Source organism: Harmonia axyridis, chromosome 7 (assembly GCF_914767665.1).
Source record: "Harmonia axyridis chromosome 7, icHarAxyr1.1, whole genome shotgun sequence".
Taxonomy (NCBI): domain Eukaryota; kingdom Metazoa; phylum Arthropoda; class Insecta; order Coleoptera; family Coccinellidae; genus Harmonia; species Harmonia axyridis.
The window spans coordinates 25426452-25482131 of record NC_059507.1 but is presented as its reverse complement, the minus strand read 5'-3'; the positions used below and the strand labels follow the sequence as shown (position 1 = coordinate 25482131).

General features: G+C 33.3%; 4 protein-coding genes across 13 annotated transcripts; all 4 read right to left on the bottom strand.

Annotated features, from left to right (window-relative positions):
• Positions 1–249: 249 nt before the first annotated feature.
• LOC123685507 (YLP motif-containing protein 1-like) lies at positions 250–21181 on the bottom strand. 3 transcript variants are annotated; one of them, XM_045625229.1, is made up of 11 exons: positions 21030–21181; positions 20922–20976; positions 11530–11592; positions 11264–11476; positions 8245–10531; positions 6251–7128; positions 5911–6192; positions 4919–5146; positions 4490–4544; positions 911–1023; positions 250–587 (listed from the first exon to the last, which is right to left on the bottom strand). In XM_045625229.1, exons 4-11 carry the CDS (start codon positions 11471–11473, stop codon positions 423–425), a joined length of 4218 nt encoding a protein of 1405 aa, XP_045481185.1. In that variant the 5' UTR covers positions 11474–11476; positions 11530–11592; positions 20922–20976; positions 21030–21181; the 3' UTR covers positions 250–422. The 3 variants fall into 3 exon arrangements, with proteins under 3 accessions (XP_045481185.1, XP_045481187.1, XP_045481186.1); XM_045625231.1 differs by lacking the exon at positions 4490–4544; XM_045625230.1 differs by lacking the exon at positions 11530–11592.
• A 1284-nt stretch (positions 21182–22465) lies between these two features.
• LOC123684763 lies at positions 22466–23260 on the bottom strand. 2 transcript variants are annotated; one of them, XM_045624201.1, is made up of 5 exons: positions 23198–23260; positions 23051–23126; positions 22817–22987; positions 22699–22758; positions 22466–22646 (listed from the first exon to the last, which is right to left on the bottom strand). In XM_045624201.1, the coding sequence occupies exons 2-5, from the start codon at positions 23102–23104 to the stop codon at positions 22572–22574; spliced, it is 360 nt and encodes a 119-aa protein (XP_045480157.1). In that variant the 5' UTR covers positions 23105–23126; positions 23198–23260; the 3' UTR covers positions 22466–22571. The 2 variants fall into 2 exon arrangements, with proteins under 2 accessions (XP_045480157.1, XP_045480156.1); XM_045624200.1 differs by lacking the exon at positions 23198–23260 and having other exon boundaries at positions 23051–23187.
• A 1217-nt stretch (positions 23261–24477) lies between these two features.
• LOC123685337 lies at positions 24478–30683 on the bottom strand. Its single transcript, XM_045624995.1, has 4 exons — positions 30111–30683; positions 29737–29776; positions 27001–29032; positions 24478–24850 (listed from the first exon to the last, which is right to left on the bottom strand). Exons 1-4 carry the CDS (start codon positions 30681–30683, stop codon positions 24478–24480), a joined length of 3018 nt encoding a protein of 1005 aa, XP_045480951.1.
• Positions 30684–40417: 9734 nt separating this feature from the next.
• LOC123684332 (protein giant-like) lies at positions 40418–50768 on the bottom strand. Of its 7 annotated transcripts, none has more exons than XM_045623554.1 (4): positions 50633–50768; positions 48566–49160; positions 46273–46466; positions 40418–40992 (listed from the first exon to the last, which is right to left on the bottom strand). In XM_045623554.1, exons 1-4 carry the CDS (start codon positions 50645–50647, stop codon positions 40786–40788), a joined length of 1011 nt encoding a protein of 336 aa, XP_045479510.1. In that variant the 5' UTR covers positions 50648–50768; the 3' UTR covers positions 40418–40785. The 7 variants fall into 7 exon arrangements, with proteins under 7 accessions (XP_045479510.1, XP_045479509.1, XP_045479506.1 ...); XM_045623553.1 differs by lacking the exon at positions 50633–50768 and adding an exon at positions 50267–50302; XM_045623550.1 differs by lacking the exon at positions 50633–50768 and adding an exon at positions 50072–50287.
• Positions 50769–55680: the final 4912 nt, after the last annotated feature.

The window sequence follows — 55680 nt, the reverse complement described above, 5'->3', positions numbered from 1 at the left end:
AGTAGCGAATAAACAATATTGACTGAAATTTACAAGAGTAAATAAACTTGAGGGAAAGAGCAACACACAAACGGAACTCTACTATGTTTAGTGAAAAAAACAGTTGTAATGATATTGATGGGTATTGTGAATTTAGAAAACATGGGTCAAATTGCATCCTTCTTGAAAAATAGCTCTCTTCTTACACTGGAAATTCATCAAAAATGATACATTTTGATAAGATTGATCGAAGTATTGAAAAAATATATATTCATTTCAATATTTAATTACCATCATACAATCAAAAAAGGTATGGAAACAATTTCATGGAACACTCAACTATTATTTTCCAAACATGAATCTTAATATATGTACAAAAAAGAATATTAAATTCCGATATTTTAACAGTTCTAGTTCGAAGGAAACTAGTAAAACTAGAATAATTAAAATCTCTTCCGTTGTACTTTCTCTATATACTTTGTCTGAGTAAGAGCGCCTTGTCCCATCATAGGATCCATCATTCTGTCCCAGTCTGTATGTCCTACAACAAATCCAATGGCTCTCATCTTCTCCTGTTGTTTTCGTTCTTCCAAATCCGCCCATCTGACCTAAAATTTATTTCTATGAGTAAATGAAAGTTAATCTTAATGCATATCAATTCTTATATGAGAAAAAAAGAAAAGAAGTAACGAAATGGATAATATTAACACATTAATATTCTGAAATGTGAGTGTCCCATTCCACCTGATGATGTTTAATAACATTTCTTCAATTTTTTATTATCTTGTCAAATAAGCTAGATGTTACCTGTATATGATAACTTGGGACACCCGGTATGAATCAACGATCGCTCAAATCCCTATTTTTCGATATTGTTATTGAATTAAAAAACTACCAAAATATATAAAGTAAATAAAAAAAATCAACGAACCCTTTTCTGTCCTTGCTTTGTTGGTCGGTTGATTTCCCACTCATCGTTGAGCTGTAGAAATTCTTCCATAGTTCTTGAGGTGCGGGGGGGTTTGCTGACGCCATCAAGTCGCGCTGCAAAAACAAGAAAGTTCATTATAGATGACAAATTGTCATTGGTAAATATTAATAATAAATATTATAGCATTAAAAGATACATTATTCGTTCATTAAGTACAAATTCATTTGAATCGTTGTGAACATTGAAAATTACGTATCGAATATAATAAGATTCAATGCGAACTGTAAACATAATTGCTAATGAAAATCAATTCAATTTTTGTCCGGTATCAAGTTTGCTTGGATTGCACTAAAAGACCAGGCAGAAATATATACATATAAATATAAACGAGATACCCAAAAGAGTCTCGTTAACGTAGAACAAATAAATACAATATTCGGATTTCAAAACGTAATCAATCCAATGATAAAATTAATACATATAAAAATTATTCCCGTAGTAGCGATAGAATTAGAATGAGGGAATAAGTAAAGCGAAGCCAGACAATTCTGTATAATTTATGTTTGTAATTGTAAAGGCAAGGTTAGTACGAATTACACATAAAAGTGTGAAATTTTAAAAATACGACACAGAAAAGAATAGATGTTTCACGGAAATTCTGACAATATCAGAAACCCAAGAACATGCACAAGTTATATGGTTGTAACACTTTTTTAAGTTGGTAGGTCTTTGAAAATCGATGTCAAGTTGCAAAATATAGGTCGACATCAGTTTTGAAAAAAATCAAAACTAAAGTCAACAGGTCGGTTGGGTCTGCTGGTTTTTTAATATAACCCATAAAAAATATAACTTTTCAAAAATCCGATTCAACATTGAAAAATTATTTTTGGATTTCCTCATTCATAAAAAAGTTAATAAAACAGTAAGGACCCATCATTTCCTTACGACAGCGACCTGTAAAAAATAATTGCTTAACTAATTTAACATACAGTTTTATTCAATTAAATTTATCACAATTCCAAGTCGTTCTTAAATTTTCAGGATAAAAATTTTCAAACTATGCAATAACAGTATTTTCGAAGAAATTATAACAATGATGAATTCAACATTGAAATATTTCATTTCTTCAAAAAACAATTATTAAGCCTAATATTTCATCATGCAACTGGGCTAAATAGTATTGCAGATACTTCATTTACCCCTCTTTCAATCCAAAAAAAAATTATCTACAATATATTATAGACAATCTTCTTCAAACAGTATTGATTATAGAAACACGTAAAAAGTATTAATTGCATGCAACCGGTACATTCGGAAAAACTGAATACAATAATTAGAAACCATATTTCATAACTCGAGAGAACGTTGTTCTATTCTCTGGAGCTTTGGAAGTAGAAGGTTGAAAATGGAGGTCTACAATTGATTTTGAAATCTTTCAACTGAATTATTTATTTTATAATTTATAGGAATTTGAATTATTTATAGAAGACAATAATGTTGTCTTCTATAAATTTCTGGAGTCAATAAATAGTAAAGATGCAAATATTCCAATGTAAGCATATTCAACAACGAAGACAGTTGCTGAAATTTTAAATAGTAATCTTTTTTAGGAACATAAATCTGCAAAGTCCACATAAATAATATCTAACTACTACATATGTATCACTTCTTCTCACTAACAAATACAACTTCCAAAAAATTACATAAAAATCGAATGTAAATTAGGAAAGTAACGTGCGTTACAAGAAGTCCATCTTAGTGTATGCGCACATTGATTTCAGCCGCTGGAAAATACGTTGCATAAAGTATATGTACATACAATATGTGTAAAGCGGATGTTACGAAAATCTGGAAAATTCATACAAAAAACAGTATAATCCACAAGACTTTCATCAAAAAGATGAAAATTTAACAGGTAAAACCTCATTAATTAATATACTATGACTTAAGCAGTAAGTCACTGCAAATTTTACAATAAAATTTATTATTTCTTCCTGTGTCACAGAATATCCGAATAATTATTCAGAATTAACGAGAAGATCACTGACTTGTGTAAATCATAAACTTTTGCATAACCGTTAATTTAATAGCAGAGTTGTTATAATTTGAGATGTGATAAGTTTTCCATCTACGCCTTTCTTCAATTTTCCTGAAATACATAGTCTGCAGTGAGTGTTATCGGATCAAGAAAACTTGATTATTCCTTCCGTTGAAAGCTCATTTTGTCGGTAAGCGTTCACTAAAATTCCGCAAAGAATATACTGATGCTTTCTTTTACTATTATATATAATTAAATATTAAATAAATAAATATATATATATATATATATTTAATTGAAAAAAGAAAAAAAAAAAAATATATATATATATATACATGCAATTATTCTCAAAATTTTTAACATATGTGAATAAGTGAAATAATAGACAATATTCCTATCTTCAAGAGATTTAGTTTTATCATAGAAAAATTAAATGTTGCACTTGGTTAACACGATTTTATCTGGATGTTATTGTAGAAACTCTTATGAAGAAGTAGTAGAGTAGTACGATACTGTTCCAATATTATTATTTGTCCAGTTTTTCGATAGTACTGATGCTGGTTAGTTTTCCAGGCAAATGAAAATGTTGTTTTTATTAATTTCCACATGTTACCATAGTAACCGGGTAGTTTCTTAGCAAAAAACAGCTTCAATTGCTTATCATCAAACAAACCCCTCGCCTCTCCTGTCCTTCCTTGTCCACAAATAAAAACAACAAAGGGCACAATTATAGAAGACAGGACATCTCTATATATTTATCACACTGAGATTATAAAAAAAATTGTTATACAATGAGTGACGGTATTCTAAGATCATAGTCAAAACCAACAGAAGATGCTTCTATTCGTAGTTCATAAAATGCCACCGTCCATTTCAATGTAGGAAATTTATTGTCTTTTCTTTTGAAAAGACCTGGTTGTGTTCGGATCGTTTGACAGGATAGTTCAATCCATTGTCACAACTCTTATATATTATTCACTGACATTGTATATACTAAACTTTTCTAATAACCTCAAAAACAAAATTCCAAAGGATTCAAATCGAAAAGTTGCATCCAATAGGATACCATCAGTTTGAACCCTCTTGTGAATATGAAATAATTTCAATATTCGTGGTGAGACTGAATTCATATTAGTTTTTATTTCATAGAATGAAAAAATCACCCTGTATACTAACTAGCAGATTAAATTAATTTAAAATATACAGACTTGGAAGTATTCCAAAATTATTCCATATGAGCCGCAACATTTCCATACAACACATAAAAATATGAAAGAAAAAATGTATCATATGTTCTACCCTAAGATTAATTTCTACATATTCTCTATTTGTACTGAACCAAGAGAATAAACCATCAAGATAAAATATCAAAAGATCTTCATTTCTCAATCCGGTTTTGGCCCAAGTGATGACGTCATCTCATAAAAAATAACACTAAAAATCATAACAAGGAACAATAACATAAGACCAATATGAAAATAGACAAAAAGAGATCTAATTCATGTAAAATCATTTCTCAACCCAGTAAAAGTGAAACTTACCAAGATTATTTATAGAACAGTCGAAATTGTCCCATTTGCTTCGATCTTGTCGGTCCTGGGAAGACTTAATCTTTAGTAGGTATGGGAAGTAAAAAATTAAACAATAACAACAATAGTCTTGTTGAGAAGAAAATTGAAACACATATTCAACATTCTGTGGAGGAAAGTTCTTATTTGAAATGTAAAAATCATTATGAGACTCACATAAGGGTCACTCTGGAATACATCAAAATAATTCGCTCAAAATGGAGGCTAGTATACAAAAACAGTTAAGCAACAGGTAGGTAAAGAAAGAATTGGTTCGATTACGTGGATGACTCTTGTTTTCTGATAAAGAAAAAATTAGACTACAAATCAATGTTTAACCTTTGGTTCTAGAAAATTAGAATAATTCTTCCTTTCCTTCCAAAATTCACTTTAACCTCTTACCTCTGACCCATCATTTTCGTCAGCACCGCTTATAGGAGAACTTATTTCTTCCATTTCTACCTCAGGGATAGACTCTCCCTGTAATAGTAGAGTTGCATCTAGGATATGATGATGAGAGGGCGTGTTCTCCCATCCTTCAATGCACAGACGAATTTCTTCCTCTTTACGATTATGTATGTTCCTTCGGTTACAGTTTTGGATATCCAGATCCAGCTGACAGATGTAAACCTGCAACATTTCTCTAGTGTTATCCTTGAAACTTCCAAAATCATACGATCATATAGTTGATAAGTCATATAGCCCTTTTTCCTATAACTTCAAATTACTGAGGTACAGATCAAATGGATTTGATTTTTATAAAATGGTAAATGTTGAAATGATGGAATAATGATAATACAATGATGGAAGTTAATATTAGGTAATAAAAGTTTCAATGATTGTAAAACACAAGTGTCGATTTATCAGCACCAAATAACAATGATGTAAATAGCTCATTAATCTCTTCCATTTCACCGAAGTTTCAGAAGTTCTTTATCATGAAATTATATTTTCCTGTTAATTGCTCTTTGGTCTGCAAGAATATTGAAATTTTGGCTATATGTTACTTGGTATTTATTATTTAATGCTGCATAAATTCACTAATGCCCCGCCTCGGGGAGTAATGTTATCAACTAAACCATTAATGCAATAATGTGATTAAATACTATCTGTATTGTAATTCACATTAGATATGAATTTATTTGAATAAAAAATTCAATTGTTACAATGCTGTTGGAAAAAATCATCTTCACTTGAAGAAACAACATCTTCAATCCCAAAATCTGTGTATCGGGGCTTTTAAAGACTTATCACTATTGTTGTGCAAAAAACCCAATATTCATATATCACCAAGTCCTAGTTACTAGTGCCAAAAATTATAAAGTATAAAATCAGTAATAGTGTATATAGGTTAACATAGCATCGAATATATGTGGAGATGTCTTATATTTTACCTGGAAACCATTCTGCTTTGCGAAACTCCACATTTCTCCAAAATATTTAATCTTATCATTAACATCATCAACAATTATAAATGGGAAATAACCATCAGTTATGGTCTTCTTGAAAGATTTCATCAGAGAATTTCTGTAAGATTCTTCCATTTCAGCTTCGAACTCATAAACCATTTCTTTCAATTTGATCCTTTTACCATCTTCTATAACCTCTTTTTCCTGTTCTACCATAAAATAATCATCTAATGATAATATCCTGGGGGTTGATCCACCATTTTCAACCTGAAACAACAATCAAATATTGAGAAATTCGACAATTAAAAATAATGTTCATAGTTACCTCTTTATCTTTTATCATTTTTGCTAAATAAGTTTTTCCACTACCAGGAGGTCCTCTTAAAATTATGACTATCCTTTGTGGTCTATTGAATCTTCCAGGAGCATTTAAGAGTTCATCGATTTGTGTTACGTTGATAGACTTATTTTCATCAATAGGTTTAGAGAATGGAAATACAGAGTCTACCTCTCTTCTGTTGAAAATGAACGGGTCCTCATTTCTATTATCCATCTTAAAACGGGAATTTCTGTTATCATCTTCTAATTTGTCCAAGTCCATTTCACGGTTCCTTAACTTTCGTTTATCGTTCCAATCCATATCCCGCTTCATCCAATTGTCATCTCCACGATCCTTTTCATCCCTACGATCTTTTCTGTCATCTCTTCTTTCTCTATCAAAACTTCTATCTCTTCTGAATGTATCATCGTCCTCCCATCTTCGTTTTTCTTCCTTCCTAATCTTCTCTCTAGATCTACCGCTTGTATCCCAGGAGTACCTCTCCCTGTCCAAGCCGAAAGACGACTCTTCGAAACGTGGAGGAGATCTGGATCTACATCTTCGACTAGACCAATCGTTTTCTTCATATTTGGCTGGTGGTGGAGAAAATCTTGTGTCATGGCCTTTCCTCTCATACTCGTACTTGTACCTGTCATCGGTCCTGAATTTGTTTCTGTCTTCTCGACGAACAATGTTGGACTCGTAACGTTCATCATACATCCTTCGTTCTATGATCGGTTGGCGTATTATAGGAGGATCGAACTCGGGTATCATCTTTACTGAGTCTGATAGCCAATTTGGTCTGTCCGAGAAAGGTATACGTCTTAAGGGTTTGTGGCGGTAGTCGAACATACGGAACGGTTGCACAAGGATGTCAATTTCAGCTATAACAAATAATGTTCTGTTGAAACTAGGCCGCAGACTGATCAAATAGAAATAGATAAATAAATAGATAGAAAAATTTGAAGAATAAGTTATAAAGAAGACATATACCAGTCTATCACAATTTCAAGAATAGAAAGCTAAACTCATTTCGAAACATTTTCCTATATTTTCACGTAACCAAATTGAGAAATTTCCTTAGACTATCACGTACAGGGTGTTTCACGTAACCGGGTCACTGGAATTCGTGGCTTATCCTTCAAGCAAAATTGAAAAGTGACCAATCAATATCATAGTTTTTTTCACGGACTATCCGAATATGTTATTGGAAAAACTATCGAACTTTGAAAGTTATTGAGGAAGAACTGTTTTTCCAAAAACATTTTTTTTTTGCAAATTTGACTAGTTTTCAAAATAAAAAGGTCTGTGGACAATTTTTCACCAATTTTTTCTTCATTAGAACTTCCGGTTTTCAAGAAATACGGATTTTTTTTGCAAAATGTACTTCATAAAAGTTTTTCATATTTTCTTATTGCTCGATCGATTCTGAATCCGAATATGTAAATATAGTGGTAATTTTATATTTATTTCAAGCTATTCCATTAATAATCAACCTAAAGAAATTTACTCCATATTCGGAAAATATATCCATGTAAATATTTGATTGTCATTGTTTGTTTTCATTCTCGATTATAATACTGTCATTTTAATCTTTCTAATATATCTCGTTTTATGACTGTTTTATTGATTCCTATCTTCATAAATGGCCTAAAAGTGAATGGAATCGTAATATTAGAAAAAAATCAAGTGACTGATGGTCGCCTAAAGTACCTTTGAATCCCCCATAATTTCATCATGCCCCCCTTAATCTACAAGAAATTAATAAATCAGACACAATGATTTGGGTCAAATGCATATTATTCTGCTTTGTTCAAAGCACTTCTGTACTTCTGTAGTCTTAATGAGTTTTCGTAATATATTTACTTATATTTATAACTTGAAATCTGCGAATTAGAAAAAAAATTTTTTTTTCAATGTAATCAATGATAGCGTTCTATAAATCTACATTCGACTAATTTTTCATTGTGATTCAATATATCTAATCAACGTATACTTACGAGGTTTCAAAGATTTGTGGTCATAATCCAAAGAAATTGATGGTTTCCAGATATCCAGATCAGCTTCTTCTACGTAATTATTACTACCTATATCATCGAAACGTTCTTCCAGAAGGTCCCTGTTGAAATGTGGCTTCTCTGGTGCATTGTGCATAAGATTCGGGTTTTCGTGAGAACCGAAGCATCCACGAATCTTGGGAGGCGGAGGATAATCACCTTCGTCCATGAAGGTGCTCTGTCCATAGGTGGGATCTCTATTCATTCCGAAACGAACGCCCTCTGATCGATTGATCCCGCTTCCAAACATCGCAGGCTCGGAACTTTGGTTGCGAGCTAATTTTTTGTTCGCGTACTCTTCGAACTTGTCGTTGGGATCTGTCATGAAATTTTCCCCTTTTCGGAATGATCTGTCAACGTGGCTGAAATTGTTGCTCCTACCGTTAAAATTGTGTAAGCCAGCCTCATTATAATCACCTCTTCCACCCATAATATTGGGCGAGTTATATTTGTTCATTTCCTCCATATTACTTACAGAACCTACTCCGTATTTCTGGTTCTGGGAAGGTCTTCCGTCTCTATCATATCCAGAATAATTTAGGTTATCGAACGATTCTCTCCTTTCTTTGTTGATATGTTGGCTATTTCTACCTTGGAAGTCCCTATCTAATGGAAGTCTACTTCTAAAACCCCTTCCGTCAATATTCTCTTGTTCAAACTCAGGTCTTCCTCTCATTCCAAAACTTTCTCGCGCTACATCGTCTCTTTCAAGGAATCCTTCTCTTTCGTTTCTCAGACCGAAACTATCTCTTCCTTTATTGACGGTTCCATATCCTAAAGGTTCTCTTACTGTTCCTGCTGTAAAATTACTCTTTGTCTCGGGATTAGGGAAGAATGTAGTACTTCTTTGGCCAAAGCTATCCTTAATCGCAGGGGGCATCCTGTCATAAACTCCAGGTTTGTTTAAAGCAAATGAATCATTATCCAATTTTACTGGAGGAGGTCGCTTCAGGTCATCGTCACTAGGCATTGAGAAATTAGGAGGTGGTCTATTATAAGGTGATTCGTTATCATAATAGTTGGGAGGTTTTCCTTGCCTACCAAATTGAGAGTTGTTTCTGTAATACTCCGTATCATTGGGTTGAAGCGTGAAACTACTTCTAGTTTGATCATCGAAGTTCTGGATCGGTTCCGGAACATCGTTTCGACTGTCTTCGATGCTCATATTCGACTGATCGTGGCCAGAAGATGCATCACCTCCTGTATTGGAAAAACTGTTGACGGTGGTACCTTGATTCTGAGAAACCATTGACAACATGTTCATCAGCTTCTGATCTCCGAGTATGTTATTGATGCCTTTGGAAATGGCCTCTAGGTCAGGTCCGCGATTAACTGGATTATGTTCTTCGGGAGCGACATTATCGACGTCTTCCTTTTCAACGAGGTCCAAACCGGGTATACCATCGGTTTTTTCTGTGTTCAGAAATCCTAGGCCGCCTCCGGAAATTTCCGGTTCTTTGTTATTGTTCTTGAACTGCAACGGTTCATTATTCATATCAGGTGGCGGTTTGTTGAACACGTTTGCAGTCACTAAGGAAACATCCTTCGACTCGGTACCGCTTTGAGGTTGAGAAGGTGGCTGAGCGCTTGGAGCCTGTGACGGCGGTGGAACACTGAAATTCTGAGTTTGTGCGGGCTTGGCTGGAGGTAGTCCGAGACGTTTTCTACGCATAGCTTCACGTCTATCTAAGAGCTGCTGTCTCCATTGCTCCCATTTTTTCTCATACTCCTTGTATTGCTGTTTGTCGGGATGGCCACTATTTTGTTCTTTCCACTTGTTGAATTGTGTCTCCCATTCGGCGAACTGTTTGTCAAACTTTTTTTCTGCTTCGGATAACTCCTCATTCTGATTAGGTGGGGGTGGCACCGCACTTCTATTTTGCCATCCTTGTTGTCGGTTAGTCATTTGTCTTTTAGGCGCATTTCCTTCTGCTCCAACTAAAGGACGCTTTTGGTCCATGTTAGTGTTGCTCTTCCAGGATTGCTGAGCTCCAATGGGGGTAAAAGAGGGTGGCGGCGCCGTAAACTGATTGGGTACGAGTGGCGGTGTTGAATATTGAAGTACCATAGGTTGTTGAGGCGGAGGGACGGGCACTGGTAAAGGCGGCGCAGGTTTCGGACTCTCCTCTTTTGGCAGTGGAGGTTGTGGCTCGACTGGAAGTGGAGGTGGTAGACCCATGTTGGGAGCGACTGTCTGTTGAGCTGCCATTGCGTTGATAGACTTCTGATACTGCAAGTTCAATCAATTATTATGATTTTAATAATAACATAATAGGATAAGGTCAAATTTCGATTTCCTATAAGAGTAGGTAACCAGGCGAGAAATAGAATTGTGCATGAATATCAAACATGTTTTTCAGATATATTTCTTCTTACATGAATATTGAAAACTAGTAAACAGGAAGCGTCTCAAAGTATCTGTACGGTGCGCTTCGATTTGGAATCCGAATACGGCCGCAATAGTTTACAAATCGGATTTTTTTATAAATATTGGTTTTATACTTATAAAACCAATATTTATAAAAAAATCCGAAATGAAATATTGAAGAATCCATATTATTATTATTATATCCATAAACACTTGTTTATGGATATAATAATAATAATATGGATTCTTCAATATTTCATTTCGAATAATATGATATTTTCCTTCGACATTTTAACTTCAATTCAAAAAATCCTAATTAATAGTTTTTTTCGTTCAAGTATATATAGAGAAGAAATAAATATTTCATTGTTCTCTATAATGCAAAAACGCCAAAAAAAATGAAAGAAAAATTATCTGAACTAGAAGAACTTATCTTTTAAGAGATTGACAGGTGAGCGGAGCCGCAGGAAAAACCTAATAATCAATATATCAAAAAATTATGTGATGAAAATTACATAACCAATTCGAAGAATACAATAAAGGTCTACCCCACAAAAAGGCTGTAATAAGACATCAAACTTAACAGAAAATTACCTCGGCTCCATACTGTTGATGCCACTGTTGGTACTGTTGTTGCCATTGGGCCCACTGTTGCCAGTTTTGCTGTTGCATCTGCGACCACTGATCAGAATTGTATGGCATACCTGGTGGAATCACGCTGGGGGCAGGATTTATCAGAGATGCAGGTGGTGCAGTCACCTGAGGTTGCTGGGCAGGAGGCCCAGGCCACTGACCCCAAGACATTATCTAATGAAAATAGATAATCACATAAAGCTTAATTAAAAGTGTTGTCAACTTACCTTGGATCAGAATTCTTTTCTTGAGAAATTATAACCTTCTAATGAAATCTTTAGTTTGTCGTACTGTAGGAAAAAAGATTAAATCTCAAAAAAAAATTATCACGCAATACAATTTGCAAATATGTAGTGACAAAATTTCAGTCAAGAAATTCGATCTGGTTATTACTAGTGAAAAAAAAGATAAAATAATCAAAAAAATAATAATTATTAAATTATTAACAGTGTCAGTAACTGAACTGAAATAAAATAATACCGTAATCTCTTCTTATTAGAACAATGTTTATTATTCAGATGGAATTACCCACATTGTATAATCAAGATAAAGAAAAGAATTAATTAACTGAATTACCTGAATATTTTCCAAACATGAAAAGTTTAAATTATTCGATACTATCTTCTGTTTTTCAAAATATATAGAAAATATAGGAGTATTTTGGAAAACAGAAGATTGTTCAAACTCTTTATGTTTGGAAAATTGTCTGGAAAGTTAATTATATTCAATATATAATTTATATTGAATATGGAATATGTGGTATTCTTGCACAAACAAGAATCCCATTTTCCCTTTTTTTTCTCATAAAACCGGTACTGTATACAACCAATAATCGAATTTTCAGATGTATTTCTTGTTTAAATACTCAATGCAAGTAATACACAAAATAAGGTCCATTCTTTTCAAATTCGGTTCAAACTATCACTGACAGCTAACCGTTGATAACAACTATGTTCATGTCTGTACACCGAAGGATGGATTGGAATCTATTAATATACAAATAATATATATGTTTATGTTAATAATATATATGTATATGGAAATAGGAGCAAAAAGAAACAATTCTGTTCAATAATTTTAACTTTTTCTATATCATTGAGAAAACCGATGTTAATTCTATAATTAGAATTTTAGTAACCTACTCACCTGACGAAGCCAAAATATTGTTGAAGAAAATTAATAAATAGGACATAAGAAAAATAATCTATAAAAAAAAAAGAAAACATGCTGCGTTCGTCCTACTTTCATCTTTATAGAAGTGCCTTAAGAGGGATTACCACCACGTGGTTTTTCGCGTTTTCCCTCTAGCGCTCCTGCGATGACCGGTGTACGAAAGTTGTACATTCATTTCATCTTTTATTTTTTCGGAGCAAATAAGTAGAGAACAGCACTGTACGACGGCTTTCACGAAATAACAATTTTGCCTATTTCGTAATGATTTTTGATACATTTTTTTTTCACGAATATTTTAAAAACATATCAGTTCATATTATCAATTTTTTTTTGCGAAAAACTTAATGTTACCAAATTTTTGTTTTTGTTTTTTCATTCGCAAATTAAAAATATTTACTTTCCTCCATGTGGATTTTTGTTTGAGGAAATTATGTGAAAACCACATGGTGGTGGTGTTTCAGTTATTTATTATAATTATAGAAGGAAAATAAAATCATATATCAAAGAGACAAATGTATTCACAAAGAAGCAAAAGAAATTATCTTCAGATCAAATTCTTTGTTACTGAATACAGCTCCTGATGAGAGAAATTATGGAACTCAATCCACCCTGCACTTATTCCAATAAATGTCGAGAATTGGTTGCGAAAAAAAAATTGTCGCGGTTCTACTTTTTTCCATAGATAGTGACTCGCGAGTACTCGACGCTCTGCTTATTGGAACAGTCAAAATGAGGAGTGGGGCGACTATAATACTAGTACATGAAATTAACATATGAAAGGTACCTCTGCATATTATCACTAGCCATAGATGCTTAACCTAACTTAATTTTGAATTAGCAGTGTCACACTCAAATCGAAGTCCACCTGACTAAAAAGAAGAGAAAAACCCCCTTGTCAACCCTTTATTGAAAAAACTAGCAACGCGATAAGTTTTTTGACGATGAATAGTCGGTAATTAAAGGAAAAGGTTCAATTTTGTGTAAGTGGTTCGTCCAACTTCATGTGTGGTTGAATTCTGTCAATGTTAATTTAACAGTAACAAACCGTAAGGGAAAATTTTGCAGGTAAATAACTTTGTACAAAATTATGTTGAGTTAGTGAATAAATCATCAAAATACAACCTGAAAATATAATTCTAATGGACTAGTTTAGTGATGTTGATAATACTATATTTGACACGATAGAATTAAGATATAGAGCAAAACTGATAAATCAGTGAAAAAAATTTGAAAATCCATCAATAAATGACTGAGAAATAGATTATTTAAATTTACGTATTTTAGCGCGGAACGTCTTTGGTCTGTGACGTCACGGCACTTGCCTGTGATCGCTACACCATAAATTACGTTTAAATACTTAGCCGCGCCAAGGCTCTCGCGCCGTTTGTAGTTGTACAGTAAAGTTTTAACTCGAGTTTTGTTTTTGTCACCATAATGGAAGAAGGCTTCGTGAAAGGACAAAGTGACAATTTGCCTAAAATTAGATATATTCGCAGTGATGGAGTTTTTTTCTTCAAATCCATCTTATGTCAGTGCTGAAATAGAAGGAGTTAAACTTTTCAAGTAAGTATCTACTTTTGAGTTTGCTTCATCATGGTTCAACTTATAACGATGATTTATTTAAAAAACGTTTTATAAACAGTTTGCAGTTGAGTACTGGTTGTTGAAGTCTATCAATGGCAAAACATATTTATGTGAGGAGTAAAAAGTAAAAAGAGAAAAAAGTAATTTATATGTATGTATATAGTAAGTTATTTCAGCCATCGTGTAACGAACAAAACACGACACGAACGGCACAAGTGATTGTACACCAATGAATTCGTAAGCACTCTGCGAATACCAGTCGTCTAGTGTGAGACGTCACGCCACTTACACGTACTATGAAATTATTCTTCCAAGCGCAACTTCAAAGTCCCATAACTTTTTCATTTCTAGAGATATTTCAATGATTCTTCCACATTTTTGTTTCATTTCACTTAAATTTTTAGAATTAATCCTTAACAAAAAAATGAAAACTAGTCCATTGTACCAATGATAATAATCTTTGATGAAATATTTAATTAATATTTACTTACTATACAATTTAATCTCTTTAATTGTTGTGTTTTGACAGAAATCACTCCGCCCGTAAGAGGAAGAAGAACGATAATTGAATTTTATTGATCGAAGACAATCGTCCACGATCAGTAGTTTGTGATATTTATAGGGTTTGCTGCACTCCCATCACTGAGCGCTCGTTCCCTGAACAGATCATTTCGTCACAATGTGTATTAATTTTAAACCGGGAATTATCTCAAACGACGAAACCGTTTACGAATTCGTCTCTCCGTCCTACCGTCCGTGAACAGAATACTCTCGAACGGAAAGGGTAGGATTTTGAACGCACCAGGATTTTGAATGCAGCGGTAACTGACAAAATTCGACTAGGCTTTCGAATATTTTTTTAACCTGATAATTTCAAAACTATCACTAAAATCATAATGAAATATAAAATTTAAATGTTGAATACAATTTCAGGCCTCATGCAAAATTTTATGTGTTCAAGAAGAATAGCCAAAAAAAATTTCCCAATATTTCCGTGACTAAGACAAACTTCGTGCAAGATTTCAAACTGTTCACCATAGAATATTAAAGAAGAATATTGAAAGATTAAATACCCAATAGTTTTTATAAAATGCGTAGACATAAAATAACAATTTCAAGCCCAATGCAAAATTTCATCTTGGTCAACATAACAGAACTAGACAAAATATCGAAAAAAATACCAAATATCTCCAAACAGATCCGATTCGATTGTAGATTCACAACATACCGACAACTTTGATATCACCTCATAGTATATACACAGTTCTATGAAATCAGTTTTTCTTTATTGTAACGGAAATATTGAATATTTCTTATCCAATCTTTCTCTTTAATTTCCCATGAATCTAATGACTTACGTGATCAGCTGGAATTCGTTTTTTATATCAATATCCGGAATCTCAACTCCGTCGGTCTTGTAGTCATGGAAATATTGGGTATTTTTTTATATTATTCGTGGATTGTCTATTGTTCAGGTTATTCACCAAGATTAAATTTCGAACGAAGTTTGAAACAGTTATTTTAAATCAACATCCAGAATCTCTACTGTGTTGGTTTTGTGGTCACGGAAATATTGGGCGATTTTTTTTCAATATTTTTCGTCAATTTTTTATGGTTCTGGTTATATGATCAACATAAATTTTGTACGAATCTCTGAATTCAATCAATCGACGCATTCGAGATCCCTACCTACCACGAAAATTCAAATTTGTAGATTTTACATTCGGGAGTATAGAGTTTAGGGCCGGCTGGATATTTAATAATTAATTACACCATTCTACAGCCTAGGCCAATTACAGAATGGGATAATAAATATACAAGAAATGAAACTTAAAAGTTATACACTGAAAACAAAGAACAGAATAATATCCAAAACAAATCAAATGGAGCCAGGCTTGAGCGAAAAAAAAACTCATTGAGAAAAAAGCTCATGCCTAACTACCCACAGTGAAGCGTGATCCCAGAACAGCCCTTCTTATATCAGATTGATTACAATGAAAAATATCAACAATATCCTGGATGGTCATGTAGTCATGACATATACGATACAGAGGCGAAAAAGAAGGACGTTAGAGCTTAGAAAAGGTAGATAAAATGTAGTTGGACTGCGTACAGGCAGTCTAGGAACATGAAGATCAACTAGTGATAGCAAATAGGCACAGTCAACTAATGAGTGAAAATAGTATACCTAAGTAGGTACGACGCCGCTCCAGAGAATTAACTTGGAATCTACTCAACAACTGATCATGTGGTATACCATGGTTTGGATAAACACCATCGAGTTTATAACTAACGTACTTCAAGAATCGCCTCTGTATATTTTCTAAGCCTCTGATATGTACATTATGCCCAGGGCTCCAGACTACGCATCCATACTCAAACTTTGACCTCACAAGCGCATTGAATAAAACAAAATATGTCCCTGTATCCCGGAACCATCCAGAATTTCTCATGATGAAGCCCAGAGTCTTGAAGCCACTCGAAATAATAGAACGCACATGGTCCGTGAAGCAAAGTTTCTGGTCGAACAGAAGGCCAAGGTCTCTATACCGAATGACTCTGCTGAGAATGTGACCCTCTACGTTATAATGGAACTCAACTATTGATTTCTTACGGCTAAATGAAACCACATTGCACTTATTAATGTTAAGAGGAAGCAAGTTCCTGCAACACCAATCATTGAGCGCATCTATGTCACCCTGGAGATTCCAACAATCCTCAACACACCGAATTTGACGGAACAACTTGCAATCATCAACATAAAGCAAAGTTTGGGAAAACAAATGTGAACAAAAATCATTTATGAAGACTATAAACAGTAGTGGACCCAATATAGATCCTTGGGGAACACCAGAAAACTCAACGAATTCAGCCGATCTGTAACCCAAACTACGAACCCAAAGTCGCCTATTCGTAAGGTAAGATTCAAAAAAACGCGTGAAACTCTTAGTCAATCCAAAGGAGGATAGTTTTCTAAGAAGTATACCATGGTCTAGTCGGTCAAACGCTTCAGAGAAGTTTGTATAAATTACATCAACTTGAGAAGAATCATCTAAAGCAGAAGTGATGTACTGAGTTATACATGTCAAGTTCGTGATGGTCGACCGACCTTTAATGAATCCATGGATATTCTTGGATTTGATCACGAATTTGTCATCAGTGAGTCAAAACTTATGGTTTGAGAGCATTTCTGGCTAAAAATTCGAAAATTACATACATTAAGTGCTTTCCAGTTAGGTGCGTGTCACTCCGGGGCTTGGCGCACCAGAACTTCATGCCCTCGCAATGACTGGAACATGCCAAAACCAGACTGTCAAATTAAACATAAACAAACGAACTAACATATTTCGAAAACCGGCCAATATGACAAGTAACGGTCATCTTGCTCTCTCGCAGCTGTAGGTGCGTGAAGCCAAGCAAATTTTGGGAGTTACTTCAGGGAAAAGGGGAAGGTAGAGCGAGTGCTCGAAGCTGTGCTTACTAGAATATTAAAAATGAGGACTGAAACACCAATAATACTCGTACATAAAATTAAAATATTATAGGTAAACAAACGATTAAAAAATTAATAGGTAAACAAACGATCATATCATTTCATGTTCTTTTGAAAAATTTAATTAAATACATGGCCTATGGGTAAGACCTGAGATAACATAGAATTAAGTGTAACTAGTGCATTTTGTCTACGATAGTTAAGTACTTTTATTTTCTGTAGAACACGTAGTAGTTGAGTTATAATTATAATGAAAAAACTAATATAAGGCCTAACATATGGTTTTGGCTATCAAAAGTTATCGCAGGGGTTTTCAAAATAGCAAAGTTAGTTTCAGGCTCGCGTTAAAATACCTAACACTCAAAAATTATCTTTCAATCAATACATCCCAAGATGTACTTGAATATAATGAGCTTGTCTTCTGTTTAAGCAACTTTTAGGTTGATCCAAGTACCACTCTCGGGAAGTAAAATCAAAATATTTTATGCTGATATTGGGACTGCTCTATTCCACTGATATAACCACATTTCATGATAAACTTGCGCAGTCAAGAATTTGAATATTGGATTCCAATAGTCAGAATATCATATGTATTAGTAGTCTACTATTTTCTCCTCATTCGAGAAAACTATGAGTTGATTTTCAATATATTTGTTGTGCTGAATTCAATAATATCTAGCTTTTATCTTGGCATTTCCAGTATTCCAGATTCTGGTCAATTGATTGTTATTTTTATTCAAGGTATTATCGTTACATGTCTTAAAGGAAAGATAAATAAGAAATAATTCATATCGATACAGAAATGATAAACTTTCTGCTTGGCAAAAATTCGGATACACTCAATTAAAGAATAAGACATGTGTATTTTTAGGCTAATTTCTGACAGGCAGTATTATATTTTTTTGACACTTGTTTCAGGTATAATTACAGAACTTGAAGAGCTTTCAAGGTTATGTTTTCTCCATAAATATTTGAGAGATCATTATTACATTTTCTATATTTATACAATTATATCAAGAAAACATGATATATTTATACAGGATGGTCCAGTCTTAAGTGTTGGATAGAACGACTCTTTTCATGAAAAAAGTTCATATAAACAAGCTTCGTTTTCAAAATACAATTTTGAAAAAAAAACAGTTTTTTACATATATAGCTTATATTATTTAATTTCTGAAATCAACAATGTTCACTACAAACAAAAAGGTCTCTTGAAATTATTCATACAATGGACCATTTTCGAGATAATCGAATACAAAACAAACACTTTCCACAAAAATTAATTTTTCAAATTTTCCCATTAGTGACAGATGAAAGTACAAAAATTGACGTAGTTTATTATAACGCTTTCAGATGACATTTAATTGAACATTTCGGAAAGAAGATTTATCAGACACTAAAAAAATAAAAAATATTCATAACATTTTTTATTGTTTGAGTGTCTGACAAATGTTTTTCCTGATTTGTTCAATTAAATGCCATCCAATGAGTTATAATACAATACGTGAATTTTTGTTCTCTCATTCATCACTGATGGGAAAATTTGAACAATTAATCTTTGTAGATTTTTGTGGATAGTGTTTGCTTTGTATGGATTATCTCGAAAATGGCAAGAGACACTTTCCTAATTCGTAACATTACATTATCAAAACTTTAATACCTAAAAATTAAAACAATGAATGTAATAATTCTAGAGTTATAAGTAAAACTTTTTTTCAAACTTTAACCCTTTATCTCGAAAATGAAGCTTGTTAGGATATAATGAACTTTTCTTCATGAAAAGAGTTGTTTTCTCCAACTTATAACAAAGTTATTGAACTGAAATTTGGGCTACACTGAATTCTTTTGAGATAGTGCAATACAAAAAGTTATTAACTTCAAACAATAAGGCATATGCAGAATAAAAAAAAAATTGAAGATTTGAATTATACGATGTCAAACAGATAGGACAATAGATAGGTCAACATTTTAGGGGGAAAAGTTCTGTTAACTTTCATACATAACTCAAACATCAAAAATAAACCTGTCAGGCTTAGAAATAGGCACAAAAAGTCTTATTTACAGGGTAAAGAATAAATCTTTGTATACATGTCCCTCTTAATATAATGAAGATAGGAGATGTATATACAGGGTGGGCCACGGTCAATGATATTCATTATTTAGTTTTTTGGGTATTACCAAAAATCTATCGTTCTGAAATATTATCAGCGCTGCAGTGTTGCCGCTTATAGAAAAAAGTACTAACAACTTCGATATTTCAAATAGGACACCCTGTATATTATCCCTTTTTTTGGTTGGCTGTAGCCTTTTGATTATTTATGATTAAGTTCTTGTCCCTATCTCTATTGGTTTTAGGTTATTTAATTGATTTACTTATTTTTTTGTGCAAAAACAGCTTCAATTTAAATAAAAAAATCACAATTTTTGTCATTTAAATATGTCTTGCTGAAGCCTGTGATTTTGAACAATCCTGAATAATTTGAGACGTATTTTATTACACTTAAATGATACAAAGCATATTGTATATTTAATGTGTACCCGAAATTTCATATTTCGAGGATTCCAAGTACCAAAATGATGACTGTTAAATTAAAGCTACGTTTTGCACAAGAAACCAAATTTTCAATAAAATCGTAGCTTCTGTTCTCTGTAAAAGTCCAGGGTACCATCGACCTTGGCCCACCTTGTATATAAATGCATTTGCTTATGCATATAAGAGGTATGTTCAAGAATAGTTTCTCTCAACCATCCGAATACAGTATTAGTTGGACTAATTCTGCAACTTCATCCTGAAATGTGGTTGTCAGTGGATGGGATTTATATCTAAGTTACTTCAACAACAGACTAAGAGCTTCATTACTATTATTAGGTTGAACTAAGTGTTTGAATGTAAGAACAGGGGGTGAATAACCCATCTGAACTCCGCCCTGGAATTGAATTTGAATTATTATAAATATATATTTTTTCTCTTTATGTCCATTCTATTCAACAAATTCAATAAAGACCATTATTATTATTGTTATTAAAAAATCAAAATGACGATTAGATTTGGTCAAAATTAAATATATGAGAACACTTGCAAAGTATAGCTTTTGAATGAGGGATGTATGAAATGTCGAAAAATGCTCAGCAGATCTGAAACATCACGAAAAATATTCAAATTAGATGTTAAAATATTTTATTCGAGATATATCCATCAGATCCCCTTATGAAGTCAGAAGTTAGTCTGTCATATTGTTATTATTGCTAAAATAGGTTATTCTTTTTTGAAAATTCGGCATGATATTTCAATAGTAATGATAAATCTTTAAATCTTTTGAATCAAAGATGAAAGTTCATTACAATAATTGTTTTATATGATGTGCTCACCTATTTTTCAATTCCACCGTAATCAATAATACAGTCCCTCAAATGTTCGAAATACCTACAAAAGAGTCTTCATGATAGTTTGTTGAAACAAATGTTAATATCGCTCACTTTTGTAATACCATTAGATAAGTATCCAACTATTTAGCTCTGGAAAACACTAATCGACAATAAGTATATTTTATTGACTTTTCGGCATTTTCTATTTTTATTGATATGAAATGAAAGGAACATCTATGTTTTAAACTTCTGTCAAATACATATTTTTCTTCTTCTTCTTTTATATCTTCTAGTCTGACAGCTGGCTATTCCCGATTCAAGGGTAGGCAGCGCCCTCTTCAGCATGTTTTTTCGGCTAAAGGTAAGATATTGTAAACAAAAATATTTTGAGTGTTATTTGTGAAGAAAGAAATATGATGGACAAAGAAAATAGTGTATTCCTCAGTTTAACTGAATATTTCCGGTATTTGGAAGCAACTCCAAATAATAGGAATGTGAATTCATTCTAATTTAAGAATAATCGTCCATTATCTAAAAAACAAAAAAAAAAAATATATTGAGAAAATGTTACACCATATTTGTAATGAATAATTGAAAAATTAATATATTTTTTGAAATAAAATTACAGTTATTCTATTTCCACTTATTTATTATTTAAATAACAACTAACCCATACACCGAAAGGTAACAAATGGGATACAGATTATATATATATATAAATAACAACTGTTTCGCTACACAGAAGCTTTAGATTTAACATTTATATTGCTACTCGAAATAAAGGCAAAATACAAAAATATTCAGAAATTATCTTCAGAAAAAATGGGGCTGGACAGGTTTACAATCGCACAACATATAATCATTATTTCTTCTATTTAAGGAACCAGGTTCCACGGTAAAACATTACTCAAAATTTTTATTCTCTGGTTCACACGTTTGACATGGACTCTTGCTCTAGCTATGAATATATTTTGTTCAACCTCCTGAAGAGACATTTGTTTTCTGTTTCGCATGAATGGTGGGCGAATCAGTTTTATTCCGTTTTCCGGAAAAATTTCATCAATTAGAAAACTTCGATCCACCATAATGGCATCCTCATTAGGCTTCAGGGAGGATATGAGACCACTCTGCTCAAAAATTATTTTGTCAGATGCTCTTCCACCATAAGCTTCAATGACAAAACTGATCAATCCTGCAGGCTTCACGGCCACCATGAATTTTAGTGTTATTCCATTTATAGTTAGAATAACATCTTACTCTACAACGCAGGCATTTAGTTCTCTGAACAGAGATTTCTGTACAATCAAGAATGACTCTCACATCAGTAAATTGCTCAAAGTGTTGTGGCAAATTATTACGAATTTCCTCAATAGGTGGAAGATAGCTCGCAGGTTTCAATACTGTCGCTAACACAGTTAGCATGTCATAAAAAATTTCTTTTATACTTTGGGAACTGATGTTTCCAAAGAGTAAAGACAATACAACATAGCTCGTGTCATTCTTTAGTTTTGTAAATGTATTTTTTCCATAATATTGAGGGATGAAACAAAATTTTCTCTTTTTATTCTTAATACTAAAATTTCAATAGTTTTCAGCATTTCGAAAGAATTCAACCCTGTCAAGCTGTTAAGCTTTTGATTTGTAGTAATATTGTCACAAATTGTCCTTATTGATAAAAGCACATAGAGCTTCAGCAGCCAACAATTCATCAGGCCTGTGAATCATTTCCTGAAATTTCAATATCATCATTTGATTCAACTAGAATATCTCAATACTTTACCTGAGCATGAAGTTCACTTTCATCTTGATTTTGTGTCATTACTTCACAGTCAGATTTCAACTGAAAATTTTGTAAATATTAGATTTATTTTCATTTAAAAGGATCATTATATAATTACAATTGGTTGTTGTACAGGATCATATCTAGTTAAATTCCGTCTTTCTTTCTTCTTTATGTTCTCATGAGTACCTGTAGGAAGGTTTTTTGTTGGGACTGCATTTCTTTTCAAATTTCGGCGTCTCAAGTTAGTTTTTCTCGGTCTCAAACACAAATCTGCGTGTCTCAGCTCCTTACCCGAATATTGAAAAATATTACTACACATGGAGCTCCATTGATACTGATATTTTTACATCTTACTTTGTGTATGAAAATCAGACTCTTCAAAATGCTTTGAACAAACTTTCATATATATTATAACTCCTCGAACACTAAAATATAAAAATTTAACCTGCAGAAATGCACGCCGTCAAAGCTTTCACTCCTACCAGTCCTACCGTACCTTAAGCCGATATTACAGTTTCTTCCGATAGGTGGCTTGGGGATGAACTTGAATCGCTAATAGGAGGTATGCATAATCGTATGTGGCGCCCATCGTGGCTAAATTAAACAAAATTATTAGTAAAAGATTATATTTATTTGAAATTGTAGAGAGAAACTGTAGAGCATTCAATTGACGATCCCACTAACCTCGGTCATTACTTAAGATTAAGTAGAGATGGCGGTTTTTCCATCCTTCATACAAATATTCACCAAAAACTTTGATGAACTTGTTGCTACTCTTGCTGGGTTGAAAGGCAACATCGATTGTATAGTCCTGACTGAAACACACCTGCTAGAAAATCCTAACATTTTCACGATGAATGGTTATGCAAGTATTTACAACGGAGGAAATTTAAACAGAAATGATGGAACACTTGTGTTTATTAAAGATGGTTACACATGGAACCACAAAATTCAAGTGTTATCCTTATATAGAAGTCCATCCCTGAATGTAGCAGATTTTAACAGCAATTTGAGACAATACTTAAATGAAAACCATGAAAAATATTCCATGTCGGTAATTGTTGGTGATATAAATATTAACATCCAAGACTCAGGGGACGATGGGGTGAATGATTATCTCGATTTACTGGCTGAGGAGAGTTACATTCCTGCGATCTACGGCTGTACAAGACCAAATCAGTTCGGAATAGGTTCTTGTATCGATCACATTTTTGTGAAGACAAAACTCCCGTTGAAATGTTTCAATTCAATGATCTGGAAGGTAAATATCACTGACCATTATCCAGTTCTTTTGACTGTGGAGAACCCCCAAGGTAAAAGCGATGCAACATCTAACATCTGTAAAAAATATAGAAAGATCGTTAACTATAAGAAATTAAGAACTAGCTTGCAGGATGAGAATTGGAACAATTTCTGCAATAGAGATCTTAACGTGTATGAGCTGTCTAAAGAGTTTGTTTCTAAAATTTGTGGGTACATACACCAGTGACCAGTGTACTTCTGTAATAAAGCTCAGAAATCATGAAATAAGGCGCAAACCATGGGTAACCAACGGTCTTTTGAATTCTATAAAAACGAAGAACGAATTGTACAAAAGATATAGGAACGATATGACCGATGACGCTGAATAATATTTATTTTTTATTTATTAGTTTGCCGCTTCGACATCTAGGTCATTAGCGGTGTTGGATCTGTTACACGTATAATTTAACATAATATTGATTCAGAGTAAAAGAGAAAATAAAAAAGTACACAGCATTAATTTCAATTAGATTCTTACATTAATAGATTTAATAAATCTAGGGTATTAAGGCTGTCTGGAGTGTCAATCTTGAGAGCTTCTTCTATTATATCTTTCACATTAAATTGTGTTCTCTGGTTTTTGTACATTTGGCATTCCGTGATAATGTGCTGAATGGTAATTTCGGTGTTGCATGTAGTACATATTGGGGCGTTCTCCTTTGCCAATAAGTGTTGGTGGGATACCTGGCTGTGTCCGATGCGGAGTCGTCTCAGAGTAACCAAGTCTCTTCTATGTTGTACTATGGGATTTAGGCAGGATATCGTCGGATCAATGAGGGCCAATTTAGTTCTTTGTTGTTGCCAAATATTTTTCCATTTGTTCTTTATATAATATTTGTACTTGGTACTCAAATCATAACATGTCATGATGGAAACTTCTTGTCCTACAGAGATAGCTTCCTTTGCTGCCTGATCAGCTCTTTCATTTCCTTTTATGCCAATATGTGAAGGGACCCAAATAAGGTAGCAGCCAGGGCCCCCGCAAGGGACATCAACGCCCGCGTGCGGAACATATTTTGGCGCCCCTTAAAGGGGGGAGGTGGGGAAAAGTACTACTGTATAATCGGAAATTTTTTTTTGAAGTTTTGTTGAGAATTTAGTGTAGAATGGTTGAAAATCTATCAGCAACCTTCATTGCCTTAAGAACTTTATGGTGTTATTTGTAATAATACATTTCAAATGTGTTTCAAAACTTAAGCTGTATTCTTCTATAAATTATTCATAAAGGCATAAACATTTAATTAGGATCAATCCAGAAATTGAATGGATGTTTTTCTAGATTTGGCTGCTGCAAATTCTTTTATATTATCAATCAATCAATTTTATCGAGTATCTCTTGCTCTATATCTAAGATTGCCAATCCAGAAAATCTTTCTTAAGGCATGGTAGACTTCAAATAGTTTTCAAAAATTTTTAATTCAGTGAATGATCTCTCACCAGAAGCAACAGACACAGGACACAGGTAAAGTGAGAAGGATTCTTGAGGCAATACTAAGATTCGGTAGAGTCGAAGTTAGATTATTTTCAAAAATATATTGTAGAATTTCAAGAGGATTTTCGCTTCAGATAATGAAGACAATCTTAGGGCTTTTATCTCGTTGAATAAATCATTTTCTCTAATTCTGTGGTTATTCCATTCATTCTTCCACATCTTGTAGAACAAAATCGTGCGAGAATATATCAGAAACGCACAGTTTTCATGGTTATATTTCATTATTCGATGTTGGCACTCCGAACTTTCCGCCACGGCTTTATCTGTCAATTCATCAATTTGCCTTAAAGAAATCAGTTCTGCCAACCAACATTTTTCAATGCAAAAATCACTAAAATATATTTATGGAAATATTTCATTAATTTCAATGAAAATGCAATGAATTAGAGAAAATAATGTATACTACTCGTACAGAAGGCTCATTCTATATATATCAATGCCTTCTGCACTTGTATTATAAATAACTATTCTTTCACGTCAGTCTCTCTTTTTCCCGTCATCAGTTAGCTTTTGTTGAAGAGCATGACAGCATTTCAATAGATATTTGTCATTTAATTTAAGAATATCACAAATAAAACAAAAAACGTTAACGTTATCTACTATTTAAGGAACTTAGTGTTTGATTAATTATTTTCTAAAAGAAATTTATTTTAAAAGCGATGTTTGGATCTTCCGTCTGTTCATAATCGAACGATTTTGGTTTATACTTTCGTCTTACAGTATATAATGGAGAAAAACCTTGATCTATCCGAAGAACAGCCGCTAGTTCTCCAGCTCCCGCAAGTTTTTCCTCGAGAACATTATCATCCCTATAATTTTTGAAATGATCAACTAAATTCTCCAAATGGTTTTGGCACACTTTAATGTCAATCGCTACACTTTGCATCATATTGCTTACAATATTAATCTGGAATGAAACATCATAAGAAATTATGATACGTCAAATAAATTTAAAAGAATGAATATTTAATAAAAGAGAACTTGCTTTATGTCTAGTTTTTATGTTAAAAGTACCTATAATTTTCTGCTATTTCTAAAAGGCTATCACATATTTGAATAAAATAAAACTTAAGCATCAATTCTACTTGACTAGTATCACTTAGGGGTTTTAGACGTAACTGAGGGTCATGCTTTTTTATAACATTTCAATCTCTTTGTGGATGAAGAGAAATATATATAAAGTTCTTTTACAATATCAAAAGAGTCCACTGTTTTATTTGAAACCTTAGCAACATCATTTTTAGTTAAATTTAAGCTGTGTGCAGCACATAGCGCAAAAAATGCCCTAGGATTAGCATCGAGTATGCATTTTTGTTAACCAATATCTGGCTATTTCATGCCGATTGCGACGTTCGGAAACTTGTATAAATTGCAAGAAAGAAGTTTGGAAAAAAAAATTGTTGAAAAATTTGAAAGAATCTTTTTCGAAAACCTTTGGTCCATCGGTTCTTCATGCGGTCTATAAGAGGTTTTGGCGCCCTTTTAGAGTGGCGCACGCGTTGCACGCGCGGTTGCGGGGGCCCTGGTAGCAGCTATTGTGTTTATCATTCAAGGAAGCGATGACATCTGTTATTTGAATGACGATAGAATTCTTCGAGTAGAGATCTTGAATTGCTTGTAAGGCACTTAGCGAATCCGTGCATATGACGGAATGAGTATTGTTTTGTTTATCAATGTATTCTAGTGCTTTCAAGATCGCTAGGAGTTCTGCTGTGAATATGGAACATTCTATTGGAAGTTTGAACTTTCTTGTTTCTATCTGTGAAACAAAGGCACATCCTACTCCCTCAGGTGACTTGGAGGCGTCAGTGTATGTTATTTCCTTGTTTTCATGTTCGGCTATTAGCTCTTTAAATTTTTCTTGGATGATGAGAGGATGTGTATCGTTTTTTTTATAGAATGTAAGTGTTGTGTTGGTATCAGGTTTTTTATGCATCCATGGTGGCTGTGATGGTAACTTATGCTTTAGAGTATGTGGTAACCTTGAATCGGTCAGTACATGATTCACCTGATGACAAATTGGAGATTTGAGGTTATTTTGATCTATGTAGAGTTGTTCGTACTTCTCGTTGTAAATTTGGTTTTGGATAGGATTATGTTCATCTGCCGAGATCCTGGAAGCGTATGTTAGTTGGAGCATCTGTCTTCGAAGGTAAAGTGGCATTTCACACATTTCTCTGCATAGGCTATTGGAGGGGCTAGTTATATAGGCACCTGAAGCTAATCGTAGTGCTGTATTTTGTATAGTGTTGAGACTATTCAGTAAGGAGTTGCAAGCCGTGGCGTATAAAATACATCCATAATCCAGTTTAGACCTGATAAGTGTTCTATAGATGATTAGCAGTGTTTTCTCGTCTGCCCCCCAATGGTTATTGGCTAGGACTTTCATTATATTTAGCCGCTTAATACAGTCAGTTTTTAGCTGTTTTATGTGTTCTCTCCATGTTAATTTTGTGTCAAAGATCATTCCAAGAAATTTATGGTGATTTACGTTTTGTAGTGAGGTATTGAATAATTTTAGATGGCACGGTTTCTGATGTTTCTTCGTAAATTTCATTACTTTAGTCTTGGTAGGCGAGAAAGTGAAACCAGAAGTCTTAGACCATTCCTCTAATTCTTTTATAGATGTTTGTAGAAGCCTGCTGCTGGTATGCGGATTTCGACCACGGCACATAATTAGGAAATCGTCTGCATATATTGTAGTAGTTATAGGCGCTCTAATTTGGTGAGTTGCATCATTAATTGCTACTTGAAAAAGGGTTGGACTTAGAATTGAGCCTTGTGGTAAGCCATTCTGCAGGTTATGTACATTGGACCAAGTGTTTTCAATTTTTACTCGAAAAATCCGGTTGCTTATGAATTCTTTTATGAAATGTAACATGTTGCCGTCTATATTCCATTGTTTTAATGTCTTCAGGATTCGATGACGCCATGTGATATCGAATGCTTTGACTATATCGAAAAATACAGCAATAAGCTCCTGCTTATTTGCAAATGCGTCTAATATTTCAGTTTGTAATTGAACAAGATTGTCTAGAGTTGATCGGTGTTTACGGAACCCGCTTTGCTGTTTTGTAAGAAGTTCGTTCACTTCTAAGAAGTTGCAGAGTCTTTTATTTTTGATTCTTTCCATTACTTTGCACATTGTGTTGGTTAGTGAAATTGGGCGATAGTTCTTTGGATCGGTGCTATTAATACTAGACTTCTGGATGGGTATGACTGTAGCCTCTCTCCATTTATCAACAAAACAATGTCCCAACCATATGTTATTGAAGAGATTCAGTAAAGTTTGTAGAGCTGATTGTGGAAGATGTTTCAGAAATACTGTTGGAATTTGGTCTGGACCAGGTGCGCTGTTTTTGCCGGCTTCTATTGAGTACTTGAGTTCATCCATAGCAATTGGCAGATTGATGGGATTATTATCGATTTCGTTTATTACTAAGGGTTCTGTAGACTCAGTTTGTGTTTTGTATAGAAAAAACTCAGAGTTATAATTGGAGTCAGATGAATGTTGTTCAAACTGTTCAGCTAGTATTTCTGCAATTTGGATTTTGTTGGTAACTATTTCATTTCCATTTTTTAGTGCTTTTATTTCCTTCTTTCTCTTTTTTCCTTTTATTGCATTTATCTTCTGCTAAACCTCATTTGTGTTAGAGCTAGTGGTTAAATGTGATACGAAATCTTGCCAAGATTTCTTTTTACTGGACTTTAGGATTCTTCGCGTTTGGGCTCTTTGTTTCTTGAAATCTACAAGATTTTCTGAAGTGTTATTCTTCTTAAGTTTATTGAGTGCATGTTTACTTCGTTTTATGTGTTCTTCACAATCAGAGTTCCACCATGGTGCGAATTTAGGTTTCTTCGAAATTCTTCTCTTTCCAACGAATCGGTCAGCTGCCTCGGTGATGATTTTAGAGAAATCTTCGAAAGCAAAATTTATGTTTTTGTTCAATGAAAAGGTATTCATTTGTTCATCTATATGTCCAGTGAAAGATACCCAGTCTGCTGTATTGATTTTCCAACTTTCCGTAACATCGTTGTCCTCCTTACATGTTTGGTAAGTTATTTTGATTGGGAAATGGTCGCTATCATATAGGTCATCCAGGGTTTCCCAGTTTATAATAATAATAATAATAATAATAATAATAAAGTTTATTTGACTTTAAAAACAAAATGAACACTTCAAATAAATTTTACAAATAAACTTAAATAAAGAGACAGAGGCTCACTTCTAAGAAGCTCACCTGTCAGTCTCACAACAGAAATACTATTCAAAGACAGCCACTACAAAATGGAAACAAAAAATAAAAAAATTCTCTGGCTCAAATGGACATCATATACATCGAAACTTAAATAAATCAGGATACATCGTGTGTAACTGCACAACGTACGCACTTAAGTCAACTTTGGCAATATTTGTCACTTTAGGGAATGTTAACATGAATAGTAATACATTAATAAATGTCACTTCAGGGAATTTGTCACTTCAGAAAAACGAATAGCAAACAGATCTTTTATATTTTATTTTCGTTATATTCTGTTGTTAATAACGTTATGTACGTATAGTTTTTCTATTCAAACCGAGTAGCCACCGAATCACTTCCTTCTTGAATCTCACAGGGTTTCTCAAAGCTCTCAACGTAATTGGGATTGTTCCATATATTTTGGGAGCTAAATATGTGCACGATCTCTGACCTATCGTTTTCGTCGTTTTACTCTCTTTATAGTGGTCGAGTTTGTGTCTAGTGGAGTAGTTATGATCGATTGGCCGAAGTTCAATTTTTCTTCTTTTTATGAGTGCTGCAATCTTCATGAAATACAGTTGCCTCAAATCCAGCACATGTGCGACTCTGTATATCCCGTCACTAGGAAACAGCATTCTATGACCGCAAATTATCTTCAGTATACATTTCTGAACGATATTTAATCTTTCTATATGCACATCATATGCTGCCCCCCAGCCCGAAATACCATATGTCAACAGCGACTGCACCAAGCCAAAATAAACCATCCTTAGATATTTCAGATTGAGTTGCTTTTTGAGACGTTTGAATCTATGTAATAAGCCTCGCAGTTTCTTTGCTAGTTGTTCGCAGTGATACTCCCATCTCATATGTCTATCTACGGTGATCCCAAGGTACTTGACGAATCCATCTTTGCTCTCCAGTATGGTTTTTTTATGGAAGGGCATATGTTAGCATTACTTAATGTTAGGTCTATGCACGAGAAGGTTCCCGTGGATTCATTGAAGTGAGTATAATCTCCTGTATTATGTACAATGAGATCTGTATTAATGAGAAGGTTCTCGATAATTTTACCTTTCTTGTTCACAAATGAAGATCCCCATATTGGGTTGTGAGCGTTAAAATCTCCAAGAAAAATATTGGCAGTATGTAGTTGTTTAATTAGGTGGGTGATTTCATTCTCTTGTAGATCATAATTTGGAGGAACATAAAGGTTACATATGGAAATTTTCGATGGAGTCCATATGGAGACTGCAATGGATTCTAGATTGGTTGAGAGGTTAATTATTTCACTATGGTAGGAGTTTTTTACGAAGATAGCTACACCAGCTTTCACAGAGTTTACTCTGTTCAGATTATAAGTATCATAGTTTTTCAAGTTTGGTTTATGATTTCCTTTGATATTAATTTCTTGTAAACAGAGCACATCAGGATGATGTTCGTCGAGAATCTCTTGGATTCTCTCAAGATGCGGATAAAATCCGCGGCAGTTCCATTGGATTATTGTGAAAATGATTTTTTATTGATTTGTTTCTCTTGTGGAGAAAAGTCAGGTTCATGGAAGAGTTCTTGGGAACTTGTACTTAAATTGCTGGAAATCTCAGATTCTTCAAGTTTGAGATGCTTTTTGAGAGTTTTTATGATTTTTGTGCACTTCGACTTGATTATTTTATCTGGTAAGTGTGGGTAAATTTCCTCGATAGTACGGATTAGGATGTCTATATCTTCAGTTATTTTTTGAGCATTTGCCACGAAGTTACCATTTTCCATGCAGAGTTCCAGGAAAAGCTTGAAATCATCAAATTTTAAAGGGTATTGTACAGGGTCGTTTGAGAAAATTGCTTCGATACCAGTCAGATTTAAGGGTTTTTGTAGAGTTGTTGCTTTTTTGTATTTCTTGTTTTTATTGGATTTAGTTGGAATAGGTCTTGGTTCTGAGAATTCTTGTGGATGTTCGGGTGGAGTAAGTTGAGGAATTTCTTGTTGACAGTCCATTTGTTCTGATGATGATAGTGGATTAACGGTATTTTCTTGGTTAGGTGAGGTTGGAGCGCTAGCAGAGGCGCGGCGTTTCTTGGTATTTGTTAGTTCTTTGTTTGCATCACTATTCTGTTCCATTTGTGTATTCACATCAAAGAATTCTGAAGTAATGTCTTGTTCTTGTGAAGGTTCAGGTGGTGGTGTCGGTTCTGTTGATGTTTTCTTCGGGCAAGAGGTGGCAATGTGTCCACTCTCTTTACAATTGAAGCAAATTGGGTTATCTGAGGCCAGGAATAATCTGTACGTTGTATTCTCGTGTGTCAGTTGGAAGGAAGAAGGTAGCTCGTATTTATCGTCTTCTGGAGGACTAATGTAGATAATAATAATAATAATAATAATAGTGCTTTATTTCAGATCAAATTAAATATGTACATGTACATGAAAAATGAAATGAAATAGTGTCATAAGTCATAACTTGAATAGATTTACTTGATATAATCTGATATACTGTATGGCTCTAAGTTCAACAAATATACAAATAATTTCTTTTTGAAGCATTTAGTGTCTTCGATCCTTTTTATGTTGTCAGGTAGAGAATTATAAAGTTTTAAGCATCTGAACTCTAGCTGTTTTTGAGTTGTTGTGAGATTACATAGTGGGTAATTATAATTATTGTTTCTTGTCATGTGTGTGTGGTCACTTTTGAAATGTTCAAACATACATTTGTTCTTCTGAAGAAATAGTAGGCATTCCTGCGCATATATAGCATACACTGTCAAGATGCCATTCCCCTTGAAGAAACCTCTGCAAGACTGTCGGTATTCCATTTTGTTGAGAATTCGAATCGCTTTTTTCTGCAAGATAAACAATGACGACATATTTCCTGACCCATAAAATATTATGCCAAATCTGATTTTCGATTCAATGGTAGCATGGTAAATAGTCTTCATTACTCTTGCATTTAGGTGTTTAGATAAGGTTAAAAGTGCATAAATGGATGATCCCAACCTTTCACAGAGACTGTCTATGTGTGCGCTCCAGTTAAGTCGATGGTCTATAACAATTCCCAGAAACTTTGCATGCTCAGATACTGCAACTTTGCAGCCATTCAAGGTTATATCTCTTGGACTCCCAATAGTAGGATGGAAAAGAATTGAGTTTGTTTTGGCATTGTTCAATATTAAGTTATTCTCTCCAAACCATTTTTCAGTGTACTCCATTACCTGCGATGCCAAGAGCTTAAGGTCTGGCCATAGTGTTTCCACAGCGAGTAAATTCGTGTCATCAGCATAATGCACGCTCATTATCTTTCCATCGAACCAATCAACTTCAATTCCATAGTCATTCAGGTACACCAGGAAGAGGAGTGGACCAGCGATCCCTCCCTGAGCAATGCCTTTTGAAACTTAGTATGTGGGAGTATTCTTCTCCTTCAACACCTGCTCTTAGGAAATTCAGATTGGATACCAGTTTTGCGCCTAATTCTTTTAGCTTATCTTCTATTACTTTATGAGGTATGGATGGGCATGCGTTCGATACTATTATTCTCTTTGCTGGAGTTATTAATCGTCTTATGTTTGTTTGTAGTCCACAAACTGTGATGAAGGAGTGATTTGCTAGAAGCTGGTCAACAGTTTTAATATCGTCGAGGAAAATACAGACTCTTTGATTAGATAGACGTGATACATATCTGATGCATTTTGCACCGATTATGTTCCCTATTGCCTTTACGTAATCCGAGTTGCGAAGGTCTCCGATGGCGTTTATCAGGATTGCTTGATCTTTTTTCGGGAATGATGTCATTGGTGTCGTTTTGATGGCATTGGCATATGAATCTTTGTATGTTGCAGATGATGTTTGTGGTTGGGTAGAAGTCGTGTCGTGTGTGGAAACTTTAGACGAGGCCATATTCGTTGTGGAATTATTCATGTTGTTTAAGATAAACAGAAAGGTGATAAAGGTTCATTTCTTCGAGATGCCAGATGTTTGTGGCGATAATGTTCCTGATTAGGTGTAATATCGGAAATAAATTATTGGGATATTTAAATTTCCAATAAGTGATTATTCAGGGGAAACTCAGGGTAGCTGAGTCCCGAAAATAGTTTCGGTTTGTATTTTATATACTTTAAAGGAAAAAGGATTCATGAAGTACATGTGCAATCATCGACGCACGAAGTCACAATGCTGAATAATATGATAAATATAACAAAGAACAACTACTTAAGAGAGAAGCTAATGGGTGACAATAATACCAAAGCTCTCTGGAGTACCGTGAGGGAAATTAGTGGAGAAAAAGAAGCTCATGTAGTTCCGGATGCTGCTACTCAGTCGAGTGGTCGTCAGGCGGTTCTGGATGAGTTTAGTACGTTCTTTGCGGAGGTGGGTGAAAAGCTGGCTGAAAAGGTGAGAATAACAAACAGAATAATACCGGGTGATAAACGAAACGCCAGTTCATTCGGTTTAATCGAAACTAATAAGTTTGAGGTTGAAAGTGCGATTCGGAACTTGAAAAACGGAAAGTGTCCGGGAGTGGACGGAATGAGGTCGGAGACACTGAAACAAACTGTGGACTTAATATCTGAACCATTAACAGTTATCTTTAATGAATGTATCAGGGAGGGTCAATTTTCTAAAGTGTTCAAGACTGCAATAGTCAGACCAATTTTTAAGTTGGGTGATAGAAATGTATGTTCTAATTATAGGCCCATATCGATCATATCAGTTTATATAGGATAGAATTGACAAGTTTTTGGAAAAGTTTAAGTTAATATCTGATAGGCAATTCGGTTTCAGAAAGGGTCTTTCAACTGTTGCAATGATGCAATGTTAAAACTATCCAATAATGTTTATGATGCGATTGACCAGAGTTTACCATCACTCTGTATTTTTGTTGATTTGCAAAAAACTTTCGACACTGTCTCTCACTGCAAGCTGTTGGAAACCCTAGAGAATATAGGAATTTGAGGTAAAGCTCATTTGTTATCAGAAAATTATTTGAGGGATAGAGATCAGATTGTAGAAATAGAGGAGTGTCGAAGCACAAAAAAAAAAACGTGAGATGTGGTGTTCCTCAGGGGACTGTCTTGGGACCACTTTTGTTTTGCATTTATATAGACCAAATGTTGCACTTACCTACATATATCTGGCGACATTATAGCTTTCGCAAGATGATACAGTTGTTTTTGACAAGGACCTTGACTGGTTATCTTTGAAAGAAAAGGTGGAGAATGGTTTCGCTGTCATTGTAGATTTTTTAAATATCAAACTCCTCACATTCAATCCAAACAAGACCCACTTCATGCCTTTTTGTAGTTATGTTAACAATTTGCCAGAATACACACAACTTGACTTTCATTTTGAGGAGGATATTGTCAGTATTAATAGTGTATTGAAGACAAAATATTTAGGAGTAATACTGGACTCCCATGTAAGATGACAACATCATGTGGATATAACTGTGAAAAAACTCAGACGTCTCTTGCCTGTCTTCCGTTCATTGAGGGGATGCTGTACATTTGTGCAGCTCAGGAGTATATATTTTTCTCTGGTTCAGTCAGTTATAATTTATGGAATATCTGTTTGGGGTGGAGTGCAGAATGTTCACTTGAAAAAATTGGAAACTTTACAGAAGAGAATTTCAAAAGTTATATTATCTAAATGCCGTACTTATCCCTCCGACTCCCTTTACGCAGAAGCTAACATCTTTGACCCGAGGCAGTTATATTGCTGGAGAATACTTCTGAACTACTTCAAGAATAGGAACAACAAAATTTTAATTTCTCACGGTCACAATACTAGGCAAACCATACAAAGTTATACTGTACCATTCGTACACAAAACAGCGGTACAGAGATACGTAACATTTTTGGCTCCCAGAACATTTAATGCGCTCCCTCCTTCTATTAAGAGTTTGAATTCCCTCAATATGTTCAGTAAAAGTGTGAAAGAATGGATATCTCTCCTTCCCCGGTCCCATGTCCATTAAAAATCTATGTGTAAGAAAGAAAAAAAAAAGGGGGTACCAAGTTTGTTTAAAAAAATACTTAGTATACTTAATTAGTTGCCTTCACTTAAGCCCAAATGGTTTCTTTCATTCTTTCATGTAATACCATTGTTTAAGGAATGGATAGTAAGCCAGTGTAGTGCTTTTTTCGATTTTGTTGATGTTGAGCGCCATCTAGTTGTACTCAAGTTGTACTCACGTTTTACTCGAATTTTACTGTCAAAAATTGGTCCGTAAAGTGGAGCCCTCTGAAAAAATCGGTGTTGTTTTGAAGAACTTTAATATTTTAAATAGAGCGGTCAGAAAATTTCGATATTTCTTCTGCTCTGTAATAAACATTTACGCCAGTGGCGTGTATTTGTCATAAACAAGTACGATGCTACAAGTTATCATAAAATCACTAATCATGTCCAGTCGTCATGAAATGATATCTCTAGGTTTTTTCAGGATTTATGAATGGAATGAACTCCATTTTCCGGAATATCGATATTACAATTGAATGTATTTGAAGAATATTCGATTGATATTGTTTTGTTATAGATTGACAAATTTCATCAGGTACCATCGTCTCAAAGTAAATGAGCCATGACAAAGTGCACATACTGAACACCTGTTTGAACTGACCAATTTTTCAAAAAAAAAAATTTCTTGAAAATTTCTGCACGCCTGTGAAGAAGATACAAAGACTTCACCAAAAAAGTACTACATGACTCACTTTCCCTATTCAAAAAATTTAGAGGGTCGATGGGGATGGCACATCCTTCGAAATGCATAAAAATTTGGTAAAAGTGGAACAAAAATTGACCTGTTTCAGAATTTTGTTGCCGAATATTTTTCTTCTGAGAAAATGAATTTGTTCCATAATTTTGACGCGCACTGTATATTCGTAAATAAATAGTAGTGAGATTTTCTTTTTTCTATCAATTCTTAACATGCATTATGGACTCCACAATTTAACGAATTTTTTTCGAGTATCTAATTCAACATACTACCTCCGATCGTTTACTTTGAAACTCATTCTCGAAAATATTTTTTTAATGGAATTTGTAAAAAGTGAATGAAATTATCAATCTCAGTTTAATTCATTTCTAATCTGAAATCTGAATTACCTCTACGTGGTCCAGCTAATTTATTTGTAAAGGGTGTTTTTTTTTTGAGCTATAGAACTTTAAATTGCAATAAAACAACGATGGATTATTCGATTGACATGAATTTAATTTATCCGCAAGATAATCTTGTGGCATCACATTTTAAATATGATTTCTGGCATATGACCGCCACGGCTGGCTCGGATGTAGTCCAATCTGGACGTCCAATTTTCGATGACTTTTTCCAACATTTGTGGCCGTATATCGGCAATAACACGACGAATGTTGTCTTCCAAATGATCAAGGGTTTGTGGCTTATCCGCATGGACCAATGACTTTACATATCCCCACAGAAAGTAGTCTAGCGGTGTTAAATCACAAGATCTTGGAGGCCAATTCACAGGTCCAAAACGTGAAATTAGGCGGTCACCAAACGTGTCTTTCAATAAATCGATTGTGGCACGAGCTGTGTGACATGTTGCGCCGTCTTGTTGGAACCACAGCTCCTGGACATCACGGTTGTTCAATTTAGGAATGAAAAAGTTAGTAATCATGGCTCTATACCGATCACCATTGACTGTAACGTTCTGGCCATCATCGTTTTTGAAGAAGTACGGACCAATGATTCCACTAGCCCATAAAGCGTACCAAACAGTCAGTTTTTCTGGATGTAACGGTGTTTCGACATACACTTGAGGATTAGCTTCACTCCAAATACGGCAGTTTTGTTTGTTGACTTAGCCATTCAACCAGAAGTGCGCTTCATCGCTAAACAAAATAAAATGGACGTAGTGCGCGATACGTATTCCGTATAGAACCATTATTTTCGGAATAAAATTGCACTATTTGCAAGCGTTGTTCAGGCGTGAGTCTATTCATGATGAATTGCCAAACCAAACTGAGAATAAATCACTTGACAGCTGTTAAATCGGTCGCCATCTTGAACAGTAATGCCAACTTAAAGTTATATACCTCGAAAAAAACACCCGTTATAAGCCCTTGACTTACATGACAACGTTCAAAATACAATAGATCCTTATGTAGACGCAGTAATCCTACGCTGGGACACTACAATACAATCTAAATGCCATAAATAAATTCATTCTCATTACAGGTATACAGATACGAAAATAATGATCGAGGGGATTTTGAGAACATTAAATCCTCCAAGAATACACTTCGTGCTCAATTCTATGAATGATTCAAAAAACTTTGTTTTCTGATTCAGTTTAGTTAGATGAGGATGGTACTTCAGTTGATGTGTGTACATTTTAAGACCCCAGGTTTAAAAGAATAGAAAGATTCGTCGGTTCTCAATTCAGAATCAAAAAATATTTGACCACTGAAATAGAGAAATGTCTAAAAATCACAATGCATAGGGAACAGAAAAGCAAGGTTTCACATGAAAAACTTTGCAAACGATTAAAAAGACGGCATTACATTTCGAATGTAGAATCTTATATTATTATTATTATTAGAACTCTTAATTGCTGAATTCATATGTTTAAACCTTATATTCAATTTTTATATTTTTTTCATTGATAATATCCCAATTCTATTCATATTTCTTGGGATGAAAACCACTTTCTACTATTATATGAATAATTTTAATTCAATTGTATCTATCAATTTGTTTTAATTATTCCTGAATAGAGAGTTAAGTGATCATTCAGACTTTTATCGTAATGCAAAACGCAATTATTCGAATAAATATTCAATGAATATTCGAATATTCAAATGTAGTGGTAACTTAATAATACCATAAAAATTGTTGGCAATGTCATGCGACCCCTTTTCAACCACGCCACTGAATGAATTATCGTATTATTTCTGCGCCATCTTTAGCTCATGATTCAGCGCCATCTATTATCGGGTTACTTCTCCACTTTGGTTAGTCAATAGTGTTCGATATATGCAACCCGTAACACGAAAATCCAACTACAGTAGCGACCTCTGGTGACAATTTCCTTGCCGTCAAACGGCGGTTGGCTTACTATCCATTCCTTATACTATGGTAATACAGTGCTTCGCACGTCTTTTGTTTTTTAGTTTATTTTTATTCCCATAAAGGAATTCCCTTTCCATGGGATTCGAGTGCCTGTGTGCAATAGGTTAATGATTTTTACATGATCGTTAGGTTCAATTCATATTATAATTCATATACATATAGAGTTATATGTTTGGATGATTTGTATCATGAAGTGTGCACCTGTTAGATGTATATGAATAATTAAAAATTGCTCGAATGTTATTTATCGCTTCAGTAAAATGATTGCATCTATGTATTTGGATAAAATCTGATACTTAACTTGTAGCGTCTCTTGTAGTGCTTCAAGACGTTCGTTCCAACTTCTGATGGTGGGTTTATGCACCATTCCTAAGAACTAAGGACTAAGAACTACAAACTAAGAACTAAACCTAAGAATTCAGTGGCTCTTATGCACATCTCTTGTTAGTTTTTAGTTGAGGAATGCGCACGTGCTCGAACTACTTTCTATTTGTTCTATACTTTGATGTTTGACATTGATATTGATTGTTAAAAAATTAAATTTAATTTTTTCAGATACACCTAATATAATCGATAAAAACCATAAACATGACAATACTACAGAGTTCCTTTTAAATTTTTTCAAATTATTAGTGGTTCAAAAAAAAAATTTTGGAGAAAACACCGTTCCAGAAAAAATTCACCCTGTAGATTTGCATTCTAAATTAGGATATCACATGATGAAAACTTTGAATTGGAATATATATGCCAAATTTGAAAGTTGAATATCTTGTGAAGGGAAGGTGCTATGAAAAAAAAACTTGAACTTTAACACCTGTATCTCAAAAACAAAGCGTTTGCGGACTTTTTTTTTCTTGAAATGATCCGAGAAATCTGTCATTTTCATTTGTACCTCCAATTTAGGAACAGATATAGTCAATTCAAAACTGATATCTTCACAAATAAATTGCAATTTGAATGAAACACAACATATTGTACAACACAGTCCAGACAATTTTTCGATGCGAATTACTCAGTTCAGTTCTTTCATGACTACAGTATTGAAATTTTGTGACGAGAATGATACAAAGAACGAAAACAACGGGAAGTGTATACCGATGACGAATGCAAAAATCACAGATGGCAAATAAGGGGCGAAGCCGAGAAAGCGGTTAGATAAAGGAAAATAATAAACCTCGGACTAGGACGAGCTCGTATCGTAATACAATAAAAGTACTCATCTTGAAAGCGATAACAAACTCATAAACCGTAAAGGGGTCCGATTTTTTGCTGACGTGTCGATTTCTAAGGAAAGTAAAATGATTATTATTGGTTCATTTTATGGAGAAATTTTCATTCTTCGTCTTTGCGAGATTTCTGAAATTTTTTATTTTTAACTAGCCCAGTAACCCCACCCCATTTCTTCAACCTTGGTTCAATCAAAAACATGCAAATCAAAACTTTTTATTTTGATTCGGACATGTATATTTACTATTTAATTGAGAAAAATTTCAAATAATCCAAATGAAAGGAAAACATGAAAAAATGATCACAATTAATAGTTACCATTCTGGATCAGCGATGGAAGATACTTTCTTTGGAATTAAATGGAGTAATACAAAATTTAATGTCCACAAATTTATGGGAATTTATTCTTCTAAGAGAAAGGTTCAACAAATAGGAATATACATACAAACTTCCCATTCCGGGAAAAATAAATAAAAATGAAAATAGAACAGCATAAATAAATATCAAATGTTATTTGGAAATACAATATGTTACAAAAAGAAATCACAGAAATGCTTCGGACTGAAGTCTGTAAACTCAGATATCCAGTATTATCAGTCAAGAATAAATATTTTATAGAACATAACAACATTTACCTCTAACGTTTCAGTTCATTAAATTATCTTATTCTTCAGTATGTTATTTTGGTATACGAGTCCAGCCCATAAATCTTATTCATATTAGCAGAAATTCCTAAGACAAATTCAATGCCTGTAGTATTGTTCATATTTTTGTAACGCTTCCTTCAATAATCTGTTCTCTTGTAACATTAATATCCTTTCTTGCTCCAAGTAAGCGCACCTGATCGCTACTTCATCTTCTTTGCGTCTTCTAGCATCCCTCGAACGTTTTGCGGCTTCGTTATTCCGCCTTCGTTTCTCCCAGTAGGCTGGGTCAGTTATGTGTGTATTCTAAAAAGAAATGAAAAATTGTAAATTCAATTTGAAACCATATGAAGAATACAAGTAAACGAATATACATTTATATACTTAACAAATTCGATTATTTTGATCAAGTTATAGAATTGAATGAACAACTAACAGTTTATTTTTTTTTTTTTTGGATTATTCAATAACAATAACAATAATACAATAACAAATCTTTATTAATCCCTTCGACATTACAAAAAGAATATATAGGACAGGTCAAAATGAGATAAGTTCCTAGTAAAAAGAAAAATAAAAACAACCGATCAAAATAAATGTGATTAACTAGTTCTATAAATAAGCCAAAAAAATTTATGCAAAATGGCCATCTGCAAAGTATTCCGCTATATTATAATAAGATTTTTCAATCAATATGCGTTTTATAGTTTTTTTGAATTTCAATTCATTCAATCTCTTGATTTCATCTGGTAAATTATTGAAAACTTTTATGCCCTTATAAGATGGGGAAAGTTCAAATTTCGTTGTCCTATGTTGAGGTAAACACAATGTTTCAAAGTTTCTCGTACAATAATTATGATAGTTCGACAGTCCAATAAAATTTCCAATGTTACGTTTTATAAACAACAGACATTTGTAAATATAAATACAAGGGACCGTCAAAATGTTATGTTTGATAAAGAGCGGTCTACAGGAGGAAAGTTGGCTGATATTGAAGATCAATCGCATTATCCTTTTTTGTGCTAAAAATATCCTATTTACGTCAACTGAAGCACCCCATAACAAGATGTTGAATTGCAAATGACTGTATACCAAACTGTAGTACACATCTAAAATTGACTTGGATGGTAAACAAGCTTTTAATTTATTTATAGCATAATAGGATGCATTAAGCTTTTTACTCAATACTTCAATGTGTTCACACCATCTCAAAGTACTGTCGAGATGGACACCCAAAAACTTAACTTTTTCCGAAGAAGAAATTTTCACGTCTCCCAACTGGAGGGTCAATGGAACAGTGTCTCTGATTCCGAAAGAAATGATCTTAGTTTTTTCCACATTGACAATGAGCGCATTAGCACTACACCAGTCCATGAAGCTCCTTATCAGTATGCTGCAGCAAGAAAGGAGTTCATTATTATTTGTAGATGCAATGGCGATAGATGTATCATCGGCAAATAAAATCAGTTTTAAAAATTCATAAGAATTAAGATGTTCAGGTAAATCATTAACGAACAATATGAACAGAAGAGGCCCTAATACCGATCCTTGAGGGACACCAATATCGATACTAAATTTGCTCGAATATGAGTCGCCCACTCTGACGACCATTGATCTCTCCACCAGGAAGCTATGCAACCACTCCAAGAAGATTCCTCTGAAACCCAAGTTATATAACTTATCCATTATAAATGGTATGGATAAACAATCGAATGCACGCGATAGGTCGAAAAACAGACCAGCGACACATAGACCATCATCCAACCACTTATAGGTACTTTCGACAAATGAAACAGCAGCCGTCTCAGTTGAGCAACCGGCTCTGAATCCATGTTGACAACTTGTGATAATATTAAACTTATCTAAATAATCTACCATACGCTTCAATACCAATTTTTCAATAACTTTGGAAATAGAACTAAGAATTGAGATTGGTCTATAGTTGACTATTTCATTTACATCATTACGTTTATGTACAGGAATAACGGTGCTCAACTTGAGTGAAGATGGAAAAATGCCAGTTGATATTGACAGATTTATCAGGTGAGCAAGATGACCTGCAATGTACACTGAAGAAACTTTCAATATTCGTGAAGATATACAGTCAGTACCAGTGCTTTTTTTGTTTTTTAACGAATTTATAACATTTAGGACTTCTTCTATAGTCACTGGATAGAAGTAAAAAGTATGAGACATCAATTTAGATGTTGTGCAGATGAGAGATATAGTATTTCCATAGTGTTGCTGAAGGCTTACAGTTGTTATCTTAGAAAAATATTCAGCAAAAGCTGCAGCTATAATAGGAGGCTCAGAACAGAGACTTCCATGCAAATTAAGAGACATGATATTTTGATTCATATTTTTCCTACCAGTTTCCTGGTTTACAATATTCCAGACACTCCTATTTTTGTTGAGTGAATTTTCAATAATATTTGCATAAAAGTTAGATTTCGTTACTTTTAATAGATTATTATAATATTTCTTGAATTTACTATACATCTCAGAAGACTGTTCAGATTTTATTTCAGAATGTAACCAATATAAATTCTTCAAATGAAGACTTGCCTGCTTAACTTCTGGTGTTATCCAGTTTTTACTCTGGGTGACTATGCGCTTGGCAGGAAAATTCTCGTGAATCAAAAGAGTAACAGTATCCACGAATGCTCGAAAACATGAATCGACATCACTGCTTAGATAAATTTCATCGAAGCAAACAACAGAGAGATTTGTCACATAATTCTTAATTCTATGTTCAGAAAAGGATCTAACATATTTTTTATTCGTCAGTTGGATGTTTAAACGATCCACTGGAATTTTGAAGTCTACTGATAAAACTTTATGATCACTGAGGTTAGCTTCTATGACCCTTGATTTACAATATTCCATGGCAACATCACTCAAAATGTAATCAAGTTTTGAGGATGATGTTCTACCGGAAACATTGGTGAATATTCTTGTCGCTTCTTGAGATGTTACATGCAAACCGAAGCTGTTAAATACATCAGAAAGTAGTTTCCTCATATTACAATCAGGTTTTAGAAAATCAACATTAATGTCACCACATACGAATAAGTTGTCTACTAACCTACTACAAAATTGCAAAACAGCAGTTAATTTTTCGAGAAATTTTTCAAAATTTCCTGTTGGGGGCCTATAAATACTGATGATCCCTACTTTCACACCGCGACACAGCACTTTCGCACCACAAACTTCGAAATTCAATTCCTCCGAATATCCGGAAACCTGCAATTTCTTCACTTGAATGTCGCATTTCACAAACAACAGCGTACCACCGTGCATCCTGTTGGGACGACAGAAAAAATCAGCCTGCCGATATCCTGGAAGCACCATCAGACCAATGTTTTCGTTGCTGCACCAGTGTTCAGCGACACTTATGATCTCCGCAGATTCCCTTGACAGAAACACCTCAAGATTGTTTAGTTTGTTGGTAATACACTGAATGTTTATTTGCATAATTCTCAACTGAACCTTTTGGGAAACCTTGGTAGAATGAAATTCACTTATACTTGCGTCGGATGTGGACCTCGAGGTTGAAAAAAATGATGGACACTCACATTTTTTGGCCAGCAAGATGCATCTAATGCTTTATCAAATTTGCTTTTTGGTATTAATACCTTAAATGATGCGTAACTCTCCGGATATTTTGATTTTAGAGCTTCGCATTTCACATCAGTGAAGTTGGGTTTCAGAAAGGTCAAAAGATCCTCAGGGGTAGTCCCCGGCTTCAGGTTTGTTACATGAAGGGGTTTAAATTTTTCAATCCCTTCGATGGAAGATTTTCCTGAATAGTTCCCAACCACCAAAGCCCGTCGAGAAGACTTTTTGCTCTTTTTATGTGTCACAGTCTGCCAATTCGTGTTCGATAAGGGTTCATTCACCTTTTGACGAAGTTCGGTGGTATCCTCCTTACTACTAATTGGGGTTTTAATTGTCTTCATAGCATTATTCACGTCTGATAAAGTGATAATCGGTTTAGTGACTTTAGGTTTACTAGAAATTTCCTTTTTGAGATCATTTGCAACCACATTTTTGTGTTCACTGATATTCCCATTCCCATACGCGGGAGTAGCCGCGTTGATCCTACTCTGCATATGTTTCGTCTTATTATTTTCATCTGTTGTTATTGTATCCTCTCGTATGTGTACTTTTTTTTTCAATTCAGATAACTCATTTTCTAAATACGTGATTTTATCTTTTAATAATGACGAATTTTCAATCAGAATCGAGTTTTTGGATTCTAATTCTTCTACGAGTTTCAGAAGAAGATCCTGGTAGGTAGGCTCACCTGAGAACTGCAGATTTTCAGAGCCTGATTCACTTGTTATACTCGAGGTGTTATTTTGGCTCGAGATTGGAGTCATCAAATTTTCTCCACAGCATATTTTCAACTTCGAACCACATCTTGGATGATATACACTGGGGCAAATGTTACATTTGAAACCAACTTTAACTAACGATTGTTTGCAAGAACCGCACTTAAACGATTCAATTTGAAGAGCATCGCTCGCACCAACCTTCTTATTAGCAGACATATTGTCGAATAATCTACACTTTGCATTATGATACGAACATTGTTTTTGTAATCTACTGTATGTCTGTTTTGATATCAATATTGAGCGCTCGTCTCCGAACCGATCATTTTCTCATAATATCTGTACTTTCCGAATTTTGAGCTAGAAATGGTCTCAAACGGTAACTCAAGCTGAACGATCTTGGACTCACTAATCCCAAATCCTTCTTCAAATTGGAATCTGTTGGTTCATTCTTATACACAACAACCTTCAAACAGAATGACCAAAAAACTTGAAATTTGCAAATAGATTCGGACTTTCAGTGCCATGATTAATTTCGTTTGGGTAGAATCTCATTAGGAGTCTGGAAATACGGCCATTCGAATTTTGTGTTTTTTGTTTATTTCAAAACTGCGGATTTATCCGAGAAAAATTTGTATGTGGATGTTGAATGACAAATTAAATCATCAGGAAAAATTTTATGTTGATGGAATAACCAGAAGCATAAAAAAATTCAAGAAGAATATCGAAAAAAAAAAGCTTCGTGCAAAATTCATGAAAAGTATTTGAAAAGAAATACCTAATATTTCCGTGATAAAAAATTCAGTTTCTGTTCGGTTGAGATTTTGGCTGTGTATAATGGAATGTCCATTTTCAGATTCATGCAAAATTTCTTATTAATCATCAGAACGATAGAAAATTCAGAAAGTATATCGAATAGAAAACCTTACAATAAACTACATCAATATTATTAATGATATTTCAGTGACAACAGATCCAATTGAGTTGGAATATGAAGAATAAGCATTTTAACTTTTTTGAAAAATTTATAGTACCAACTAATAGCGTCATTGGAATCATAAGAAATTCAAGAAGAATATCAGAAATAATAGGGAAGCACTGATGTCATGTCGGGAGCTACTGAGTGCTGGTTCATTCGTGCGCCTATTGCTCTCTTGCAGCAATATAAATATCGCGGAAATAAAGTGTTTTACATTTTAATCATATTATTCATTTATAATTGATAATAATTTTTGTTGGTTAATATACTCACAGTTGTATTTCCCATCCTTCGCATATTGTGGTTCGTTGATTGGTTCGAAGAATTAACTCTTGACAGAATATTTTTTCTGAATGTCTCGAAATCTCCAAGAGGACCTTTCAACGGTAAAGGATCTATAATCATTGTAGAGGTAATAGCTTTGAACGGTCTTGTAGATCTCCCTTTCGTACTAGAGTCACACTTACCTGAAAAAAATAATAAAATTAGCTCATAGTTTCAATCAATTTTGATGTCGTACAATATTCTGCAAATTAGAGGTAAGAAGTAAATAAAGCATAAGTGAGATATAGGTTGTTTAATGTCATTTTGAGCAATATTTGATTGAGTAGGGTAAGTTATGTATGCAAAAACGGTTTCTGCTGACATATTATTATTATTATTGCTACTATAAATTAATTCGAATATGGTGTTTCTACAATTCCGGGAAAAAATTTCAAAATGATGGAAAACCTGCGAAGTGTGTGATTTTGAAACTGGGTTGACTACTTGAATTTTTTTTATAATAATAGTAATTTATTCAGATGTTAATTATTATCAATATACCTAAATAATATAAAAAATAAAAATAAAATAATGAAAAGGTATATGGTCAATTGGCGAATTAAACAATATGGACAAACAATATAAGATAACAATTTTGCATTTCCAGAATTCTTCCATGGTGTAGTAAGCTTCTTTGACCAAAACACTTTTCCAATTTTCAGCACCTCCTCCCCCAAGTACATCGAATTTCTTGTGTATTAGTTGATCTTTTCTTGGACCACAAATGGGTTGAACGATCTCCTGGAATCCGTAGGCACCTCCGGATCTCCAACATTCACCAGTTCATTCATGAATTTCAGATCAATGTCACCACCTATACACTGTGTTCGAAAAGTATGGAACAAATTCATTTTTAGCTACAGACCATTTTAAGAAATAATCCTGAAACACGTCGATTTTTTATTTTAATTTACCGTATTTTAAAATAATAATCTAATATACAGGGTGAATCACTTTCGAGTAATGACGTCACCGTAATTTTTTTTAAATTGGATCACCCACATTTTGTCTCAATTTTTCGATTACTCTAGCTGATTCCAAAAATGTATCACATATTAATTCCAATTGGTACAGGGTGTTCAAAAATACAACAGTTTTGTGTGTGTTCATAAAGTAACGCGTAACATTGTTTATTAGTTAAATTAACAATATTATCAAAAATTCTTATTGTCTAGCGGCAATAAACAAATAATGGCATTTCACAAAAAACTAGACGACTATGCCTTTTTTAAATTGATAAGAAATAACTTCTTTCATATTCTGTATGCTGGTCCACAAGTACCAAACATGTTTGGAAACAGCTCATTTTTATTAATCTAAAAATGTAACAAACTACAGGGTGTTACATTCAAACCAATTGCCGCTAGACAATAAGTATTTTTGATAATATTGTTAATTTAACTAATGAAAAATATTACGCGTTACTTTATGAGCACACACAAAACTATGATATTTTTGTACACCATGTACGAATTGGAATCAACATGTGATACATTTTTGGAATCAGCTCAGCTAGAGTAATCGGAAAATTGAGACAAAATGGGGGTGTTCTATTTGAAAAAAATGACGGTGACGTCATTACTCGAAAGTAATTCACCCTGTATATTAGATTAATATTTTAAAATACGATAAATTAAAATAAAAAATCGACGTGTTTCAGGATTATTTCTTAAAATGGTCTGTTTAGCTAAAAATGAATTTGTTCCATACTTTACAGACACAGTGTATTTATTTCCTAATGTGATTCTCGAATTGCCGATGGTTCTAATGAACTACATTATTCAGTTGTTAATCGTCTCAGTGTTCATCGTATTGTCGACAAATTGTATCTTCAACCCATTTTGACGCAGTATGTTAATAATGTTTAATCCTGTATTGTTATAACTTAAAGAGCAGATTACTTAAAATTCTAATGAAGGTGAAAGAAGTGAGAGAATTTACGAGAACGAATTTTTCATTATATAAAAAATTATGGCCGTCGGCTCAGACAATCATAATCTTTATGATAGACGGGTATTATTCTTCCATTAAAATAATAAATCACATCGAAGTTGATATTGTTACAATAATATAATGAGATGATGAAATAACTAACAATTATGTGAAAATTGTAGTTCTTTTCATACTAAATTTGATAACGATGTTTGAATGAAAATGAGGAAAACAGGATACTTGATAATAACTCGCTTAAATATTATGATTTAATATTGAAAAGAATACACATAAAAAAGAATGCACTAACCTGTTTCGCTAGGAGGAACTGATATTGGAGGCATATCTATCCTTAATGGCTTTGAATGGTGGTTTTTTGATAAATCTTCATCCTCTTCTATTTCATTGCTACTGAATCCAGAATCTGAGTGAACTGTTGTTGGAGTATCATTTGACCTTTTTCTCTTTTTTGGAATATCTGACGTTGTTTCTATCTCAACTATTTTTCTATTTTCATTATTGTTGGCTTGATCACTCAATATTGAACACTCCGAAAACCTGCGCGAAATCACTTCCATTTTGAATGGTTTAATCTCTTCGTTTTGGGAATTTGTCTGTTTACAATCATAACAACCCTTCTGGGAGCTATCAGGTGACACACTTGGTACCCTCGATTCTAAGGAATTCCTTATGAGATTTGTTCTGTTATTTATTATTTGAGTTGGTGCATTGATTTCTCCGTAGTTAGGTTGCATACTTGAATTATGAAGTAATTCTTGGAGTTTCTTGGGTGATTGGTTCAATAAAATATTTCGTGAATTGCGAATTGTGTCAGAGTAAGAATCATTTGACTTGGACTTAGAGATTCTGAGGTCGATAGGTGCATTATAATCCATAATTTTCATCTGAAATTAAAATTTTTCATCATTTAGTACTCGAATTATCCTTTGAAGAATGTATTCAAACAATCTGTAGTTTACAGAATAAACCATTTTATTATTATTATTAATCGTAGTTGAAATTAAGATCCGAAATAAATTATGTAGCTTGTGAACAGAATTGATCGATAAAATCACTAATTAGGATTAAGCCAACATTTCGTCTATATATTTAGACATTATCAAAGCTACAGAAAAAAATGAAATAGATATAAGATGAAGTGATAAAAATGAATATATAAAAAGAAACAGAGTCGTCGGAGTTCAAATATTTGCTTACCAATTTCATTAAAGTATGCTATGTTAACACTTGACATCTGTATAAAATTCAAAACATTACTCATTCAAGAATCGGTTTTGACGGCAATTGCAATTTTATAATAGACTTTTTAGTGTTTAGGTATGTCGTTTTTTCTTATTTTTAGTTTTTATACATTTAATAAAGTCTCACCATCAATTCCAATATTCTCTGTACTCAGAAATCAGAATAACCATATTTATTCGACTGAATGAACTTGGTAAGCAAATATTAAAAGTCCGACCCTGTTTCCTTTTATTTATGTATATTAATTTGTCCCTTCAATTCGAACTTATTTAGTTTGGTTTTCTCTGTAGCCTCGATAAAGTCTAAATATATATATATATATATATATATATATATGTACGAAACGTTGGTCTTAGTCCAAATTGGTCGCCTGATTTCTTTATTCCTGAAAATAATAATAAGATATTGAAATTTGATTGAAAGTATATTTTAGTCAAGAAATCAAATCAAAAATGTATTCAAACATCGTAATACAATTTGTTCACAACTCTCAAATGTAATTTAATTCTTTATCCGAAATTTGAATTTTATGTTCAAAATTATATTTCAATACACTTTGTTTATCCTGAATTTTCTTCACTGTTTTTTCCATTTGCGATAATCTTGTTTCTATAGTTCTTATGACGGCTTCAGTCACATTGTGTACAATCGACTCGATAAATGAATCGCTTCTTATACACTTGTTGAGTGCAATACTTATTGAATTTTCAATTTCTTCTTTTATATCGATTGTCAAAACCATTGTTACCGGGTTAAAAAAACACTTCATTTTTTGGATTTTTCGGTGAACTAAGTTTAGATTTACTATTTATTTTATATCTAGGTATATTGATTAAAACGGGGAGCTCAAGAAAAACACGTCTACTCATCACTGGCCATATGCTCGAATATGAAGATAAATTCACACGAAGGTTTACGAATTCTTTGATGAAAATAGTAGAGAGGATAATAATAAGTGGTTGTGAAAAAAAAAAAATAAAGAAAAGCAGTTTTTCACACAAGTTGGGGTAATCAAGTATAAAAAAATATATTATTCGTTTTATTTATTGATCTGAAGTGATGAGAATTCATTTTTCTATTATCTATTGGAACTCTATAAATAATTCGTACTTACTGTGCTATATGTCATCACTGAAAATAATCACTTTCTTCAATTTTTAGATAACTTCACTTTCCAAAATATCGTATCCTACCGAAGAGCAGCACGGGCACTTCAATCTATAGTAAAATAGTAACAACTACAGTATGACCTGTTTTCTCGACATATATCTACAAATTTTGGGAGAAGAGGTCATCAAGGCACTAGCCAATGGGAGACCGAAAAGAGATTGGACTAACCCGCCCACCCTCTGTAATCCTAGGATTCCTAGGTAGCATTCATATTATCTCTATTATGTTGCTACCTAGTACCTAGATCAAAGACAATATTATGTACTTTCTGTGAAAGGGGTAGCTATTTTGGTTCTGCATCTTTCTTGATCGTTGAAAATGAATTGAAACTCTTAGAAGTGTCTCATTATGACCAAATCTAATGATCTTATGGAAGACCAATTCGATTGTTATGAAAAGGCTTAAAATTTATTCTCAGCATCATTACACTCACTTCTGTGAAAGTAATAAAATTATGGTTTCAGTTCAAAGAATTTTATGAAGAAGTCCTTCCACTTGCAGTGCCGATTTTCTTTGGAAATCAAAAAGCCTATAATTCATTTTTCTATCTTGGAGGTATCTGTATATTAGGTACATATATCTAAATGTGCTAATTGTTTGTATTCTCAATCATAATATGAGTGTTTATGCGTTGTAGAATAGAAGTGAAAGTAATAAAGTTCTGCTTATAGTTCAAAGACGTATTTTGGTTCATTGATCGTTAAAAATGATTTAAGACTTTTTCTTGTGATCTTAGAACTACCTCATTATGTCTAAATCCACTGATTCTATGTGAGCTAAGCTAAGTTCGATTGTTATGAAAGGGGCTGACCATTTATTTTCAGCTTTATTACTGGCAGTTAAAAGTTATAAAATTATGGTTTTATGAAGGAGTCCTTTCGGTTGCAGTGCCGAACTTTTTTGGAAATCAAAAAGCCTAAAATTCATTTTTTTTCATCTTGGAGGTATCTCATTACGTATATTTAAATCTACTGATTGTATGTCTTCTTAATACAAGTGTTTATATGTTGTAGAACAAAAATGAGAGTAATAGAGTTTTGCTTATAGTTTCATAGTATATTATTCAACGAGCGGTAGTGTAGGTCATAATTCACGCAGATGAAGTTATATAATGTAATGATGTTATTTATGAGTTATGACCATTACCGCAAGTTGAATACTATACTTTAACTACTACTATAACGATAAATTCTAAGAAACAAGTACAGAGAATGAACTTTATTGACAAACCTTAATAGTTACCTATAACAAATTCTATACAATTTTCAGTTGCAATTATTTTTTTGTTTATTGATACAATTAAGTGTGAATTTTGAACACCTGTAAAAAATTTTGCCTTCTTAGTTTCTCTGATTGGCGTTTAATTATGAAGAAGTCCTTTCAGTTGCATTGCCGATCTTTTTTAAAACCAAAGTTAATGGTTTTGTTATTATTTATGAGGTTATTTATTTATTGGTAACACATTTCTATTCCTGAATAATATATAGGGTGTAATTTGAGTATGTACAATTTTGAAGTATAATACCTAATTGTTGTAACGTATATTTATTCATATTTGAAAATTATTGTCCTTGTCTTATGCACGTTGTGTTCTCACGATGTTGCAAAATGTTGAAAATAAATAATTTGGTTTTATATTCATTATATTAATGGATCAGTTTATTACCAATTGTCTGTATTTGAATTTAACTTTTATTCGTATAATTATTTAAGAATCTCAAAGATGAACAGCGAAATGATCTAACTATGCAAAAGATCTGCATCGTTTTGAAATCGATTTTGCATACAAACATTATTCTGGTTTTCAAATTTAATTATTGAACAAAGTAATTTATCATCAATAATTATTCGAAATTACGTAGTATTGATGAATTTTTATTTTATAAAAATCCATTGCTGAACAGATATCTCAGATACTATGATGGATTTAGTTGTATTCAAAGAAGTTAGGGCTGCATTGCTTTTTAAATATTAACATTGTTTTCAGTGACTCAAGGTACAGTTTTTTCTATAATCTCACTTTTTCTGTAATTTTCTATCCAGTTCCTAAAATTTGTATTTACTGTTCGTGTATGTCTTGGTTTGCATTATTGTCATTATTTACTGAATCTATTCATCTATCATTTAAATATATTATTATCAATAAAACACCTTCGAAATCAATTTTGACGAAAATCGAATCGTTCTGATATTTATGTATTGAATTTATTGCTATAGGTATAGCATTGATTTTCTTAAAACAAGAATCTGATCCATGAACATCAAAATTAAGGAATCAGTTTCAAAATCCATCACTTGAGAAATATAGATACGTTATAATAGAAATTAATTCTTCGCTTATCACTTGGTGAAACATAATTTCAATATTACTATAAGAAAATTCTTTAATTAAGATACCAACGTTTAAAATCGTATATTTTAAAACATTTATCGGGTACATATTTCATTCCACGAACTTCTATTGAATTTTTTAAATTTCATTATCTACACAAATATAATAATAATACAATTTGGCTTATGTATATGAAATGAAATATGTAGACCTATAGTCAGAAAGCAGAAAATAGGCCGCCATTTTGTATATAAGTCACTCCAAGGAGGAATTCTAGATACCTACATCTATATAAATTCATATCTCAATATCATTTAGTTATTTTTTGATATAGGTAATTTAAAAAACTTTCTAGTGGAATTACGCACTACCTATAACATTGCAAAAAACTTAGGAGGGTTTTCGAAAGCGGTCTTTGAAGGAAGAGAAAATGCGTAACGAATCAGCTTTCGCAACAAAGCTCAGCGTGAAATTGTAAAAACAGTTTCTAGGAAATTTAGGAACAACATGAAATAAAAAACAGTTCTAAAATTTGCACAAATGCGTATTCGCAGTTCAGGACAAAAGGTTTTTTATTTTTTCCGGTTTCTGGGTAGTCATAAAAGGACCTTTTCGACGTCAATAAAACCGTCCTAAAGTTTCTTATCTAGACATTGCGAAACTTTCTGTACCTATAGCTTCCATCGTTTTGCATATTTATTCATGCTTTTCGGTAGGTATATCTATAGGTACCTATATTAAATATTAGTGAAACTCATTTTCTCACATTATTCGAGTGGATTGATATGAAACCTCATCCACTGTGTAAAGAAATGGCGATCAATTAACAATATATTATGAGAATTCAAGAATTGAGAATAGAACTAAATACCTGTCTTTAATGAAGGATACCGCACACAGTATTAGAGAAAGTGGCTCCCTGTAAAATTGGCTGAATTTTTTATATGTTTTATTCCAAGTCATTCAAAAAAAATGCTCAATAGACACAAGGCTTTTGACGCTAGAAGCTCCTGAAAACTGTAAATTTGTTCTCCACTGCTAAACAATACTAAATGTTATACTGGATAATTACCACTATTCTGAGCAATCAAAATGTGAAGAGTCATTTATATGAGATTCTATGAAAATCATTTTTCTTTGGTGTTGTTAGATGTGTTATTGCATGGTCAATTATACAGTGTGTTCCAGCTACTCACAGTTATTCGAAAATGGCTATTCGAATAAATTTACGAAGTGTTCTTTCCAAAAAGAAGCTTACATTTCAAATGTTCCCCACTGAAAAATCCATCCATTTGCAGATTCATACCCTAAACTATATAAGTTTATAGACACAGTGTAAGATTTAAACTGTAGAAATCCCTGACGTTACAATAACAGATTTAAAAAGATACAATACAATAGATTTGAGAATAAAATCTTTTCAGGGACATTTTATAGAAAGATTTGTGATATTTCTCATCCTTTTTCGAAAAATATTTTTCAGTAGGTACGGAACATTTTCAAATAAAATTTTCGCTATCTTTTGAAAGGAACTCTCCGTATATTTTTTGAATGTAATATAGAACAAGGTGTAGAAAAGAATTCATAAACATTTTTTTGATTGTAGATCGCTAAGGCAATTTGTAACCATTTTCGAATCATTGAACTTTAAGAATTGTGAGTAATTGAAACACACTGTATAATTGACCAAATGTAACAACCCCATAGAATCTCATATTAATGACTGTTCACATCTTGATTACTCAGAATAATGATTATCCAGGATAATGTTTTGTATTGTTCAACAATGGAGAACAAATGGGAGTTTTCAAGGGTCTCTAGCTTCAAAACTAGTCTATAGAAAAACTTGTGCAAACTGAACTTTTTTTTTTAATTACTTGGGCTATAACATTTCAAAAATTCAGCCGAATTGACAGGGGGTCAATAAAATGTCCATTAAACAACATAAGAGAACAATGCTTTTCATAGAATCTCATATTATTGACTGTTCACATCTTGATTACTCAGAATTATAATGATTATTCAGGATAATCTTTCGTATTGTTCAACAATGGAGAACAAATGAAAGTTTTCAAGAGCCTCTAGCGTCAAAACTAGACTATAGAAAAACTTGTGCATGCTGAACATTTTTTTTAGTGACTATAACATTTCGAAAATTCAGCCAGTTTGACAGGGGGGCACTTTCTCTAATAAAACGTGCGGTATCCTTTCTTGAACAATAAAATGTCAATTAAATCCTGCGGTTTTATCACTTTGACAGCGATAGAAAAGATGCTTCGATTTTACCGCAATAAATTCACTCAAATGAAATGTTAATTTGAAATTTGGGGTTTTGTCAATTTGACATACAGGACCAACCCGCGGTAAAATAAAGAGGTAAGGCTCTTGAGGGGTACCACCGCACTTGGCGGTAAAAAGGATGCTAATTTGTATAGAAAGTACATACTTAGTATATATATAATGCACTTGTCACCGCTTCACCTCGCGGTGTGGCAACAAAACCACGAACCATTGCGGTATAGGTGCGTTATTGCATACGCTGTGTCCGTAAAGTATGGAACAAATTCATTTTCAGCTAAACAGATCATTTTGAGAAATAATCCTGAAACACGTCGATTTTTTATTTTAATTTACCGTATTTTAAAATAACAATCTTATAT

Bases quoted from the DNA above. Each gene is read 5' to 3' on its own strand.
- LOC123685507 (XM_045625229.1), bottom strand. From the start codon at position 11,473: ATGTCTTGGGGTCAGTGGCCTGGGCCTCCTGCCCAGCAACCTCAGGTG. The intron at 6,193-6,250 runs GTAACTATGAAC...TTGTTGTTTCAG, and splicing joins AAATGATAAAAGATAAAGAG to GTTGAAAATGGTGGATCAAC. The intron at 4,545-4,918 runs GTAAGAGGTTAA...AAGTCTTCCCAG, and splicing joins ACGAAAATGATGGGTCAGAG to GACCGACAAGATCGAAGCAA.
- LOC123684763 (XM_045624201.1), bottom strand. From the start codon at position 23,104: ATGAAAGTTTGTTCAAAGCATTTTGAAGAGTCTGATTTTCATACACAA. The intron at 22,759-22,816 runs GTAATTATATAA...CAAAATTTTCAG, and splicing joins ATCCTGTACAACAACCAATT to TTGAAATCTGACTGTGAAGT. The intron at 22,647-22,698 runs GTAAAGTATTGA...TTGAAATTTCAG, and splicing joins AAAGTGAACTTCATGCTCAG to GAAATGATTCACAGGCCTGA.
- LOC123685337 (XM_045624995.1), bottom strand. From the start codon at position 30,683: ATGCCCTTCCATAAAAAAACCATACTGGAGAGCAAAGATGGATTCGTC. The intron at 29,033-29,736 runs GTGAGCTTCTTA...TCCAAATTGCAG, and splicing joins TTCTGTTGTGAGACTGACAG to AAATACTAGCTGAACAGTTT. The intron at 24,851-27,000 runs GTGCAACGCGTG...TTATGATTTGAG, and splicing joins CAGGGCCCCCGCAACCGCGC to TACCAAGTACAAATATTATA.
- LOC123684332 (XM_045623550.1), bottom strand. From the start codon at position 50,287: ATGAAGTGTTTTTTTAACCCGGTAACAATGGTTTTGACAATCGATATA. The intron at 49,161-50,071 runs GTATTGAAATAT...TTTTAATTTCAG, and splicing joins AAATTCAGGATAAACAAAGT to ATGAAAATTATGGATTATAA. The intron at 46,467-48,565 runs GTTAGTGCATTC...TATTTTTTTCAG, and splicing joins AGTTCCTCCTAGCGAAACAG to GTAAGTGTGACTCTAGTACG.